The sequence below is a fragment of the Pipistrellus hanaki genome, assembly GCF_964339955.1.
Source record: "Pipistrellus hanaki genome assembly, chromosome: 9".
Classification (NCBI taxonomy): Eukaryota; Metazoa; Chordata; class Mammalia; order Chiroptera; family Vespertilionidae; genus Pipistrellus; species Pipistrellus hanaki.
The window spans coordinates 45208269-45280357 of record NC_140511.1 but is presented as its reverse complement, the minus strand read 5'-3'; the positions used below and the strand labels follow the sequence as shown (position 1 = coordinate 45280357).

Genomic DNA, 72089 nt, shown 5'->3' with positions numbered 1-72089 from the left:
TGAGGGAATTTAGGAAAAAATATCTGTTATCATAAAATTGTCTATGGACATTAATAATAGAAGAGAAACACCTACTCTGACTCATAACTGGATCCAGGATATGGTCACAAAGTGAGAAAGGACAAAGCAGAATTGAATTAAGCTTCTTTGGAATTGAAGAAGACCAGAAGCTGTGACGTAAGACTATAAAATGAATGATACATTTGGACACTGAGCTGAATTTAGAATGTTGGCATATTTCCCCCCAGATGTCAGTTCTCATTTAAACATTTATCAAAAATAGACACCAAACAGGATATTGTCATTTTCCATTATACTCTAGGATTGTGTTCTGGGGTATTGTTGGTCAAATTTTACTTTATAAGTTTTCAGCATTTTTAGTACTCATTCTACATTTAATAATCACATCTCTCTCTTAACAAATATATTAAAATTAGAGTTTTTATTTATTATAATGTATCTGTAATGTATTGCTAATGTATTTATTATAAGTGTGCTTATGGTAATTGTGTTTATCAACTATTTTTCAAAAAATGGAGGCTTTACTTTTTCTGCAACAAAAAAACAGGGATTATAAATTCATATTTTAAGAAACATTGGGAATTTTGGAGTGTCAAACATAGTATATGTTTGGAATTCACATGAAGTGCTTCCATAATGAATGGAAAACTATGAAATCTCAATACCCCACATATGTAAACACACCCTACACACATTTTATTCTATTATAAATGCATGTGCACTGTGAATATAAAATGTAATTTTACATAAATTTTATGCATTTAAAATAATCATGTAGTCATGCCTTTTTTCCTAGTTTAGTCAAAATAATATCTATCTATCATGTTTTAAGATATGAAGTTCTTTAGAGAAATTTTGTTTTATTTATTATTTATTTATTTATTTATTTATTTGTGTGTGTGTGTGTGTGTGTGTGTGTGTGTGTATGTGTATGTGTGTGTGCACTCGCGCATGTATCTGTGTTTAGGTCTTCAGTTGTTTTACTTTTTGAAGCAATGAACACGTCAGCAGTAGGACCACAGTGAGATATCTCACTATCTTAGGAAGGGAAATTGGGTCTTTCATAACATTGGACCCATGGACTTAATGTGAGATAGGTCAAAGAAAAAAAACTACACACCTAAAACTAAAAAAGCAACCACTCCCCAAAATTAATTTTTAGCCATGTGATGTTTCTTGTTTAGTAGGTTATTGCTACATATGAAAAACATGAATTTTTTACTGAATTTCAGAATTTTGTGTTAGTATAATCTCTACCCTACCACCCATTTCTTAAAAACACTTTAAAACTATTTTGGCAAGTCATTAACATTTTGCACGAGTGTTTCTTATAACGTAAAGTATGTCTTAAAAGCCCCAAAATTTAGTTTTGTTCTTGAAGGACAGAGAAATCTGCCATTTCAACTTAGATCAGTAAAATGATGAAGTTACATAGATGTCATCACTGCCAATTATCTCTGCATCAGCAGAATTATATAAAAAAATTAGAGTAGGTCATTCTTCTCCCCCTTAGAACACATGCTTAGATGTGGGTCAAGAGTATCTAAAGAACTCCTAGAAGAAATATATAGTATATATACTGATCTTAGTATACTAAAGAGAAAGTTATCTGGCACAGTGAGAATTTAGGAAAATTGTCTTCATCTCAGTGAGTGTATTATTCTTTTTGTTTTTAAATATATTTTATTGATATTTTACAGAGAGGAAGGGAGAGGGATAGAAAGCTAGAAACATTGATGAGAGAGAAACATCGACCAGCTGTCTCCTTCACACCCCTCACTAGAGAAGTGCCCGCAGCCAATGTACATACCCTTGACCGGAATCGAACCTGGGACCCTTTAGTCCACAGGCTGACACTCTATCCACTGAGCCAAACTGGTTTCTGCAAGTGTATTATTCTTAAACAATATGAATAAAGTGAGTATTCTTTTGTTCACTACCACAGACTCCTCCAAAAGAGCTATTAGTGTTGCCAGTTTACCATGTGTTTTTATACGCATAAACTAACTGAATTTTTTGTTATTAAATTATTTTACAAAAAGTTTTATTAAGTGTGTGTGTGTGTGTGTGTGTGTGTGTATAAAATTTGCTATTTCTTGCTTAAGCCTTGAGCATTTATCATCTGGCACTTTTTTTTAAATCTGCACAATATTCCATAATATGAACAGATCCTAACTCATTTAACTATTTACCTTTCAATGGCCACTTTCTCTTTAAAATTTTATTTCAAACATCACTGTTATAAAAATTCTTATTCAAATCTCTATTCATGAACAAACATTCAGAGCACGAATCTAGGGAAGTGCTAAAATTAGAATTTCTGCATTAAAAAGCATGTGTATTTTGAGTTGACACATAGAACAGATAGCTTACAAAATACTATGCAATTCTAATTTAGGTTACAACACAAAAAGTATAAAAATGTGCATTCTCTACACACTTATCAAGCTTTCTAGATTTGACAAGGTTATGTGCACTTTCTCTTTCTCTTAGACCTCATCTGGTGAGGAAAATAACTGGTTTTGGGGAACCATCTCATCGCCACTGATCGCCTTATTATTTTCTTTGGAGAAAGAGTTGGATTAGTCCCTGGCGAATCTGCTTGGTCTTAATGATGGGGTTGAGCACAGGAGGAACCAGTAGGTAGACATTGGCCAGGAACAGACGGACTGCAGGCGCAGCGTGCTTCATGAAGCGGTCCACAGACATGAGCCACGCTGATCATGGGCACATAGTACACCAGGACTGCACAGATATGCGATACACATGTGTTCAGGGCCTTCCGCCGTCCCTCCCCAGAGGTAATGCCCAGCACTGTAGAGGATCAGCACATAAGAGATTACGATGAGCAGTGAGTTGAGACCAAAAGTGGAAGTAACTATGCAGAGCCCCAGAATGCTATTGGGCCAAGTGTCCCCACAGGGCAGCTGGATGAGATCTGAGTGAAGACAGTAGGTGTGGGAGAGGACATTGTGGCCACAGAAGGGCAGCCGCTTCAGGGCAGGGTCAAGATAGCAGGGTACCGTAATGAGTTGTAGATGGCCACGAAGCGGTCCACAGACATGAGCAGCAGAACTCCTGATTCCATGATGGAGAATGAATGTATGGAGAGCATCTGTAAAAGGCAGGCTTCAAAGTAGATGTTACTGGCACCAAAAAAGGAAGATGTCCAGCACAGTGGGCAGTGTAGAAACAGAGACACCAAGCTCTGCAAAGGCCCCATAGCAAGAAATAGGTACATCGGCTGGTGCAGAGAGGTGTTTTCCTGGATCACTGTCAGAATCAGACTATTGCCCACAACGGCCACAGCATATGCAGAGCAGAATGGGAAGATAAACCAAGGGTACAGGGCCTCCAAACCAGGAAGGCCAGTCAGCATAAAATAATCTGGGGTGAGTTGACTTCTGTTGAACATTTTCCTATGTCTGGAGTCTGGGGATGTTGTTCTAGGCAGGTGCCAGGGATGCAACCTAGAGTGTGACACACAAAGGTTATCGGAGACTCAGAAGGACCCACAAATTCCCGTGTTTACTACTATCTACAACTTATATCCTTCCTCCCATTCATGACCTGTTCCATTTGGTCTTTAATATTAAATAAAAATGTGGAGTCATGACTTACAAAAAGGTACATTTCCAGAATAAGGGAATCTGGAAGAATAGTTCATCTTACATAATTCAAACTAATCCCTGTGTCTATTTGGAAGGAACTGAATGTTTCTCATGTCTCTACGAAGAGAAGGTATTTTTTTTTTTAGTTTAAAGAAGACACTGATGTAAAGAAATCTGTAATCTATCAGATATTCCATAAGTCCTCTGGTAGAGTATGTTGGGTTTTAAGTAACTGATGGACACAAAGGTCTAGAATAAATGTTATCATTGTTTGCTTTGGTTTTTTTTTTTTTTTCCCTTTTCTTTCATAAACATGTTGACATTCAGCTTTAACTAAAAAATTACATTTTGAAACAAACAACATCCACCATTGTTTTGTAACATCTGGTTCAGATGTCTTTGCTCACTAATGTGTGTAGTTACTTTCTATAATAGCCTCTCATAGTACTTCCCTTTATTTCAGCTGATTATGTTACTTTTCTCGGGTGTCTGTAAGCTCCTCCAAAGAAGACCTGGATCCTATATTTTAAGCATAACACTAGGGCTTAATAAATAGGAAGGAAGAAAGGGGTCAGGAGTGACAGGAAAGAAGGTGTTGTTATTATTATATTATTATTATAGGCTGGGGAATAATATAATAATATCATGTCATTATTATAGGCTGGGGGAATTTTGAGGAAAAATTTACCTGCACCTGTCTTTTTAAAATTCAAATAAGAACTTTTTTGAGGCCAAAACCGGTTTGGCTCAGAGGATAGAGCATCGGCCTGTGGACTGAAGGGTCTCAGGTTCTATTCTGGTCAAGGGCATGTACCTTAGTTGTGGGCACATCCCCAGTAGGAGGTGTGCAGGAGGCAGCTGATGGATGTTTTCCTCTCATCAATGTTTCTAACTCTCTATCCCTCTCACTTCCTCTCTGCAAAAAATCAATAAAATATATTTAAAAAAGAACTTTTTTGAGGACAAAAAAATAATGTAAATCCTTTTAATTCATTTACACAAGGAGCTGTTATTACAGGAAACTGGAATTGTTTCTAATGAATAAGGTGTGAGAGATAAGTGGGAAATATAAGATGTTAAATTCTAATGAGAAAATAAAATAAAATGCATTGATTTAGTATTATATGTCAGGCACTCTGAAAGGGTGCCATGTGCATGTATCATTGTACATATCATCTTATGTATCCACAAAATACTCAAAATGACCTGATCCTTCCCATTTGACAACATGGCAGAGTAAGAAATTGACACTCTAAATGACATGCAAAGTCCAGAGGCAACTCAAAATTAGGAGATAAAGGAAGCCTGAATAGAAGCCACGCAAGCAGATGAGGCTGGGCTGGCCAGAGAGAGAAATGAGGGACAAGTGAAGAGCATAGGTCATCGAGGAGTTGGGTTTAAAACTGATGAGGCCCTAGAAGTTATATAGCTCTCATTATGGGATGGAGGGGACAAGACTTACCAGTATAGAAGGCAAAGGAGAGAAGGGTAAATAGGCCAATGAAATGAAGATAAATTTTAAAACTGAATTAAATATCCTGTTTAAGAAGAACTGGATTTGGGGACAAAATGAAGGCTTCCTGGCCCCAAGTTTCCTGAATGAACAGAGGGGATAAGTAAAACAGACCAAGCATTCCTCTGCCACAGCAAGCCTTTTTAGACAGAAGTCTATGAACTCAGGGAGGAGTCTTCAATGCCAAGAGAAGGAGAAAATCAAAAGTGTGCTGGAAATGAGCTGCATCTCAGAACAAAAGTCCCTGGTTCACTCACCTGAACAATTTCCCAACCTCCTGGTCCCATAGACTGAACTTCTGGGAAAGCTCCAGTCCTCCTCAATGAAAACCCACCTGCTGGTATTTGGTCCTGGTCTCCAGCTTGGCACCTGAAGGTAGGAGCTGACTTGTCTTGTTATTTATTATGACTCCAGAACTAGCCCCTTCCTTCCTCCAATTTTGATGATTAATCTCCTGAGAAACATAGCCAAACCAGCCCCAGAAAAAAACATGCTGTCTCTGGGCCTGCAGGAATAAATGGGCCAAGGACAAAAGATCCCAGGAGATGCTCTTTGTGAAACCATCAGTCGAATTCTGAAAAAATATAGAACAAGATGACACGCATATGTTTGTATGGATATATTTGTGTGAGTATCCTTTCATGTGCATATACAAGTATGTAAATATATGCAGATGTACACATAACACATGCATATGCATGCATGTGTGTGCAAGTAAATGCCAAACCAGGCTTCTTTATGTAGAGCTTTATTTGCAAGTTTGCAGGAATGTATGAGCATGCATATCTTCCCACAAATACATTTACCATTGAATGTATATTCATGCAGATGGTGATATGACATGGTAATGTTCTTGAGTTGCTAATCTAAGGAAAGAATTCCTGGATCTGAGTATAAGGTGCAATCCATATCTGTTTATGTTCATACCTGTACCATTTTTATCTGCTGGTATACACATATGTATTTGTATAATATCATATGTTTGAAGAACCTTCTAAAATACTCTGATAACAGTGTTATATCCTAAACTTATTGGTTGGGGATATTTCTGTGTCCTATGGACACAGGCAGAAATTGCCTTGTGCTGTAACTGAGAAAGCATGACCCTTTGAATCTGGACCTCTTACTCAGATATAGATGTCCTTTCCTTAGGTTACTGACTCAAGAGCATATTTCTGTCATATCACCTCATTCTTTCAAAATCAATATTTAAGATTTGACACATTCCCAATCTCAATATTCCTTGGTATGGTTATAATAGGATTTTATGTTTTTCCTGACTAAGTTTTCCCTGATGTTCGGGCTCTGAGAAAGCAGAGACCTCATTCACTATGCTACCTTAGCTCAGAGTGTGGGTCATGTTGCACCCTGCATTGACTTTTTCTGAATTACCCAGAGAACTTAAAGTCAAGGCATGTGATTTTACTGCCTTTTTTTCTCTTTAATTTTACTTGTTCATTGTGAATGTTTAAATGGCCTCTAAACCTATTTTCTCTCCTTAAAAATAAGAATAATTGTATGTGCTTCAAGGGCAAAAAAACTAAATGAGAAATCTTAGTTAAACAAATTTTCAAAAATAGTAGGCACTCAAAATATCATCTACCGTGTTTCCCCGAAAATAAGACATCCTCCGAAAATAAGACCTAGCGCAACTTTGGGAGAAAAAATTAATATAAGACACTGACTTATTTTCGGAGAAACAGGGTAGGTGTACTTCATCACAAGCAGAATCCCACTGCCAAATAAATCATTTCCAGTTTCCTTCAATATTAACCCTTGGTTTTTAATTCTTGCCCTTGATCCTGGAAACCACCTTTGATTTTTTATTATTTTTTTTGACATGCCACTGACTGCTAGAGGTCCTCTCAGCCATCAGTATTGTCCCAACTGCATTCTCCATATATAGTGATCTTGCCCAGCCTCCCTTGAAGTAGAATCCCCACATCCAGCTCAGATTTTTGTAGCCAGAGTAGCCACAGTAATTCTTTCATTTTTAGCTGCTCAATTTCTCCTGTGTTCTGAATTACCACTAAAAAATTAAAAGTCTAACTCTGTATGACATTCAAGGCAATGTCCTTGATCATGTCACATTCTAAAGGCTCATGAGTAGGATCCCTAACCTAGTCTGGTTGCCAGGGAAATGTCCCTGTATTTCAGCAACCTAGACTCATTTAGGTGAGGGAAGTATCATACTTCTCATTGCCTTTATTTCTGTGTGTCATTTTGAGACATTCTACCCTAAATGTAAAGTTGATAACTTAGCAACTACATCTGCATGAGGAAGTCTTTTGGCAAAATTAAATATGTGCTCTCAGCACTCAGGTTTTCCAATACATACTTAGAGGTTAAGGTTTCCTATTCCCCTGAGAAGGATTCCATTCTATTTTCCCTGAAATTAAACAATGATTAAGTGGTCTCTGTTTAATAACAGCTTATATGTGTCCAACATTTATGATTTAGCTTCAGCTTAGAGTCCTGTCCTGAGTATATCTTCCTACTTTATGTAAACAAAAATTAGAACATGTGCTTTGTAAATGGAAATCAAAAGAGGATAAGAATGTCATGGATGAAAGACTAGGTAAAGAGCTGAAGCAAACATTTCACAATAGCAAGTTCTTTGAACTTATTTTATTCCTCTGGCTGCTTTCCAATCATCATATTTCAGAAGTCTAGCTGTTATTTCCATATTCTTAATAATGCTTATTTAAGTGACAGTTCTTAAAAATATTTGCCAATGCTATTAAGGTGTTATGTGCTTTGTGGATATCCTGATTTTGTGGGTAAAGAACCTGGGTTTTAGGATTAGCAAATTTAAAACCATACTATCTTATTCTGACTATGGTAATAAAAATTATAATTAAACTACTAGTGTATTATTATTGCATTAATTACATGTTGAAATAAAAATTGAAGCAATTAACAAAATTGGATTATTATTCTGGTCTCAAGAGTCTCTGTTCTCATAAGCTGTGGTGACCTGCATTCACCTGTCTAGCTCTCTACTCTTGGGGGCAGCATTCGATTCTCTCTTATGAATACTGGAAGAGTTGTTCATTTTTTTCAGTCTGTCCAGTTACTTACTTGTTAGAATGAAGTGACAACTTTCAAGCTCTTTTACCAGAAAAACCTCTTTCAAACTTTTGTAATTACTGTCCTCACATGGGTTTGAAGACCTAATATTCTTATTCCATTATTTTTATTTCATTCACCTCTACTCTAGTCTTCTTGGCTAAATTTCCCTTTCCTAACTGAACTGGAAATTCTGTGGTCTTTCAGCACTCTGTTCAGAAACATCTCATTTTTTTTAACTTACTTTCCCTACATGCTATTTCCATTTTCACTAACTTAAATACCAGTTATCTGCTGATGACGCACAAAGTTACATTTCTCAGTTAAGCTCAAAATTTGACCATTAGAGAACTTTGACATTCAAGAGCAAGCCATATTGAATCACCATTTCCAAGGGCAACTTTTCATAATTCAACTAATATTCATGAGAGGCTTAAAATGTTGACAAGTGACAGTGTACTGAAGATCACCTTCATATACGGCCCCAAATTTTGCCTTATTTTCTATGGATCTACTGGTCAACATGTGAAATGTGGTTTTAATTTCACTTTATAGACTAAATCCTCTGCTGATTTTGCAATGGAGAGCAAGATAGTGTGGTTCCTGCCCTCATGAAGCTTGATCCAGTGAGCATAACAAGCAAAAATCAAGCAATTGTGATCCATTTTTGCTAAAGATTTTAGTAGGAACATAATGGCACACACAAGAAACTGTAGCAGGAAGATTTAAAATCATCTTGGAGTCAATAAGCCATTTTAGAATTAAATTTTAAGTAATTTTTAATTTATTGATTAGAGAGAGAAATCAATTTGTTGTTCCACTTATTTATGTATTCACTGGTTGCGCCTTGTATATGGCCTGACCCAGGGATCAAACACACAACCTTGACTTATCTGGACAACATTCTAATCAAGCCAGGGCTAGCTAAATTTTTTAAATTAAATTTATTGGAATGACATTGGTTAATAAAACCATACACATTTCAAGTGTACAACTCACTAAAACATTATCTGCATACTTTATCATGCTTTCATCAACCAGGCCTAAAATATGATATGCTTTCTCTTTAATTTGTTGGCATTGAGGCCCATCCTGACCTTCAATGGTCTGCTTAGAACTGGTGAGCAAAGTTAGGCTACAAACTGCATTTCTCATAATCCTCTGCTAACTGTCTTCCTAGTAAGTTTTATCAATGAGAAGCATTGGCAGAGATCAGAAAGTTGCAGGAAGAGAGAAGTTTTTTATTTTGTGCTCTGTCAGGATTTAAAAAAAAATTCTATTGAATTTATTGGAATGATATTGATTAATAAAATTATCTAGATTTCAGGTGTACAATTCTGTAATAAATCACCTGTACATTGTATTGTGTCTTTACCATCCAGAGTCAAATCTGTTTCCATCACCATTTATCTCCCCTTTACCCCTTCCTACATTTCCTCCCTTTTAATCACCGTACTTACTGTTGTCTGTGTCTATGAGTTGTTGTTTAATACTTTGCTTAATGCCTTCACCTATTTCACTGCCTCTGTCTCTCCCCACTCCACCTCCTGATAGCTGTCAGCTTTGCTCTCTATGAGTCTGTTTCTATTTTGTTAGTTAATTTTGTTCATTAGATTCCACATATGAGTCAAATCCTATGGTACTTGTTTTTCTCTAACTGACTTGTTTCACTTAGCATAATGTTCTCTTGGTCCATCCATGCTGTCACAAAGGATAAAATTTCCTCCTTTTTTATGGCCTAGCAGCGTTCTATTGTGAAAATGTACCATGGCTTTCTTATCTGCTCATTTACTGTTGGGCATTTGGGCTGTCAGGAAGTTTGATGACTATAAGTCACCTGTGATTGCAGTGAAATCATGAATCCAAAGCACCCTGCCTCTCAGGATTCTTTATGACCCTGGCTACCCCAGGGTAAAAGCAGCTTTTCCATATCTGTACAATACTTTGTTTTCTTCTTACTCTTCCAACATTCCCCATTTCTCCCTTTTGACACCTTCCTAAAATTTTGTAAATATTTATTCTCTTGAATCTCTTTTGTATGAAAGATTTGGTGTTGTCTTCCTCACTGAACTCTGACTGAAACACATAAACAGGGAGTAGTTATACAAAGAAAGGGAAGGGTGTACAAAGGGAAGGGTTTACTAAGAAGAAGAAGTAATTAGGCAAAGTATTAGAGATAAAAATTATTATTTTTTATTTCCAGGAATAAAATTCCAGTATTTGGGGGCATAGATGAGCTTGATAAAAATTCACTAGGAAAGTATTAGCATTCCAAAATCTAATTCACTACTGCCTAACATAGTGGTTGGCAAACTCATTAGTCAACAGAATGGCTTGAGGATATGAGAGAGAGAGAAAGAGAGAGATCTAATTCACTACTGCCTAACATAGTGGTCGGCAAACTCATTAGTCAACAGAATGGCTTGAGAATATGAGAGAGAGAGAGAGAGAGAGAGAGAGAGAGAGAGAGAGAGAGAGAGAGAGAGAGAGAGAGAGGAGAGAGAAACAATGATAGGAGATCGGATGCCTCTCATATGCTGCCTGCAGCTTAGGTATGTACCCTGACCAATAATCAAACCTTCAATCTTTTGGTGTACCAGATGTTGCTCCAGCCAACTGTGTTACCCAGCCAAGGCTGTAATTATTATTTTTAAAGACACATTAAGATCAGTGAAGATAGGGAAGAATAAATATGGATAACAGATGTCAAATATATTTTTACAACTGGACAGTTAAAGAAAAGTTTAAAAAAATATGGAAGGTTCTCAGAGAAAGGAGGGGGGCAGGAAAACATCATTGACAAGTTTCTCTTAGATCTACAATGAAGTTGTCTTTGGTGGATTGATATAATAAAAATATTATATTGTAAGAAATGGTGGTAAACTCATTAGTTAATCCAAAGAATGTAAACTGAGAATTCAACTTTCCATATTATTACAGTAATTTATCCATAATGAAATTATTATAGATTTAGAGTTCTAACAGATTAGTAGAGGAGAAAATACAAAAATCATGATGAACATGCAAACATTTATGTAACAAGTAATCATTATTTTCAATACTAGGAAGTAGTGACTATATATATATGTGTGTGTGTGTGTGTATATATTATATATATATATACATATATATGTATATGTATACAGTATACATAAGTAGTAGTAAGCATCAACTTTATTTGATTTTAACATTACAGTTAATTCATAATGTACAATTGATTGATCAAACTAAAAAGTTAAATAAACAGAAATTGCTTTTTTGCAGGAGGGTTCTAAAAAGAACCTTGAAGACATTCCTTATTTTGAACAACATGGTACATCCCCAATGTCTCATTGTATCTTTCCCAGTGAAACTGCCTTGAGAATGGCCCTGCGGATTTGTTGAGTCTTGATGCTATAGATAACCGGGTTCATCAGAGGTGGGAAAAGCACAGAGACAGTGCCCATGAGGATGTGCACCAAGGGTGAGGTGTGCTGCCCAAATCTATGCACAATGGACAAGCCTAGCACAGGCACATAGAAGCAGAGAACAGCCAGGAGGTGGGAGACACAGGTGTTGAGGGCCTTAAGCCTCTCCCTTGCAGAGGCGATGGCTAACACGGTGTAGAGGATGATCGTGTATGAGAGCAGGATGAAAAGGACATCAGAGCCCATGGTCAGCATGATCATGCACAACCCATAGAGTCTGTTGAAATGTGTGTCAGAGCAGGCCAGGCGGATCATGTCCTGATGAAGACAGTAAGCATGGGACAGTGCCCCACGGCGACAGTAGTTAAAGTTCAATAGGTGCAACGAAGGTGCAGCAGTGATGGTGACACTCCGCGTAGCCAGCACAACCCCAGCCAATGCCACACGAGGACCCGTAAGCACAGATGCATAGCGCAGTGGGAATCGGATGGCCACTAGACGGTCCAGAGCCATAACAAAGAGCACAGCGGACTCCATGAAGGAGAAGGAGTGTAGGAAGTGCTGTTGCAGGACACAGGGCACCAGGCCCACCTTCCGAGCATCAAACCACAGCACACCCAGCACCGAGGGCAGCGTGGACATGCATAGGCCCAAGTCTGTTACAGCCAGGATGGCCAGAAAGTAGTACATGGGCTGGTGGAGAGAAGGGTCAGTTCGAACCAGATGCAAGATGGTGGAGTTACCCAAGAGGGCCATGAGGTATCCTACAAAAATGGGCAGTGAGATCAAATGGTGAGCCCATTCCAGGCCTGGGAAGCCTGTCAGCAGGAATGTGGAGAAGCTCAAATTGGCACTTGATACGGTGGACATTCTCTAGAAGCCTGTTTACTCTGAGAAAGATGGCAGTATGAATGAAAATTAGCAGGCCAGTAAGCATGAGCCACCCTCTTTCATTAGATACTAGTCCCCTGCTGGCTAGTCTCTGCTCTCTGCACACTCTGGAATTCAGTGACCTCTCAATGAACATCTGCCCTCACAAGAAGCTTGTTCTTTTCCCATTTTCCCCTCTTTAATTCATTCCCATCTCATCTTTTTCTTACCTCAGTGACATTAATCCTCAACAAAGGTTTTCTCTGCTCTTATTCTTGACCAGCTAGTGATAGAGGGGTGTATTTTTATCTTAGAAAAAGTCCTTATAATTCAACTTGAACAGAATGTGCAGATTCTCAAAAATTCTGTTACTCCCTGTCTTTTGGTATCTCTTTGAGCATTTCTTGTAAGAAAACCTATCTTTAATTTTTCAAAGAAAATTGAGGTTATGTGTTCAGATTTGCCTCATCCAATCTGCTTTATCTCCTTATTGTCATTATGTGATCCTCTCCACATGTTCATGTTTCTCTTCCAACTCAGTCCCTCAGGAACCTGTGACTCACTGCAAGCTTCTTATATCTCATGCATCTTCTCAGGTCCTCTGGAACTCGCATTCATTTTTACAAAGTCACACTAATTTATCCTACACACTCTACATTTTTATTTAAAACTTTTATTGAATTTACTGGGGTGATAATCAGTTAATAAAATTATATTGGTTTCAAGTGTACAATTCTATCATGCATCATCTGTACGTTGCATTGTTTAGCATTCACCATCCAAAGTCAAGTATCCTTCCATCATTACTTATTCCCCTTCATCCTGTTCTACCTCCTCCCACTCTTTTCCCCTCTGGTTATCATACTATTGTTTGTGTCTGTGAGGTTTGTTTGTTTGTTGGGGGGAGAGTCTATATATTTAAAGCTCTTACATTCACTTTAGTCCCTGATAGTTCTTTCAAGTCTAACTTCAGAGTGTACTGACATGCCTGCTTCTTTGTTTCTTATCTTTCTTTTATTTTATCTCTATATTTTTAAAGATATGTCTGCACAGAAATCAAGTTGGAGACCTAACACAATTTAAACAACCCTTATAAACCAGGTAAACTTATTAGAGCAATGTTCCTAAACAGGTATTGGGAAAAGCACATATTAGTAAGTAGTGTGCCATGAAACAGAAGCAACAATGACAAAGCCTGTTCCTTGCTCAAATTTGTTCATTAAGTAATAATAACAACAGGGGTACCTGGAGAGTTGCTCAGAAAATATCTTGCTAATTTGGATCTCTGTCTGATACAATATTTGCTTTGTTTCCTCATCAATAAAATAATGGTAATATTTTTAATTAAAGAATGGATATGCTTTAACTTATATACCATGTCTACAAAAAGTGTAGAAAATTTGTGATATAATAAGGGATAAATATATTTTTTATTCTCCCAACCAAAACAACAACAAACAAACTGATTTTCTTATATTCTTATAAATTATCCCTATTGTCCCTATTCTTTACCCCCTCCTATTAAACAAAAATAAACTCCTCTTTAATATTAAAGTACTTTTAATACCAGCATAAGGTGTCATGTGCCGTTGAAAGGTTGGGGATCTACTGAGAGAACAGAGGAATGAAGAAGTAATTGAGAGACAGTGAGAAAAGGAGATACAGAGAAACAGATCACAGAATATACTGAGGGAGAGAAGGCTGAGAGACAGACTGAAGGATGAGGCTAAGAAATTGGGGAAGGTATAATGAGGACCAAATAGGAGAAGGATGTGAGACAGTGTAGTGTTGACTTTAATAAGAATATGCTGAGGGGCAAATCTGGAGGAGAGACCAAGAGACTGAAAGGCCATGAGAAAATGGAAGAATTGGGATGTAGTAAGAACTTGTGAGAAAGATGTTGAAGGAAATAATTAGGTAAGCTGAGTGTCAGAGAGAAAGGGAATTATAAAACTGAGTGGAATAAATTCAGGAGCAGAAAAGGGAGAAGGGAGACAGAAAGGGCAAGGATTAATGGCTTGGAGAATGGGGAGGCTAAGGTCAGAGAGGGTTGCTGAGAGACTGACAGCAGAGAGATGGCTGGCAGAAAGGCATAGAGATAAAACTGGATACAGGAAAGAGACTGAAGGACAGTGGGGGGAAAGCCAATGCATAAATTTGTAAGAAGCTTAGGGAGTCAGAGAGAATGGGGTGAGGCAGAGGGAGAAGCAGAAAAGAGAGGAAGAGCAGATTGGGAGGTCAGATAAAAGAAAGAGAAGGGGTTTAAGAAGAAGAGAAAGTATTTTGTGAGACACCTAGAAAAGCAGGCTGGGTAGCAGAAATTATGATGAATTAATATTGAAATTATGATGTCAGATACTGAAGGATTAACATGGGGATGCATGAGGAACAGAGGGAGGATAAGGTGTCTAAGGTTGGTAACCTAGAGAAGGAGGATAGGGTCTCTCCCACAGCCCTTTGTTCAGTCTTCTCATCTCAAAACCACTGGACAGTGAAGATCTATATAGTCCTGTGGCCCACTAGAAAAAGATTCATTAGATAGTAGAGTGAGGTGGTTAAGAAAGTAGCTCTGGAATCAGATCTGCATTCAAATCAGAACTCCAATATTTATGAACTCTATGATTGTGCAAATTATTTGCTTAATCTGAGTTTCTTCAGTTGAAAAATTTAGACAATCTTTATATCGACTTTGTTAGAGAGCCATTTATATACAACTCTAAATGAGGTGCAGTTAGACCACACAATCAATGGTAGAGATTATTATTATTTGTGGTTTCCAAGACTACCTTCTTATTGAAAGGTCTCCATAATCATTATCTACCATCTGACATCTGCAACTCTTCCCTTTGTGTCTGCAATGGGCTCTAAGGCAAAGTCAGCAAGTGACCTGACAGCAACGAAGCATAAGAAACCCAGTGTTTGAAGCTTGGCTCTTAAGTGGTTTTTGGACAAGCCAGCCACATGACTTTGGTAAAGTGACTCAATCCTTCTACACCTTAGCTTTATTCTGTGACAAATTATTCCACACATTTCCTGCTTCCTTTCCAGGAAAACAATTGGGTTTAATATGGGACTGTGGAAAGTAGTGCTTTGAAGTGTTGGAAGCTACATCAGTCAGGTTGGAGTTGTTGGGATTGTGTTTTACCTGACACAATCTTGTATCACTTCACTCTAAAACCCAAGCCAATAGCAACCTCTGATCGCTCTTTGCAACCAAAAACATTTGGTGAGATATAATAGAACAGCATCTCTAACCAGTCATAATTCTGGAAATTGCTTTACCCTGTAACTCTACTTATACACCTGCTAGATAAAAAAATATAAGAAAGGTGATTGATTGGCTGCCTTTATCCACAAACCAAAGGGTCTTCAATGACTTACTGATCCCTTGCTGTTGGGAGCTTCTTTCCTGATCTCTGTAGCACCTTTCACTCCTCTCCCAGCCTCCTCTAATTGACTCAGGATCTGCTGCACCGCAGGCCATTATCAAGCTCTGTCCTGTCCTTCTCCCTTGGGTCTTAGGCCCTCAGAGGAAACTCCTTAGATGGAAGTAGGATGCAGACTTGGCAAACATCAAAGATGGATCAATTCCTCCAAGAACTTAATTTTTTTTTCAAACCCTAGTTATCTTCCATGGAAACTTAGTGACCCATAAACATTACCATGAGAGTTTTCAGCAGATCAGATTATGTTTCATTTTCTTCTCCCACTAGCTGCTGTACTTAGGAGAAATTTATTGGTTGACCCGTAGTCCTTCTTTCCGGGATCCTCTCTTTTTCCAAGTTATGTCTCTCTTTGCAATTCTTCTTACTACCAGGAAGTTATTCACACTCAATTATTCAGCAAATATGTGGACACTATAAGCTTTTGGCCACATACTTGAATGTGAAGATTAATAAAACACATTGCCTTTGATAAAATATTGTATTTTTAGGGTCCAGGAAATTCTAAACTCCTGAGTCCATGGCAAAAACCAAAACATTTTACTGATTAGACTCAGCAAGTTTTCTGTTGAGACTTGGATCAAGTAGGAGAAGTGGTAGCTTACTAGTATATACAAGGTTCCTTATGACCCAGCACTGTGAATAACAACTCTCAGGAAGCACTTTCTGGTCACTGCAATTTCAACTAGTGGCAGTGGGGGTGAGGGTGGTGGAGGGCCCACAGCACCTGAACAAAGCAGAATTAGGGAAATGATGGGGAAACCCCTTTGATAGAGGGAAGCAGTCATAAAAACCATGGGAAGAGGTATATTTTCTAAAGTTAATTACAACTAGGATTTATCAATTTTTTTGCCAGGTTCTGTTCTGAGTGCTTTTAAAGGTATCATTCCTTTTTAGTTTTTTTTAAGATTCACTTTAGTTTCAGTTTTTGCATATTGATTATGACCTTCTACAAAGTCTTCCCCTGGGCAGCTTTTGGTACAAAATGCTAGGTCTCATCTTTGGTAAGAAGCATTATAATTTAAGCAAGAGCAGGTTAGCAATTCTTAACCCATATTCAAGAAGGAAATTCACACATATTTTACGTAGGGTAATGGGAAAGATCCTGGGAAACTTGGAATGAAATAACAAGTACTCAGTGCTGTCAATCTTTGGCCTGATTGAGGCCCTTCTTCTGGCCACTCAGTGGAATTTTTAGCCCCAGAACTCACACTGGCCTTTCTGAGACCCAGGAATTGTTGACGGCATGGTGTATCTCCTTGGCCTTAATACTATATATGAGTGGGTTAAGTATAGGAGGCACAAAGAGGTAGATGTTGTCCATAAAAAAAGGTGAACAGAACATGGGGCATGCTTCCCAATGCAGTGCACGAGGGACAGCCACACTACGAGCACAAAGAAGACAAGCACAGAGGTATGAGGTCATGTTTGCAAGGCTCAATGCCACTCTTCTGGGGAGACCAGTCTTATCCCTGAGTTTAGGATGACTCCACAGGACATTGTAGTGAGTACTAGGTACAGCATCATAGTGAACACCCTCAGTGTCAGCCCAGTGTTGAAAGTATTGTCTATGAAGGCCAAGCATATGGCCTCCTAATGTAAACAGAAAGAATGAGAGAGGTCTTCAGGCCCACAATAGGGAAAAGACTTTAAAAGTAAGATAATAGGAAGAAGGGCTGGAGGTCTCTTGAGGATGACAACCAGGCCTGCTCTGACCACTCACTGGCCAGTGATAATGACCAAGTACTTCAGCGGATGACAGATGGACACAAAGCAATCAATGGACATGACAAGGAGCACTGAGGACAGACTCCATGACAAAACATGAGTGAATGCAGAATATCTGGATTTGACAGGCTTCGAAGTAGATAACATGGGAGTTAAACCAAAACATTACCACACTAGTAGGCAAGGTGAATACTGACAGTCCCAGTCTATGACAGCCAGAAAGGATAGTAAATAGTTCATGGGTATGTGCAGATTAGGGTTGACCTTAATAATTATCAGAATGAAAGAATTTCCTGGGATGGCCACAGGCTACATAAGGAAAAAATTTTCATTGGGGATGAAAATCCAATGTTCAATGGCATCCAATCAGATGAGGTAGGACATGGGACTAAACTGGATGATGTTGGACAAGAGCATGAATTGAGAACTGGTGTGATACTGGTCTGGCTTTGGTAGAAGAGAAAAAAATGGAACATCCTCATTTAGGCTTATAGAAGAGAAAATTTCTACCAAAATTTTTGAGAAAATTCTGCTTTTATTGAGAACACAATTTTGGCCATGTCCTAGAGAATTTCTAATTAAAGATAATACGGGGTAGGAAGGCAGCAACAAGACTTTTTATTGCCATCAACAATGACTGCTATTATTTGGGATCATCTATCATATAAGATGGTATAATAATTATCCTAAGTATGATCAAAGAAATGCACATAGTAGCAACTATGTGAGTTTTGGTGGGTGGTAACAAGTTCAACTTGGAGACCCAGGGGAGACACTCAAACTGAACTATTGCTGGGCTGGTGTGGCTCAGTAGTTGAGCATCAACCTATGAATGAGAAGGTCACTGTTTGATTCCCAGTTAGTCTTGATCCCCAGTGTGGGGCATACAGGAGGCAGCCCATCAATGATTCTCTCTCATCATTGATGTTTCTATCTCTCTTCCCCTCCCCCTTCCTCTCTGAAATTAATAAAAATATATTTTTAAAACACTGTGCTATGAAGACTAAGAATTAACTATGAGATCTAATTTTATAGAAAGGCTTTCCAGGAAGAAGGAATAGCATAAGCTAAGGCATCAAGGTGAGGAAAAGTTTACTGAGAACTAAAACATTTTCCAATATTCAAATATGAAATTCAAGAGAGGTAACACCTTGGCATGAGACAACAGCAGTAATAGATAGGGACAAGACTCCACAATGGTTTATATGACTGTCAAAGACTAAACACATATTGATGATTTGGTTTAAAAAAAAGCAAGCAATGACCTCATATTTTTTTATAGAGTACATTGTTGACAATCTGCAGGAAGGATTTAAAGTCTGAGAAAGATAGGAAGGATTTAAAGTCTGTACTGGAGACATATGTTTTTTGGTGCATGGAGCTAAGTGGAGATATTTAACTGATAGCTTTTCCTAGAGTTAAACAATATTATGTAATGGATAAACTACTACTTATCTAGATATCTGCTTTATTTCATATATTAGCATCTATGTAACAGCTTTCTACTCTGCTTCTCTGAATTATATACAATTTAAGTACTACCACCCAAGAAATAATTATTAGCAATGCAAAACACTCTAAGCTCTTTCTGCCTTTCATTCCCCCACATGATCTTTAGATTTATTTTTATCATGTTACAAAATAGTCTTCTTTGAAAAAAGACTGGAATTGCATAAAATACCTTTTATCAATTTTTATTCACTGTGCATCTATCATGGGCCTATTCTGAAAAACTCTGAGAAGCACCTTGCAGATACCCAGATAAACATGAAATAGAATTGTCTTTATGAAGTTCACATTTAGTAAAAGAAAATATATTGCTAAACAGAGCTCACCAAACAGTATGACTATCCCAGGCTAGGAAGGCAGAATTGGTTTCTGAAGGTTGGCAGCAGGGAACAATGAAGGAATAGTCTTTAGCCCTATCTCTGTCCCAGAGGGTAATGTTGGAATCATATCGTGTGTGTGTGTGTGTGTGTGTGTGTGTGTGTACCTGTGGGAGTGGAGGTGGGGGGAAAGAGAGAGAGAGAGAGAGAGAGAGAGAGAGAGAGAGAGAGAGAGAGAGAGAGAGAGAGAGAAGGGACTTTGTTTCTAGCTTTTTAAGGCTTTTATCTAAAACAAATCAAATTTGGATTCCCTAATTGTTTATTACCTGCCATTGTATTTCTACTCTTAACACTAATATCCCCCTTGGATATAATTAGATATACTTTTTATTTAATTAGGATCCCAGTACTCTTTAGATCCTATTACCACCATCTCCTAAAGTACCTTCACTTCTAGTCATTCTAGTAATTATGATGGAATTTTATATCTCTAGGAGACAACTTATGTTTTTACAATTTGGTCAATTTCTTTACTAAAAATTATGGGCCTCGGAGAGTGAACATTATATGTTCTAATATATTTTTTAATGTATGTGTTTGATTTTTTAAAAAGCTAAATATAAAAGCCCTTATTTGCTGAGAGAGATCTATGAGGACTAGAATAAAATCATCAGAATTTAGTATATATTTTATAGTCATAATCTAGTAATTTCAGGTGAGTTCAGAACAAGGTTCTAACTTCACTCTTCATGGTGGTTTATAGCTGGGCCAACAGAAGCAAGGGTTCAGTGCCTATTCCAATCACTCAGAGACTGAGCACTCTGAAAGAGGCAGTCCCCCTGAATAGTTTCCTTTCTGAAATATGGTTCTATGGCTCTTTCTCTCTCTGATCATTGAACCAGAGCTCCAGAACCAGCAAAAGTACTGCAAAGCTTTTTCTACTTCCCCATTCCTCAGGTCCCACTTTAATTATGACCTCCTTTAAGATACCTCATTTGTCACACCGGCTTATGCAAGTCTTTTTAGTTATTCTCCCTCAATTGCATCAACCTTTTTGTTTCCTTCACAGCAGTTTTATAAAGCTGTAAGTGTTTGTCATTGTATTTTTATGATTATTTTTCTTCCTTACTAAAACATAAGCATCATAGAGGCAAGAAATAGACACATCAATATATCCTTGGTATCTAGTAATTATTAACATATAAGGGCTTTTTATTAAATAATTAACTTAGATAACTAAATATAATTTATCTAACTAACTAAATAAAATAAAGTAGAATATGTATTTTCTGTTGTTAAATATAAAAAAAAATTCTCAAAAAAAGACTGTGACCTGAAAATATTGCCACTTTAGTTTATGTAGATACTTTGTGTAAATGTCTGACTTACTTTACTGTAGTGGTTCCAGTCTGGGCTAGTCAGTATAAGACACATCTGTTTTCCTATCTAATGTCTCCTAGCATTAATAATCCAAATTCTGAACTTCAGTATCCACTGTAAAAGGCTGAAATTGTCAATAATAGGAATAATAATAACTACATGAATAATCACTCTTATCACTAGTACTCTTTCAGCACTATTTGGTAGACCCTAGCTTTTTTTTTTTTTTTAAGCCTCATTTTCTTTCTCCAGAAGCAGCTTGTAGATGCTGTATAAGCCACAAGATGGCAGGAGAGGTTTCTGGAACAACTGACTCAGCGGGGTCCACCTAGAGGGAGCTTGTCTAAAGAACTTGTTGATGCCATAGTAGGGGGTTGGAGGCAGGAAACCAAGAACTCATCGCCACTTCCTTTGCCCAAGTGGAAATGCTGAAAAAATGTCTTCCTTTTCCCTTCTATTGTCAACAGTAAAGCCAACAAGGTTATTAGTTTTAAAAACCATTGGCTTACATGGAGTCTTAGTCTATATTCACTCTAACCCGAGAAGGTGCACAAGGCAGCACTGTTTTTATTGTAGCATGAAATAGCAATGCCACAAACAGCCGCTGTCATCGAACAATAAAAATGTATTTAATCATTTTCATATGTATGCATGTAAATGTATTGAAAAAGGCTCAGTGGGATGCACACTTATAAAAAGAGATTATCTCTCTAAGGAAGATAGAAAGGTAGGGGTAAGTAGCTTTTCCACTTATATTTAAAATATAAAATATACTTAATATTTTACATTTATTTCATAGACATATTTTAGATATTTCATGAAGAAACTTAAATGTAAGTCTTTACCAGTTACATGATCTTGAAATTTTTCTCAAGTTATTGTTTTTTATTTTTATTAGTAAAAATAAGATATAAAATCTATTTCATGGAGTTTTACTGATTGATAATGAATATAAATCTAATAGTGCTGCATTTGGCATATAGTGGTTGTTAAAATACTACTGCTAATTGATTTATACTATTAATAATAATTTCAGTTAATATTTGTTAGACCATCATTTAGTGCCTCCCTTCCTGCACACAAGCACATACACATCTTCTATCATGTTGGCCCCATGCAGTTCTAGGGACCATTAGGCACTCAGGTTATATTTATGAATCGATGAATGCTTACTTTGAAAGACTTTGTCCTCTCCATATGCCTAATCTTAGATCCTAGTCATATGACCATAAATATTTTGATATCCCATACACTCTAGGACAGATTCTGTTTCACAGGCACTGTTAGTGTATCAATGCCCACTTTCAGAAGGACTAAAAAAATACATCTGGTCCACATGACTGACCACAATTTAGGCTTCTCTGCAGTTTAGGCCAGATTTGAGAGGGTCATGAGGAAGGGGAAAGTTTTTTAGTAGAAGCTTCAAACATCTTCAAAAGAAAGTGCTTCTGAATCCTCATGAGAATGAGTAAATCCAGTGTTCTACTCCCAGGAACACTTTGGCCTACAGAGGAAAGCCACCACCAGCTCTATATATTTGGCTCCTCCAGTTGCTAAACATAGCACCTTAAGTCGCTGTCTCTGAGAATCTCAAATTCTTTGAAAAGTTGAACTAAAATCTCCACCATTTTCTTCTTTCTCACAGTGTCTACGTGAGAATAGAATGCAAGTCTTTCCATTATCAAGTGTTGTGCTTATATGGAAGATTTCACAGAGTCCTCACTTTCTTTAGCAGGCCAAACCCTTCCCACCCTGAATGCCAAATGATGCCATTTTCACAAAATGTCTACCAACAATAACAACAACTAAACATCCTACAGTATTTACTATGGTCCAGGGTCAATTAAGTGCAGTACATGTATTAATACATTTAATCATTAAAATAATCTGATAATGTGAATAATATAGTTCAGCAGATCAAAACACAGAAAGATGACATGATTTGCCAAAGAGTACAGCTCTTAAGTGGCAGCTGGCATCTTAAATCAAATGGTTTAATTCCAAAACTACTGCAGTAGACTGTGTATTGAGAAGCATGTCACAATGGGTCTTTAGAAAGCTAGAGAGGTCATAGCTGGATTACCTGTGCTGGGCCAGTTAACTAATTAATTGAAGTTACAACAAATCTTTAAGCTGGGGGCTCCATAGGAGCAAAAAGCCAAGTGAAGCTTTTACTTGTGAGACATAATTGGAAGAGGTATAGCTCTGCCTTGGTAGAAGTAAAACTTTGAAGAACATTGACTCCTTACTAACTAGTGAGCAAGGCCAAGGAAATGCTTAGTCTTGGTTGCAATTTTGTCATGAGGCATTAGATCATAAAAACATATTTAGGAAGAACATATAAAGTGAATGTGTACATTTGAATGCACATATTGAGTTTATGTCTCTCTCCTAGTGCACAGGCAGATCAAAAGCATCATTTTTAGTTTAACTTCAAAAACTTCTGTTAAGAATGGTTTTCTTTTAGTTAACGGTAAAATAACTAACACTGTGGTTAAGGGACTTTGCAAGGTCATATGCCGGAATGTGGCAGAGCTTTTCTTCCACCTGAACTACATTGAGAGACTGTCCCAGGCCCAGGGCCAAGAGGGCTTTATCCTGGACCATTCAGCACAAAGGGAGGTGGCAGTATTTGCAAAGCTTGGGAGGGAAATGGTTGGAGATCATAAGGCTGTGCCCCAGTGATAAGACTTCGGGTCCTGGGAGGGGCTGAAAGTTTGGACCTGCTGTCTCATGACTCAGATAGCACCTCACCATAGCCCTCCCAACCCTGCATGCACAGAAACTCCTATGTGTTAGTCACTGATAAATAATAATTTTTCTGAATTTAAAATGCTATGCCAGAGACATTGGGTCCAAGGGGAACACCTTGATTTCTCATTTAACATCCTACAGAGAGAGTATTCCTTGGGCTCCTTTTCTGATTATCACTCCTGCCCCCTTGGCTCTCTTTCCTTTCCTTCTATACTTCCTTCCTCTCATTTTCATTCCCTCTATTTCACTTCTTTTAACTTCCCAACTAAGGCTTGTTCTCTCCTTCTCACTCACTGTTTCTTATCTTGACACTTGAACTTACCTCTAAGTCACCTAATCTTTAGCAGGAAGCTCGACAAGCAATGCATGGTCCACACGAGCTCTTGTGTTACCAAGTAAACCACAAACGGGCTTCTCCACAAGTGGTTGATTTTGTCTCCTAACCACTACCAATGAAATAAAGCATTCATTTTTTGAAGAACATTAAAGACAGGAAAAAATATAAATAACAAGTAAAACTTCAGTGTCTAATACATGTGCCAGACAATGTACTGAGCAAGGAGTATATAGTAGTAAATGTGCAAAATAAAGTTAGTTCTTGTTATTCTGGATTTTAAAACATATAATAGATTCAAAGAATGAAAGGGGAAAGAATAACAGCAATTTTTTAAAAATATGATAGAGAATTTAGAGGATTCTGTGAGCATGTAGGTGATTTACTTTATTAAATCTGGCAAGATATATTCATGGACATGGAAAACTTGCTAGAGTATGTAATATGTGTGAGTATGACAGATGTGTGAGAATCAGTCGGGTAAAAGGGGAGAAAATTCCTGAGAGAGGAAGAGAATAGAAATTTCTAAGGCAAGAATAGGTTTGAAGAAATAATTGATATTCAATATAGTAGAGAAATCAAGATGACAGTAACAAATGGTAAAGAGGTCTAGCATGATAGCCCTCATACCACAGGGAAGGTGTAAAAACATCATCTGTGTTAGACAGGACATGGAAAAATAACAATACTGGTATATTATCCTGGGCATTAAGAAGGATATTCTAGAGTTCATAACATATAATCTACCAAACCTCCAAGACCTCTAGACTTTCACTTTAAATAACTCCTTAATTGGAGTTCCAGCTTCTCTAATTTATAACCATCTAATTTTGGTCAAACCCCTTTGACCCTCTCCATCTCTGAGCCTCATTTGAAAGTAAATGACACTAGGCAATTGTCATGACCTGTGAGGACTGCAATATCACTTGGGAGTGGATTGTAAGTGGTGAGATATTATGCATAGTGAGGTTTTGTTGTTATTGTCATTACATTTCTTGTAAAGGGCCATTTTAATTCTGTTTCACAGAAGCAGACCAGTATCATTCACACCCAAATATGTTGAAACATTCCAAATTGCTCAAAATGTTTGGAGAAGATGTAGAAGATCTTCTTTCAAGAAGTCTTGGAGTGCCCTGGCCAGGTGACTCAGTTGGTTGTACATCCTCTTGTACACCAAAACATTGCAGGTTTAATTCTCAGTCAGAGCACATACCTGTGTTGAGGGTTCGAGCACCTGTTGAGATGTGTACAAGAAGTAACCTCTTGATGTTTCTCTCTTTCTCTCTCTCTAAAATCAATAAAAACATATTTAATTTTTTAAAAAGGGCTTGAATCTAGTGAAAGGTTACTGGTGTTCTGAGTGGATTGGGGAAGGAATGATAAAATGGGAGGAGAATGTTGGTAAGTACAGACTAGACAATTGAATTCTGAAGCATTAGACTTCTTATGGGAGTGAGTGAGGGAGGGCAGACTTTGCTTTTGTACAGTTCAGAAAAGGATCAGCAGAATGTAAACACACAAGCACACACACACACACACACACACAGCAAAATAAAATAAGGAAAAAAAAGAAAAAATTTGACAAAGATTAAGTCTGAGATGCTATTTTCACAACTCCAGTCAGTGTTATTTTTATACCATGCTGAGAAATTGGGGGAAGGCAGAGCTAGAGAGCATAATTGTTTCATATTATACAATAAGCATGGTCTGGGTATGTTTCATATGAGCCCTACTTTTTAATAGAATGCCCACAAAGATTATACTTTCTCCATACTAATAACCGATACTGGGATGCCTTATCACCAACTCAAAACTTAGACAACTTTGGTGCCCTTGATATTGCAGTCCTCACAGGTAAAAGCTCTGCTCAACCAGAAACAGTATATCTGAACAGCCAATTGAGTTTTCTCATCACAAATAAGAGTGACAGTGTGGACAATTATGAGTGTGTTCATCACAAATAAGGTTGACAATGTGGCCCTAGCCTATCAGATTTTCAATTTTTCTCTTCCTTGTTCTTTTTAAAAAATATATTTTTATTGATTTCAAAGAGGAAAGAATAGGCAAAGAGAGATAGAAATATCAGTGATGAGAGAAAAATTATTGATTGGCTGCCTCCTGCATTACCCCTACTGGGGTTTGAGCCCACAACCTGGGCATGTAACCTTGCTGGAGTCCAACCCAGGACCCTTCAGTCTGGAGGTCAATACTCTATCCACTGAGCTGAACCTGGTAGGACTCTTCCTTGTTCTTTACTGTTTATCCTATAAAAGCTTCTTGCCTCTGCTCCACTTAGCAGTTCAAGTGGAGACTGTCCATGTAATGAAGAGTTTAATAATGTTTGTGTCACCTAAATTGTCTCCTTTAATAATTTTTTTAACTTTGCAAAGACCCATAATTCTAAGACTGTTGCCTCATGACCTTGAAAAGAATATACATTAATGCCTAAGATAGGGGTCCATCCCTAGGGAGCCCTGGAGATCTCCTTTTGAAGAGAAACAATTTCCACAAACTAATCATTCTGTTCCAGAAGCTTGCAGGCTTCAAGAAGATACTCTAGATCTTCTCATGGAGCAACCCCACCCTGGTATTTACTTAACTTTACATTTGCCTTTTTTGCTCCAGTTTTTTTTTATTTTTTTAAACTCCCAAAACATTGTTTATATTGAAGCATGTGAGAGTATAAGATTCAGGGCAGGGTATTAAATTTATCTATCAGAGAAGTTTCCCCAACCTGCTTCCCTTGATTCTGCACTTGAGATGTTCAGTAGAGGCCATCATGATCTCAGAACTCTGCTATGTTTCATAAGACACATTCCATTCTAGAAAAACAGAAGTTCCCAGTCCTTTATTTTTTAAATTTATCTTTATTATTGTTGAAAGGATTACAGATGTCCCTCCCCATCCCTTCCAGTGACCCCATCCAGCTTGCTCCCACCCCTTCCCTCAGGCCTTCACCACACTATTGTCTGTATCCAAGGGTTATGCATATATGCATATAAATTCTTTAGTTAATCCAAATCTTTCATTTCTTATAAGCTCTTTCTTTTATTTCTTTATCCTATCTCTGCAAAATAAGGAAGAACAAGAAGGGAAGAGAGAAATTTTTGAGGGTGTCAATCAAATGTGCTTTCATAAAACATATTGTTATCCTAATACCCTTTATATTAGTCTTCCATGGCATGCCCAGGATCATTGAACCTAGAAAGTAAAAAGAAAAAAAAAAAAAAGGAAAAGGAAAAGAAAGAGAAAAAGAAAAAGAAAAATAGATTTCCTTTGATGTGGCTTAAATAACCCTGAAGTCATCTCCAAGATCATAAGAACAAAGTTAACTTTGACAAAGAGTTGTAATCTTGGATATTGTAGGGTATTGGATGAGAATGTAATTTATGGTTTCCAAATATTATAGGGCACAATAACAGAGACATAAACAGAAGAACCAACAGACACAAATAAATATTCAAGTTTCATTCATTTTAATTTAAAAAATTGTATTTTATTAAAGATTTTTTTATGTTACTATAATACAATATATCAAAAGACGTAGGATATCATTATACTCTGGAGTACACAATCTAGAAGCTACAAAAAGAGAAGCACAAATTTCACACATAATTACAAACAGACACAAAGTCAAGTTGAGTAAAAACAAATAAATTAATTAACATATAAACAGTTCCTTCATCTGATCTGACAAAATAATTTACTAGGCTGGAAACTTCTCTAAAGATCTGGTTTTATGTTTGTTTTCTCATGTTACTCATAAATCTCACCTTTCTGGAAATTTTTCACATTTCTGTGACTAAGAGTAGGTATAGCAGTCAGAGATCACTTTCAATGCCTGTTGACAGATCCCAGAGACAGGGTCTACAATATGAAGGGAAGTTACTATTCATTCAGTGGCCCCTTGTGTAATCCTAACATTTCATACTCTATCTTACCTTTACAAGAATATTTATTTGATTCACTTTAAAACCTGTCACTTGATTCATGGGTACTGGCTCTTCAGTGGGCTGTAGAACTGAAAACTCCTCCAACCCAAAATAGATTGTGAACAAAAGCAACTTTAAAAGATATTTGGAACCAGAAAAGATAATTTATTTTTTTTAGTCACAAGCACTGACTTCATCCTCTCCATTTCTTCCCACTCACACATATGACCAAATCTTTCTCATCTCTGGTATTTTGCACATTTTAGGAACACTCATGTAGCTTTATCAATGACATACTTCCAAACTGGACTTTAATGCCATTTTACTAACTGAAAATACATATATTTGTTCTCAGTATCTGATACTGATTCATCAAGACAATGGCCATCTAAATTAGAAATTATAACTTAAAAAAATAAACATATGATTTCTAAATTGATTTTAGAGAAAGGAAGGGAGAGGGAGAAAAAAAGAGGAACATTGATGAGAGAAACATTGATCAGCTGCCTGCAGCACAATCCCTACTGGAGATAAAGCATGTGCCCTGACCTTTAATTGAACTGGTGAACTCTCAGTGCATGGGGCAATTCTCAACCAACTGAGCTACCCCAGCCAAAGCACATCTCTTTTTATTATTATATAGTTATATCTCTGTTATATTATTTACATATATTAACAAAAATAATATTTAAAAGGGTTCAGCAAAAATTTAGCTCAATAGACTTATATATACTTTCCCTAGCGTTGGCATATTGAGTTGAGGACAAGGTTCATTGCTTTATTTAGTGCATTTCTGTAGATAGCAACCTGCTCTATGTAAGTGAAAAAACTAGATGAATATTTGAGGTGAAGAATGTAATTACTAGGCATATCAGAGTCAATACATGGAGAACATATGGGATAACAATAGAATTTGACTCAAATTATGGTGATTGGCATCATAGATCCAAAAAAAAAAAAATAGACTCTCCAAACAAGTATGAGTTACCTGGGGAAACAATAAATTCGTTGGAAACTTGACATATATGCTTAGCACTGTACATATGTTATATTGTCTACAACTCAGCAATAAATAGGCAGGGCAATATTATGTTCTAATAATACTAGAAACTAGCAGATGTTAGTTTCCATTAACATGCCCTTCCCTAGTTGCTCCTATGAACAAGCTGTTAGCTTTTCCATGTTTCCTGTTACAGTCCTCAAAGAACAATGAGCTAAAGTTATGCTCTAGTGTGAGGCAGAGAGAATAAGCGAATTACTCCCCTCTGGATCTGCTTTGTCTTAATGCTATAGATGACAGGGTTCATAAAAGGGGGGAAAAGAAAGTAAATGTAGCTCATTGTGATGTGGACCACGTGAGGAGCATGTTTTCCAAACCTGTGGATAAATGTCAGACCAACTACAGTGACATAGAAGACCAGGATACAGCAGATGTGGGAGACACATGTGTTGAGGGCCTTGGCCCTTTCATCTCCAGAAGCAATGCCCGTGACAGTCTTGAGAATAAAAATGTAAGAAAAACAGATGATGAAAAAGTCCAACAAGACCATTGCAAATACAACCACGACCGGATAGAGACGATTGAAGGTGATGTCAGCACAGGCTAACTTGATGACATCTTGGTGCAGACAGAAAGCGTGGGAAAGCACATGGGACCGGCAATAGGGAAACCAGTGAAGGCGAATAATTATTGGCATAATTGACAGACTGGCCCTTGTCAATACCCCCATCCCAATCTTCATTACTCTAGTGTTTGTAAGGATGGAAGTATATCTCAAGGGGTTGCGGATGGCAATGAAACGGTCATAGGCCATGGCAAGCAAAACACCAGACTCCACAATAGAAAGTGTATGGATAAGGTAGGCCTGAGTGAAGCAGGCCCCATGGCCAATCTTTCTGTGGTTCAACCACAGGACTCCCAGAACTGTGGGCATTGTGGTAAATGTCACTCCGAGGTCTGTAGCTGCCAGCATAGCTAAGAAATAGTACATGGGCTCATGAAGATTATGATCATCCCTGATGAGAAAGAGAAGGGTGCCATTACCAAGAAGTATGGAGATGTAAACCATCAATAATGGGATGGAGATCCAGTGATGTGCCTTCTCCATGCCTGGGAAGCCAGTAAGCAGAAATGAGGAAGTAGTGGTATTGAGCCACATTGCAGGCCTTGAAAGACGAAAATATTTCCTTTAGAATCTAGATAATGCAATAGAAGCTCCAGTTCTTTAGAAGTTTGCCCCTTGAATGTGCCACCTGTTTATAACATGATTATTAGTCTTGACTTCCAGGGATAGCAAGGATGGCAATTTAGTCATCTTTTAGAGATTTTTAGGCATTGGAAAATAGAATGCATAAAAAACTATTCTACATATTATTAAGGATTACCTATATGTAAGCTTATTGAACAATATGTCAGAAATATGGCAATGTATGCAGAACATACCTGGTTGATATTCTTACAAATTTCATAACCTAGAAAATAAAGACAGAATGAAAGAAGGAATCACTATATTTGAAAGTGCCATAATCATGTTGCAACTTACAGGGTGCTTTTTATGGTGCCCCTCATCTTGACTGGTGCTATCAGGGAGGATCTGAAAGTTTTCCAGAATGCATGAAACCTAAGAGATCAGTAGAAAATTGGTCCTGAGCAGTGTTGAAAGCGCAAGTACCTGCATCCTGGAGCAAAACTAGTAAACAATAAACAAGCAAGTAAATGAAATAGACTTGCTGATTTGAGGTAATGGCTAACACTAAATATATCTGGAGGCAAAATTCAGTTGATGAAGTTCTAGAGACTTTGGGAGACTGTAAAGATAATGCAATTTAATTATATGTGTTTATTTTCAAAATACATGGACCTCAAAATCCATGTTGCCTAGCAGCAAAATACTTCAGTTGTTATTGTACTATTTCAAAGAACTAAAAATTTTATAACATAGATACAAAAATAACTAATACAAGGTGGATTTTATAAGCATTTGAGAGCACTATTTATTAATAGTACAAGACAAATTACTGGTGGCATATTATCTATTTGCAAATACAAAGAAATTAATTTTTTAAGCAGGTTTGAGGAAAATATTTTTTTTTTAAATTAAGGAGTATGGTAAGATTTAACAAAAGTGAGAAGGCTCTGTGACATTCAAATTTTAAGGTATCCTCTGGGTCAGACAGCCAATCTCTGAGAGTTACAAGAACATGAATAGGTGCCTCGGGCATTAGCTAAGAAAAACTGAGTCAACTTCTATTATGGTTGCTGTGGGTCAAAAAAATAAAACACATCTTGGTGTAAATTGAATGCATGACTCCCAGACTCCTGGAAAAATGTCTGCAAGATTAATGGGTTTTTACTTCAGAATAATCTGGCTGAAGTTCTAGTACTGCTATCGTGTAACAATAATGATATTCAGAAACCAAACATAACCTTTATCTTTAAATGGTACTAGCAATTTCTGCCCAGTTATGCTCTTGACACAGGGTGTGAGGATAGAATAGAATTGCAAATGGGGAAGTGCTTTGGGAAGAATGTTATTCTTCACTTTTGTCACTTGGTTGTTATTACTTAGAAGAGCCTCCCCACTCCCTATGTAGCAGGTATGTAGCAGAATTAGTCATTGGTTCTGAGATGTGTCAAATTTATTAAGAAGCCTGGGGAACAGATATAAGATAATGGAGTTTTGAGGAGGCTAGATTTAACTGTAAATAAAAGTATTAAACTAGAAACCATCTGAACACTAGATAAAAGATGATATATTTGAGCAGAAATGGAAAGGAAGAGAAGGAGAATGGTGAGTGTAGGAACTTCTGATGGTAGCTTCTGATGTCATCAAGAGTGGAGCACTGGCCCTGAACAGATTGAGGGGAAAACAACTCTCTGTTAAAAGGGGTAAAAAGAGGATAAAGACTAAGAAAATACTCAGCTTATTCAGGATTAAAGAAGCAAGACAGAGGGGCACCAGCAAGACAGATAAAATTAAGAAGCAAACGCACCCAACCCAAGGCATGGCTAGTGGTTGAGCCTCAACCTATTACCCAGGAGGTTAAGGTTCAAGTCTTGGTCAGGGCACATGTCCAGTTACAGGCTCAATCCCCAGTGTGAGGCGCGCGGAATCAATCCGCGATTCTCTCTCATCATTTCTATCTCTACCACTCCTTTCCTCTCTGAAATCAATAAAGAAATATATTTTTAAAAGCAAATGCAAGAAACAAATGATTATTCACTTCAATTATATGTCAGGACACTAGAACATTACCCGTGCCTCTATCTTTGTAGAAATGTTACAATAGCCTATTTCCTCCATTCCATAGAATCATACTACTTACTCATCCAAGGTCTTAGATTCATTAATCAAATGGCAGTGTACTTTTTATGCACTCTCACTTAGAAAAACTTAAGGAATGGGTGAAATCTTTGTAGTGTGAAGGACAGCCAAACTTGATTTTTCTCTTTTCTGTTTTCATATTGAAAAACAACTTTTTAAAAAGATAAAAGTGATTTAATCATCATTATTATGTTACAATAATAGAATTGCTGTATCTTGGCATTCTTGATATTTATTATTAAAAAATCAATCTAGCTTCGTGTTATTTATTTTCATATATCTTTTAGAAGTTGCTAGCTTAGCATCTTGGAAGATATGCATATATTTTTACTTCCTCAATTATTCATGAATTAAGAGATTTTTTTCTACCATTGCTCTTGTCTTTTGTATGTGTTCCTTTTTTTAAAGATCTTATAAATCTCACCAATTATATTCAGCCATTGTCCAAATAGAGAGATCAGTTATTACCCTGGAAAAGCTACTAGTCTTTTCTCATTAAGTATTTTATAACTGGGAGTTTATGTCTCTGATGGTTAACTAAATTATCAAGGTGATCATATTTGTATGGCATATTAATGTCAAACCACTTTGTTTTTACTTTTGAAATTAATATGATATTGTATTCCAATTATACTTTAATAAAAATTTTAAATAAAAATAAAGAAAACTATAAATTAATCTCCTTTATGAACTTCAATGCAAAATTGATCAACATTAATACAACAAAATGAATTGAAAAACACCCACATGACCATCTCAATGGATGCAGAAAGAACTTTGACAAAATTCAAAGCCTTTCATTAAAACACTCAAAAAATAAGAATAAAGGAAACTACTCACAATAATAAAATCAAATATGAACACTATGCTTAATGGTGCAAAACTGAACATTTGTATTGGATTTACTGGGAATTGTCTTTGTGGTACATAAGGTTATTTGTGAGTTTTGGGGTGATTGAAAATCCTGGGCTTTTCCTTTTCCCTGAAACCATTCATCATTCCCAGCCTCTTTCTTAGGGTGGACTTGGTTTTTCATTGATGAGAAGCTAATCAAACACAAACATAAACTGTGGGCCGATGCAGATATAGCTTCTTAGACTTTCCTTTCACATGTTCCCTCCCTTCCTCTTGGGCTCTTTCCTTCACTGTTTCTGACACTTCCTTTCCTATCTCAAATACTTAATTCTTCTCTCCCTGGTCTGTTCCTTTGTTTGTTTTACCTAACTTTTATCCCTTTCATTCTTTTTTGTATAGTTCAAATTTATAATCCATTCTTGTGTTTATTCTATCTGCAGGGCTTTTCATGGCTTCATTCTCAATATTTAACTCTTCACACAATGCCTAGCTCAATATTTCTGTTCATTTTTATTCACTAAATGGTTGTTTCACCTACACAAACAGATTGGTTTTTGAGCATCTTAAGGACCTGATTTTGAGCAGTTTGAAGGAGTATAATTGAATGCCCATTGTGCTCTGTGTGTTTTTCCAAGTGCTAAAGATACACAACTATGCAAATCCCCATTCCTGAGCTAAAGGTTCATGCAGCTCAAGCTCCATCCAAAGTTCATTTTGACTTGGCTTATTAGTCTTGGATGATGGTCAGATAGTGACTTCTCTCCAGAAAGTGTCTGAACCTCTGGTAATTACAGAGCTGCTGCCTCTTCTCACAATTTTAGAAGAGACTCTATCCTTAGTGCTCATATGAACTTCTAGGGGAAATCACAGGGTTAGAATGGGGCCAGACAGGTTGAAAGTTCAGACACAAAGAGACCAAGAAATAGAAACATTGCACCACTGAGTCTACACCCATCATCTGGTTTACTCCCACAACTCTTCCTTGCCTCAGGGTTCCAGAATTTATCTGTGACCTTATTTTATACATCTTAATATGCAATCTTTAAATAAAACACATTTTAGAGGTGCTGGAGAATCTTAAAGGATCTGTGCCTTTTCTGCACGTGCTCCTGAAAGATAATTTTGTTGAGAAGCCAGTTCCTTATCTTGCCCTCTCTATCCTGGTTCCTTCAGTGAGACATTAGAGAGAAGAGTCATTAGATACCATTACTGACCTCAGTTTTGGTTCTCTCCCATTCTTCAGCTCCATTGTCTTGACTGTGGAATCCTTAGCCTTATCAAGGATCTAGTCATAACACCATTTTTTTCCCCCACAACCTGCACAAATTTCTGGCTGGTAGGAACATTTATTTTAGGAGCAACTCTCCAGGGTCCATTCCTAATTTAGATCACTCATTGCCCCTCCCTTGTTATCCTTCCTCTCTTTATGCCTCCTGTCTTGCATCTTTTTCATCCTTATTTGCGTCTTTGGCTTTGGAGATCTGGAGCTTTGAACAGAAGTCCCCAAGGTCTCTGTCTGTGTCCCAGCTTTTCTTTAAGCCCTACTGTAAAGAGAGTTATAAATTATATCCATCAATATATGGAAGGAAATGTAGACCAGTTAAGGATCTGAACTAAAACACAGTTCTTCAGGATGCACTTTTCCCCAGCTGTTTATGAGAATTCCCAAACCCTGTCTCTATAATGAAAAATGTGTGAAAATTACAGGAGAGTAAGGCATTAGTTTTGGTGAAGCAAAAGAATTTCTCTACCCTGGCTAGGTGGCTTAGCTGGTTGGAGCATCGTCCCAGTACATCAACAGTGTTCAGGGAACATACCAAAGTTATGGGTTTGATCCCATGTTGTGGTACATACAGGAAACGATTGAGGTTCTCTCTCATATTGATGTTGTATTTCTCGCTCTCTCTTCCTCTTTATTTAAACAAATCAATAAAAACATATTCTCTGGTGGGGGTTAAAAAAATTTCTTCCCATCCAACCTCTTTTCCGTAGTTTTGATTTCTGCCTGCAGCCACTGGAGTTGAGAGCCTTGCCTCATGAAAAAGAGAGAACACCTCTCCAGTGGCTGATTTCCCCTGATTTCTCTCTCTACATCCTCCATCTCCTAAGAAGACAGAACAATATGGAAGTTTTTCTCCCTCATTTGTGGCACATGTATCCTTTCCTTTTTCTTTTTTATTATTTTCTAATTACAGTTGACATTCAATATTTATATTAGTTTCAGGTGTATAGCATAGTGGTTAGATATTGATATAATTTATAAAGTGGTCCCCTCAATAAGTCTACTAACCCACCAAATAGTTACTATAATGTTATTGACTATATTTTCTGTGCTCTACTTTTACATACCCATGACTATTTTGTAACCATGAATTTGTTACTTCTAAATTCTTCACCTTTTCACCTGCCCATCCCCCTCTCCCCTCTTCCACCTGAATACTATTAATTTGTTAATGAAAGAGAGTCATTTTTAATCAAGTTATAAATAAGATACGGAGGACAGGGATCATAAAGCCAATTGTCTGGAATCCAGGGGTCTTATATTGGAATTTGAGTACTTCATTTATGTTGTGACTCTGATTCTTGCTTTGCCACTTTGGGCAAGTTATGTAACTTCCTTGTTCCCTAGTTCTAAAATGCACATCACAATTATTGCATAATACTATTTGAGGTTTAAATAAAAAGGATTTAGAACAGTATTTAACATGTAATAAGCAGTTAGTTAATGTTAGATATTATTATGTTGTAATCAATGACACTTATTTTAATCATTTGTATTTTGGAGTATCTTTCCCCATTCAACATTCAACTATTTGAGAAATAGACTCCATTTTCTACAATGTTATGGCACATAGATATCTTAATGATTAAACTATAGAATCAATGTAAGGTTCTCCAATTTTTACTACTGAAGGTAGATAACTTCACAGGCAATTTAATGATATGTCTCTGATTGATGGAGAGCAATTTTCAGTTTTTTATTAAAGTCACAAACTCATGAGCACCAATCTACTTAGCGAGAGGTGGAACTGAGCCGCCAGGGCCCATGGGAGCTGGGAGGGAGCCATGCCACTTCCGAGGGATCTGGGAGGGACCAGCACCTATTCCGGGGGTATGGGAGGGAGCTACACTGCTTCCACAGGAGGCGGACCCGCGGTCTCCTCTCCAGATCTGCGCACAGCCATGGAAGCTGCTCGCTGGCCACTGTCCCTGTCCGTGTCCACTCCAGCTGGGGGGTAGGGGGGAGTGAATCAAGGCATGGTGGCTCGCAGGCCCCGGACTCTGTCTCTTTCTCCACTTTGAGCCTCACCTGCGTGTGCAACCTCTTCCTATCTTGCAGTGACCCTTGTGGCGCTAAGGCGAGTGAACAACCACTGGAGCCCAGACCAAATTAAAATTTAGGGAGCCTTTATTAGCCGGCCAGGCGACTGCTCTGCCATTCTTTATGCAATGAGTCCAGAGAGCAGCCACAACTCTTTATGTAGGACCACTTTTAAGTCCATTTGCCACATCCTGTTTTTGCAGAACAAGCTACTCAAGACAAAATAATTTTCTCCAATCAACATCAGGATCATGCTATTGACGACCATGTTATTCACAGGGTCATCCAGTTCTTCAGAAAGCGGACAGTGATCTATGAAAGAAGGCCTACATGCTGGGAAGGGGCCATGAGACCATGGCCTGGCCTGGTGTCAGCACTGACAATCTATCTGGGGCGTAGTCCACTGCCTCGCTGGAATGGGCAAAAATTCCCACTCTCCAACACTCATTACTGCATCCCAGCCTAATTTGCAAAATTCCTCTTTCTATATATATAATGACAAATATTTTCTAAAGTGATTACACAATTTCATATTTCACTAATCCTATATAATAAGAGCATAATACGCTAACTGTGTGACCATTAGTTAGAGTTAGACCGTTCAACAAGAAACTATAATGTGCACTGAAAACTAGAGAGCAGATGCTCTGACTGGTAGGTTAGCTTGCTGCTGGGGTCTGGCAGATTGGGACTGGGTGACAATGCCCTGGAACCCTCCTATGGTCCTACTTCAGCCCCAATCATCCACTGGTGGGATCCCTCAGTCTGGTCTGTGCCCTCTCACATTCAGGATATCAGAGAGCTGGTTTCACCCTGATCCCTGCAGACCAGGCCGAGGGACCCACCAGTTCATGCACTGAACCTCTAATAATTCATAAGGCTCAATTGGTTCACATCCTTGACAACACTAGATATTTACAGGTTTTTTTGTTGTTGTTTGTTTGTTTTTAAAGCTGAATATGTCATAGCATCTTATTATTTTTGAATTGCATTTTCCTGATGAGTAGTAATGTTGTATGCATTTTCATATATTTACTAGAGGCCCAGTGCACAACATTCATATACTGGAGAGTGGGGGAGCTGGGGTCCCTCAGCCTGGCCTGTACCTTCTCATAGTCCAGGACACCTCGGGGGATGTCTGACTGCCAGCTTAGGCCTGATAGCGACCCGTCATTTTGGTCAATGTGCATATTAACCTTTTATTATATAGGATTAGTTATAATAATCTGGAAGAACCTGTTCTCATCTTTTGCTCATTAAGAAAAGTAGGTTGTCTGATACTTTATTATTGATTTTTATATATTATTTATAGTTATTTATGTGAGTCTTAGGTCAAATATATATGAAAAATATCTTTACTAGTCTATAGCTACCTGTCTTTCTTATTTTCTTAATTATTTTTTCATGGCAATAAGTTATTTTTAATGCAAACTTATTTATGGTTTTTGTAAAATGTTTGAGATATTAAATATTAAAACAATGAATAAAAATCCCTATGTTTTAATACAGTACCTTTAAGCTTTTAATAACATTATCACAAATTTAATTTTTCCCATGGTATGAGGTTGATAACAAGAATAATTTTGTGTCTAGATTAATTTTCTGTTTTAGATTAGCCTACATTTTTTTTCTGATAGAGTAAGGATCCTAGAGATTATAATCATGGTCAGATGCACCCTTTCACATAGTTCAAACATCATCTTGTTAGCAGAAACAGTCATAATATCACCAATGGAATGGCAAGTAAGGCAATTTATGCTTTTATATATGGCCAACCTCCCTCAAGACTATGCTCTTGTCATAGGCTGGTCCTCCAGAATCAGATGCTGAGACCAAGTTTTGGGTAAAAGGTGTTTATTTGAGGTTACAATCTTTGGAAAAAAGAAAAAAAAAAAGAAAAAGAAAACAGAATTTGGCAGAGGAAGAAATCAGACTGAGATACAGGCTGACAAAGCCTCATCCAAGCTATCAGAAAGCTCTACAACAATTATACTCAACAGTCCTATCCCATGTTGGGATTGAAATGGCCAGACTATTCAAACCTCTTTTCAGCCACTTAAAACTGGTCATAGGCAGTGTAATTCCTATCAGGGATGGAAGGAAAACTATAGATGTTATCATGCCTGGCACTAAAGGGATGGGATGTGATCACCTGAAGTACTGTGCTATCAGTATGTTGACTGCACTTCTAGAAAAAAAAAAAAAAAAAAAAAAAAAAAAAAAACAAGAAAAATTCTGGTAAGATGGATTAAAAAAGAAATCATGTGGGCTGTAGATTGTGGGTTCATGTATGGTACTGGGGGAGGCAGACATGCATTTACTATATTGACTCTAGTCCAGTGGTTGGCAAACTCATTATTCAACAAGCAGCAAACTGCAGTTCAGGAGCCGCATGTGGCTTATGAGTTGCAGTTTGCTGACCACTGCTCTAGTCCATTTAACTTCCCACTCATCAACTAACTTTGAGATAAACCTAGGAGAAAATAAAATTCAAATGTCTTCTTACAAAAAGATGTTCAAATATTCTCATGAGAGCAATTGGAAATAATTAACCTATGAAGGAAATGTGGAGAATAAATGGCTTCCCATAGGCTACACCAGGGCCTCTGGGGCCATAAAGATAAGTGCTCTGAGTCTTCACACACAAAGCTACACACCTGAGGCTCTATTAGCTCCATACCTTACTTGGAAAAGATGCTTTAATACCTTGGGGAAGATTAATTTAGTGTTCTACTTCACAGGAGGGGTTCAAATGGAGAAAATACTCTTTAAGATTTCAATTGGCTATCTCCATTTAATAACCTCACTGGCTTTGTGAAAAAGCCATATGATCAGATTCTTCAGACCCAAAAACTTTGCTCCTCGTTTTGAACAACCAAGCTCTGTTGCATGTGAGTATGAGAAATCATCCAAAACTACAGAAAATGGGATTAGGAGACTCTTCTACAAATTATCTAGGGAGAGAATATGGGAGAAGAAAAAGGAAAGAACCTCTATAGCTTGTAGCTCTCAATGAGTGAACGATATCAGTCTGAAGTTGGGAACACTTGGGAAGAAATTTGGTCATGAATACATAAGATCTGCCATACCTTATGGTATGAATATGGTTGGTCCTCCCATATGACTTCTATGCTTTTTAGAGGATGAATACAGAGGCACCTCCTATCCTATAAGACATTTAAATGAGACAAAGAGAGGTTATAACTGTAAATGTTTGAAAGTTAACTGAGTTTTTACATATTCAACTATATATTGCAATAACCTCTTTCTTTTCTTAACATCATTTGCTGCAGTCTTTTCACAGCAAGGGCTTAGGAATCTGGAGAAGGGGCTGAAACATAAATGGATATACTAGACAAAAAATATACATTTGGAAGGCATGGGGAAAGCCAGGCAGAAACCAGCTCTCTAGTGGAGTGGCTCTCTGAATCTCCAGACCCATGGCTTTTTATTTAGGTATTTTGCCCTTTAGCAAAGCAAACATACATATCAAAGGTAAGGATTTGGTAAATATTAAAAGATTATCAGGGTAGGGGAATTGTCTACAGCTATTCAGCAGCGTATTAATATGTATATTTTCAGCCCTGCTGAAAATGTCCATCAGCCTTCTGACAAACTTCTCTCACATTTATTATGCTAACTACTGTTCTTAGGTTCCAGCAGTCATTTCTTGGCTTCCCAACCCCCCACACTTGCCCCCATATAGAGGTTCTCCTTCTTAAAATCTAAGAGAAGCTCCTAGTTGAAGAGATGTGAATTTCCCACAGCATGAAGGACAGATAGATTTGCATGGAATTTTGGGGAATGGTAAAGAGGAAACTGAGTTGAAGTTTATTGGCAACATAGAATTGATCTCTTCCAATTGGGTATCTTTCTCTGCAGTAATTTACTACTTATGCCACATATTCTTTTACAAGAGAAAACTGTTCATAAAAATGCAATAAGAGCCGAGGCCGGTTTGGCTAAGTGGTAGAGCGTTGGTCTGCGGACTGAAGGGTCCCGGGTTCAATTCCGGTCAAGGGCATGTACATTGGTTGCGGGCATATCCCCGGTAGGGGGTGCTCAAGAGGCAGCTGGTTGATGTTTCTCTCTCATCGACATTTCTAGCTCTCTATCTCTCTCTCTTCCTCTCTGTGAAAAATCAATAAAATATATTTTTTAAAAAATGCAATAAGAGTTTAGGTTAAAGATCATTGCTGACAGGTCAGAGAACTAAAGAGAGTGAAGTAGTACTTGAAGAATATAAGAAGAGGAGCATCTATATGGGGTTATTTTTGCATCTAATGACTAGAGAAAAAACTTCATTCATATTTTCAATAGCACTAAACTTTGGTTTACGTCTCTCACTCCTAGGAACAGAATATGAAGAATTAGAAGTGAATCTGTCAATTATCCATCCCTTAGGGTGAGGCTAAAAGTACTGAATCTTGCCACATTCCCAGGTGTCTGGTACCTCAGCACTGCTGAAAATTTGCAGCAGGATCCCATCTCTATAGGTACAGATAACTTCAAAAATTACATCTTTAATTTCGGGGGGGGAAAACGGCTTAGGAAACTCTTCTGGTTTGTGATAAGAAAAAAAGTAGGACATGCATTTGTTCTAATTCAACAGTATTGACTGATGAAATTTTCTCCCAAATAAGTATATATTTCTCTAACTTCCCTTTTTGAGTAAATGATTTAATCATTCTCTAATTTCCTCAAAGTAGAAATGTAGAGTCAATCTCATTTAGTATTTCTCTCTCTTCCAACATATCAGCAAGCCTTGGGACTACCACAAATGTATCCTTTTCTGTTTATATTGTCTTCATCTCCACTGCTTCTCTCCTAGTCAAGTCAGGATCATTCTTCAGGTGAAGTATTGCAATAATTTTCCAACTACTTCCCTTGCTTTTATCTTGCTTTATTATCTATTCTTTACATAGCAGTTCAAGTGATAATTTAAAATCGCAAATCATGCTCTCCTCCATTGTGATTTTTAAACTCTTTAATATCTTCTCATCACATTTATAGTAAAAACAAAGTTCCTGATGTTATCTATTAGGCCTATGAGAGCACTGCCTGAGTCTCTGACATTACTTATTGCCCTTCTATTATCTGCTCACCAAGCTCCAAACATATTAATTTCCCCCTCTCAATGAAATAACCCTTTTCTAGGTCTTCATAAGTCCAGACTTTCTTTGTTATTCACATTTCAGGTCAAAAGTTAAATCCTCAGAGATACAGTCCTAGAGCATCCAAATTATTACACTAAACTGTATGCAATACCACCCCCAGTCAATCTCCATTAAATAGTGTTGTTTTATTTTAAAACTAGAGGCCTGGTGCACGAAATTTGTGCACAGGAGTGTTTGTCCCTCAGCCCAGCCTGCATCCTCTCCAATATGGGACCCCTCGAGGGATGTCCAACTGCCTGTTTAGGCCCCATTCCAGTAGGATTGAGCCTAAATGGGAAGTAGGACATCCCTCTCAAAATCCAAGACTGCTGGCTCCCAACTGCTTGCCTACCTGCCTTCCTGATCACCCCCTAACCACTCCCCTGCCAGCCTGATTTGATGCCTAACTGTTCCCCTACCAGCCTGATTTTCCCTAACTGCCCTCCCCAGTAGGCCTGTTCCCCCCTCGAAAATGCTCTCCCCTGCAGGCCTGGATCCCCCACAACTGCCCTTTCCTGCAGGCCAAGTCATCCCCAATTCCCTCCTCTGTCAGCCTGGTCAGCCATAACTCCCCTCCCCTGCAGGATTGATTGCCCCCAATTGTCCTCTCTTGCAGACCAGGTCCATCCCAACTGCCCTCCCCTGTTGGCCATCTTTTGGTGGCCATCTTGTGTCCACACGGGGGCAGGATCTTTGACCACATAGGGGCAGTCATCTTATGTGTTAGAGTGATGGTCAATCTGCATATTACTCTTTTATTAGATAGGATGGAGGCCTTGTGCATGGGTGGGGTCCAGCTGGTTTGCCTTGAAGAGTGTCCTTGATAAGGGTGGGGGTTCCTTTGGGGCATGGGGTGGCCTGGGTGAGGGGTCTGTGGTGGTTTTCAGGCTGTTCACATCTCTCGGCGATTCAAGTGGAGGCTGTGGGATCTGGGATTTATTTATATTCTATCATTGAAACTTTGTAGCCTTGAGTGGAGGCCCGGGTTCGCCAGGATGTGTAGAAAGCTTGGCTTCCTTCATTGCTGGAGAAACCCAAGCCTCCTGCTCTCTCTGAGGCCACAGCCATCTTGGTTGGGTTAATTTGCATACTTGCTCCTGATTGGCTGGTGGACATGGCTGGTGGTATAGCAGAGTGATGGTTAATTTGCATATTACTCTTTTATTAGATAGGATTGCACTTATATTTATCTAAATTTTTAAAATTTATTTTCAAACTTAATTTATGGCTGATAAAATCAGAAACTTTGTCTTATCATTTAATTCCACTGCTTAAAATGTCATGCCTACACAGTGGGTGCTCAAAAATATTGGGAAAAGTAATGTATATACATGTAATTATATATATATGTGTGTGTGTGTGTGTGTGTGTGTGTGTGTGCACACGCATCTCGGTATATATGTACATATATATGCATAATGGACATGTATATGTAGTATGTGAATATGTAATATCATATGTCAGATACTTTGCTAGGTGTTGAGCAAGGCAAATAAAATGTGGTTTCTATATGAAAGAAGCTCATAACCTTGTGGTGGAAGAGATATTAAACCTTATTAAATTATTTCCTCCACTAACAGACAACTTTCTGTTAGTAGCAACAGAGCTCTCATTTAGTATTGGATAGGACAAATTCTGAAACCTATGGCTGGATATAAAAGAAAGGACATCAGGATGATGGTTGCTTAAATACAAATGGATAATTATAAAGGAAAAAATCAGGTTCTGGGGATATACTGTAGTGGATCACAGAAAAAAATAATGGGGAAAAGAGAAAGAAACTCTATAGAAATAAGAAAATATAAAATTTTCAAATTGAAGGAGAAACTCTATTATGTGTGCTATCCCTGTCTGATGTAATCATTTATTTCAGCTATGACCACCTAACTTTCAATTACTCTGGGCTACTGTAGTAAGGACTAAGTAGTTCTGCCATGTCCAGAAAAAAGCTAACATAATGTAAACATTTTTGTTTTTTCTTTCTATCACTAATCTATGGAATTGGAAAGCAAAGTATCTCTTTTTCATATCTATCTTCTCCTTAACAAAAGTGCTAGTAACACAGCTTATTGTCCCACACTTTTCTCATAGAATCCTGGATCTTTTGTTGATAATCCAGAGGAATCATGCATATGCAAGATAATGTGGGTTAGGAATCACTACTGTGAACTCAATTATAGCTTTGGGTAGTAGAATGGAGTAAGATAATTGTTTGGTTCCTTGAAATCCCTCAAGTATGGATTCTTCTGTGAAGTCTGCATAATCAAAGGGAATGTTTTTTAAGTTGTAGCATCAAAATTTCCTGGAGAACTTGTTAAAATGCAGATAATCCTATAAAAGTCTAAGAATGTGAGTAGGTATGAGATGGTCCCTGGAATATGCAGTTAAGAACACAAAAGATACAGGTTGACATAAGAATATGTTTTGAGAAACAATGGCTTATATCGATGTTATTATTACCTTTAGGTAAGAATTCTGTGACGATATATTTGGAGTGCTACCTTAAACATAGAGATACATTTCTGTGGTAATAACTGAGGAGGAAAAAAAAAAGAACATTTCTTCTGGATAAACCTAACATGTGGCCCAACAGCAGCTTCAGTTCCTTCCTGTTGACTGGTTTTCCAAGCTTGGAGGCAGCTCACCACTGGATTTCTATACCATTCTTTTTTGTCTACATCTCTGTCCTTTTTGGCAATGGCACCCTCCTCCTTCTCATTAAGGAAGATCACAATCTTCATGAGCCTATGTACTATTTCCTGGCCATGTTAGCAGCCACAGACCTGGGGCTCACCTTAACCACAATGCCCACGGTGATGGGAGTCCTGTGGTTGGACCATAGGGAGATTGGAAATGTAGCCTGTTTTTCTCAAGCCTACTTCATACATTCACTTTCTTTTGTAGAGTCTGGTGCTTTGCTGGCTATGGCCTATGATCGTTTTATTGCCATTTGCAACCCCCTTAGATATACCGCTATACTCACTAATACTCGAGTAGTGAAAATTGGGCTGGTAGTTCTGATGAGGGGATTTGTATCTGTTGTTCCCCCAATTTTACCCCTCTATTTTTTCCCATATTGCCATTCCCATGTCCTTTCCCATGCATTCTGCCTTCACCAGGATGTCACCAAACTGGCCTGTGCTGATACCACCTTCAATCGGCTGTATCCAGTTGTGCTTGTAGTCCTTATATTTGTACTGGATTCTCTGATTATCCTCTTCTCCTATGTGTTGATACTCAAGAGTGTCCTGAGCATTGCCTCCAGAGATGAGCGGGCCAAGGCCCTCAACACCTGTGTCTCCCATATCTTCTGTGTCCTGGTTTTCTACATCACAGTGATTGGATTGTCTCTAATTCATTGGTTTGGGAAGGAGGTTCCACATATTGTCCACCTCATTATGAGCTATGTCTATTTCCTGTTTCCTCCATTAATGATTCCTAAAACCAAGCAGATCCAGAGTGGTGTTCTTCACCTTTTCACTATCCATAAAGTTAGAATTTAATCTCTGACCACCACTGCCCTTCATTTGAGAACTCTGGTTTGTGACATGGGAGCAAAGAAGTTTCGTATCAACCACCCACGATCGTATTTCTTGGTAAAAATAGTTATCAAAGTAGAACTATCGATACAAATTATTCTAAGGTAACTCAGGTCTTAGACCTAATGTAGTTTGTACAATAAAAAAAAATCTGTATACTAAATATCTCCATTTGACACTCAATTCTTATAATAATACTAATTTAGGTGTTTATAGTTGTGTCTATAATGTAACTATCATGTATTTCTTTGGAATTAGAAAGATAGCAGGTTGGAACAGAGTTATAAAATTGTGAGTTGGTTTGGGTGAAATAGAGTAAAGTTTTGTATATTTATAACCAATTCAACCTCAGACTCCCACAAATTCCCCCACAGATATCCATACAAACTATGGGGACCTATATTCTTGGTAACTGAAACCCCCCCCAAAAAAGAAGAATTATTTCTTAAATAGTGTTGTAATTGTCATATTAACTACCTGATTGGTTCCTTCCTCCTCCATCAAATGATAAAAGAAACCATGAATAAAAGAGAAGAAATAGACCTAGTCCTTGACCTTCTATCTTTGTCCTCATTACTACCCTACTATGCCAATTTTTAGCTCTGAAGTTGGTACCATCTCCAGAACACTCACCAAAGACTAATCTGTTTGAGTAGAAGAGGCAATCTCTTCTTCCTCCTTTTGCTATGAATAAGTCTAAAGGACTGAAGGAATAGGTTTTCATATCTTTGGGGGAAAAGAGTCACTTTCTAGATGTATCCTGACTTTATTTTATAGAGTGTGGATGTCCCAAGGAATAAAATATTATTTTTATTTGATCAAAATTTTATGATAAGTTAGGAAGGGACCTGTGATCCAAGTTAAAATATCCTCAAAAAGTGTAGTTTATGTCTTCATTACATCTAAATCAGAGCAGGAAGAGAATCAAGTGAGCCAGGAAATGGAACTAGATAGAAGATATTATTGACATCATTGGTCCTTTGTCCAGATCGCTTTGCAAAACTGTACACCTACCCCTTGCACCTCTAATTGTTGGCTTCTCATTGTCCACATTACAGCTTTCTTCAAGTTATTTTCTCTCAACCCAGTAAGAATCGCCTCACCAAGATTATGGCCCCTGGTGCCAAGGAAGAAGGCTGTGCACATATACTGACCATCTTGCCTTCTGAAGTTCAATTCCAGATTGGAGTTTGTATGCCCTTTCTTATCTCCTTCCCTGTATTCTCTGCTTTTCATCATTTCCTGTCTCCTGAAGGCATTCATTAATAAATTGCATGCATCTAAATTCCCATCTCAGGCTTTGCTTACAGGGAGTGCAATGTAAGAAACCTATCAATATAACTCTAATTTTTTCCCCAATTTCATCAATAAATGTAATTGTGAAAAGACTAAGGTTATAAAAAAAGAATAACTATTATTTTACTCATTTTAATCCATTTATTCTCTATGACATCCAAGTAACACTGTCTGAATAACATATATTAAATATGAGTATGAGCATGATGGTAAATCATGTCTTTTTTTCAATTATCTATAAGTCTTACTGTGGTAAAATGCCAGATATTATTAGAAATCATTTTGCAACAGTCTCTCCCAAGAAAAACTACAAATAGGTTTTGTATATATAAGCAGGGTAGATTTCAAAGTGGTCCACTAGAGCAACATATCAACACATCAGTGAATCTCCTTCATATAGAACAGTCTGTGAAGTCTGTAATTTAGCTTATACTCATTAAAGACAAAAACAAAAGCCCAAACACTTGCATGGATAAGTGATTAATAAATTCACCGGTTGCCTATTGAGTGAAATAAATAGTACTTAGTACAGGAGATCTATTGTATATAATAACTTATACTAGGGAAAAGTTTTCCAGCATCAGCCTCTCTTCTAAAGAATATTAAAATTATATAGCATGTATTTAAAAATATAATTTCAATAAGAATATTAAGTTTGAGTTAGGAAATAAAATCCTGCATGTACATTCCTGTGAATTAAAAAATCTTTAAAAAGATCAGAGAGCCTAAACCGGTTTGGCTCGGTCTGCGGACTGAAAGGTCCCAGGTTCGATTCCTGTCAAGGGCATGTACATTGGTTGCAGGCACACAGCCGGTGGGGGTGTGCAGGAGGCAGCTGGTCGATGTTTCTCTCTCATTGACGTTTCTAGCTCTCTATCCTTCTCCTTTCTTCTCTGTAAAAAATCAATAAAATATATATTAAAAAAAAATCAGAGAGTGAGAAGTATTAGAGATACACTGAAAATCCATAATCACCTAACAAGTCAGCAGGTTATTTCTCCTCCAAATACAAAATGAATCCATGCTAGGTGAAGGGCAGATGAGTTTCATTCAGTTAAATAACAAGTAATTGTTGGGTCCCTTCTTAGGAGTACAAACTTTTATATAGTAAATTATAGGTGATGTCTTTAATGATACTTATTACATATTATGAGTATTAAATTATATTAGGAATATTTAAAGGGCCAAAAATTACTTTATGCCATTATAGAATGTAAATCAATTTTTATTTTTGTAGCCTAAATCCTCAAGCAGGATCATTATTATGAATAATCTCATACACCAAATTCACTTTTATAGGATATTTAGGAGTTTATGTCCTTAGTCAATAATGTGTGACACCAAGCTGAGATAGCAGTCGCAGTGAATAGTGAAGAATCCATTCAGGGGGATAAATTAAATGATTGTGTCTGCACAGATTAATGTGCAATGCTGAAGGCCAACATAATAAAATCAGAGGCTGTAAAATATCAACACAGGCTTGCTCCACAAATTGCAAACTCCATAAGAGAAAGACTTCCCTAAGTCATTAGTGAAGGTAATTAGATACCTGATTGTTACCTTCATCTCTGTCATAAGTAATATGAAACAGGAATGGGATCTAAGCTCTGTGGCACCACAGACGCATCCAGAGCTAAGGAATGGTAAGTCCCAGAGGAAAATATTTTAACTCAAAAAGATAAGATATTTTGAATAATGAGACTAGTTGGATAACTTTAAAACATATTGTCTCATTAAAATTGAGCTCTGTGACCCAAAATGAGATGGGCATTAACTAATGACTCTGGTGAGGAAACACTACATCAAAGGCTTTCATGAGATGAGAAGTCCTTCTAATCTGAGAGGTTATGCTGTAGTGATTCTGTATTTTACAGACAGTACAGCAAGAAATATGAAGGAAATGAAAATGGTTTTGGGAACATTCATGACAGAGCTGTTCATGAATAGTTGTTTAACAAAAAGATAGACACTGTTAGTGCTTTGCTCACTTCCTCCCAGGCCCCCTGACCTGCTGGTTATGAGCTGTTCCTGTTCTCCAGAGACCTGTCCTCTACCTCACTAGAAAGTTGTCCTAACCTTGCAGCATCTTGCCTCAAATGACTTTCCATTTGTTCTAGAGAGTGTGTTGCCAGGAATGGTGTACATAGGGGTAGTAGAGTTACGTAGATGAGAGGATAAACCTTTCTTCAAATATATGAGAGGACAGCTTGGACATTGTGTACTGTAGATTACCTTGGGTAATTACTTTCATCTCATTTTGAGTTCAAACTATGGATATCCCATATTGTCACCGCCAAATTTGTACTTGATACAAATAGTTTTTAGGTATAGGGACATTCAGACTCATTTCCAGAAACTGTCTCTTAATCATGACTTTCAAAAACCAGCCAAGTTTTACAAAGGTTTATGAGCAGAAGAAAGTTCAGGACAAATTTAACTGAATCTAAATGTCAAAAGCCAAATGTGACCTGTATGGTTGAATACATTGCATACACCCTCATTTTAAAGTCTCACAGTTGGGCTAGCATCCAGGATAAATTTAGGAGACAAGGCTCAGACAAGAAAATAGAGTCCCTCAGATCCATATCTCTGCCAGAATATGAGTATACACTTTCTACTCAATTACAAAGTATTATAGAAACTCAAGGATGGTAATAATACCTTCATCAATGTCCATGGCATCACCTTACTACAAGATATTTAAAGTGAAAGATTTTTTACTTGAATTGTTCTAGGAACAATAACTGTGACCTCTAGGTAAGACTAAGAGATAAATAAAAATCTCACTGTTTGAATTTATTAGTAATATGTCCAGTACTGTAATGAGTAATCTCATTTCAAACCAAGGAAAGGTGTCAGGAAATGATCAAGCTTAATCTAAATTTAGTGAGTTTATTTGCTCTAGGATTTAGGAATAACAAAGTCAATTTTAGTTTTGATGGTATCTTCTCTTCTTGAGGTGGAAATATGAAGGGACCAAGATTAAATGACAGCAAAACTTTCACCTCTTAAATGAAGCTACTATTTTGTTTTCTGTCTGCAACGAAAATGTGGGAACATAGGACACAGTTCTGGGGGCCCAACTCTTTCTCCCAAAGAGGCCAGAAAAAGATATCCTAGAAGCCTAATTATCTACAGCTGCAGTGACCCTGGGGAACCATTTTTCTATAATAATAACATTGCCAATTAATAATGCTTGCTGTATATAACATTTGCGCCACATTGTACATCAAGATCCAGCAATTACTTCTTCCATTAATTTCTGGTGCTCCAGGTAAGGCTCTGGTTGTCATGGAAGAACAGAATGGAGATAATAGAAAGGAAATAAAAATAACAGATCTTCTTGGATTAATCTTCCTTCATGTAGGTGTTGAAAGAAGGTAAATAGAAACCCGAGGAAAGCTATTATTTGTCTATATGGATCTGTCCAGTGAAATTCCCAGAGTTACCAAGAATATTTTTCCTACAACAGACATTTTTTGAAAGAGGCAAGAAGTGGAAGAGAGACTGATATTGAGAGTGAATGTGCAGAGCAAGGTCATCATTATACATGTAGGACTTTGCTGAATCTTCCTCCAAGTTTTGTTCTCTGTGTTCAGTATTCTTTCTCTCATATCTTTCTATGTGACATTTCTGCTACCCATTTCCTCTTCTGTGCTTTTGCCTTCAGTAATTTGACTAATTCTCAGTTATAGAACAAAATAATACCTATCCTTAAGAGTTGCTATTCCATTAAGGATTAGAAATAAACATTGTATAAGAACTCCAGTGGGTGAGACCAAGTCAGAACTGATCAATCAATTATGTCCACAATGGGGGGAAATTAAAGTCTGGAGGGCCTGATAGTAGCACATATATAGGTAGTTGGTAAGTTATTTGTAACTCTTATTTGGGCATTTGTAAAAAGACAGTGTATGGATTAGACAGTTTACACATTAGCCAATTATGGTATCAGTATTATTTGGAAGTCAGTGCCATTACACAAATCATTTTAGCCATCAGCATACCCAGTAGGCAGTGCAGCCTGTTAATAATAATATAATTAAAATGTTATAAATCATTGCATAATTAGCAAACCAAAGTCTGTCATTTCTTCCAAGAGAATTGATGTTTAATATAGCAGTCAGTAATATAAACAATGCTAGTATTGGATTAGGAGTGCACCCATGTTTTAAATATGTTTTTATTGTTTTTTTTTCAGAGAGAGAGAGGGAGATAGAAATACTTGTGAGAGAATTTGAGAAAGAAGCATCAGTTGCTACCCATATGTGCCCTATTGGTGATTGCACCCGAAATCCAGGTAGGTATGTGCCCTGTACCTTATCCTGGAACTGAACTGGCACCTTTCAGTGCACAAGACAACACTCAACCAACTGAGTCACACAGGCCAGGGAAGTGCACCCATGTTTTAATTAGAATGAGTTAATTAGAGTCGCTATGTCTGAAGGACTGATAGTAGAAATGTGAAAGGCAAAATATTTGTGCTAAATTTTGTGCTGAAGCCTGGGTGATATAGGAAAGACATCTGGAACTTAGAAGAAGTGGGGCAAAATGAAGGAAAAAGATTGTAATAAAACCAAGAAGAATGTAATGGATACAAAAAGGAAGAAGCAGGAGAATGATAGGATGGAGTAGACATCCAGCTGAAACTTAGGAGGTGCATGAACCATACAGACAGAAATCATCAGAGACACCCTGCCAGGGTCACCCAAAATTAGATGAACTATGCATACGTATGAAAAACAAATGTGTATGTTGTATAGGGATTTTCCATGTGGCAATAGATAGCTGACATAATAATTAATTTAAACTAAATATTGCTTTTTACTAATAGGTAAGATACAAATAATAGCAATCCCTACTGCCTTAGTTTTCTATTGCTTGGAATGAATTGCCCCAAACTGTGCTGTTAAATCAATATTTATTTATAATATCACAGTTCTGTAGGCCAGAAGTTTAGCAGGCTTGACTGGTTTCTCTGCTTAGGGAATCTTAAGGACAAAATCAAGGTTGTGTTAAACTCTTATTTGAAGGGTCTAGAGAAGAATCCATTTCCTGCCTCACTCATATTGTTGGCAGAATTCAGTTTCTTATGGCAGTAAACGTCTCAGGTCCCTCTCTTTTGTAGAATGTCATAGAATTGGAATCATACAGTATGGAATGTTTTCCCATTGGCTCCTTTTACTTAGTAAGAGGAACAAAAGTTTACTTCATGCTTTTTTATGATTTGATAATTTAGTTCCTTTTAGCACTGAATAATATTCTATTGTTTGCAGTACCACAGTTAATTTATCCAGGGATCTAATGAAAGACATATTATTTGCTTCCAAGGTTTTATGTGTTTTTTTTTTTTTTTTAATCTTTGTTGTTGAAAGTATTACATATGCAACCCCCTCGCCCCCAATTGGCCCCTTCTAACTTACCCCCAACTCCCATCCCAGGCCTTCACCACCCTATTGTCTGTGTCTATAGGTTATGCATATCTACATACAAGTTCTTTTGTTGGTTTCTTCCCACCCACCCACTCCCACCTTCCCTTTTAGAATATGTCTAGACATAAATTTTTTAACACTTTTTGGTAGATACCAAGAAGTGCAAAGATTACATTTTATGTAACAGTAGGTTTAGTTTTGTATGTAGCCACCAAACTGTCTTCCAAATGACTGTATCATTTTGTATTCCCACCAGCAATGGATGAGAATCCATATCATCACCAGTATTTGGTGATTATCAATATATAGGATTATGGCCATTTTACTAAGTGTGTAAATATCTATGTTTTTTGTTTGTTTGTTTGTTTGTTTTTATTGTTTTGTTTTGTTTTGTTTTTTTACCACTGTGAGGTTTAAAGAATTAAGAAATATCAGATGACTAAGTAATATATACACAAATCTAATTGCCTTTACTGAAACATTAAGAATTGGGTGGGGAGGGGAGTCATTTTCAAGTTTTTATATTCTATCTTCTGGAGCCAAATACAATACTTCCTTGAAGCAGAAAGTTGTAAAACTTTATAAAATTTAATATTATAAAAATCCCATGAAGTCACATAAAAGACTTCAGGTACCCTTCTTTGGGGCTTCCTAAGTGGGGTGTTCCTGTAGATTTGCATATTAATTTAGTCACATAGAATATTGCAATGTGAGATTCAATTCAAGTAAAGATTGCATGACCCAAAGAAAGTGGTTTTTTGTTCCTCACAAGATCATAAGGTTTGTGCCATTAATGTTCATTTTTGTAGTTAGCATCAATTTCTATTTATTAAATCAATGAACATATAATATGAATGAATGGTGAATCCAAAATGAAACCACCAAATTCTTTCCTATAATGTAAAACATGATTACAATAGAGATGAGAATATTCTAGAAGACAGAACTAGAATTGGACAAAGGACCTTGGGTTTTAGTTGAGAGTAGGTCAGACATTTGGATAAGCATTAGCTAAAGATTCTGACCCAGATAATAAAGGGTTAGAAAATATTGGAATTAGAGAACTGGAATGAGAAATTTATGAAGGTGGGATACAAGGTTAGCACAATTCTATAGAAAGACTGCGATTTCTTATACTTAAGTGATATGAAAAAAAATAATTTTATAGTCTAAAGGTGTACTATCCAATACTGTAGCCTGTGCTTAGCTTGAATTAGGATTTTTTTGTAAATGTAAACTAAATGCTGGATTTTGAAGCATTGGTACAATCAAGTGTAAAATATTTCATCCATGATTTTTATACTGCTTACATTTGAAATAATATTTTTAACATAGCAGTTAAGTAAAATACATTATTGAAATTATTTGTCACTCTTCCTCTTTAAAAATCTTATATGCCTATTAGAACATTTAAAATCACATATGTATCTTAAATTATATTTCTACTGGGCAAGGCTAATTTACAGAGACTTCACTTTTATTTGTCTGTTTCAATGCAGGGGTCCACCATGTGGTCCAACACTAGTGCTGATCCTTTCCTACTGACTGGCTTCCCAGGTCTGGAGACATTCCATTCTTGGATTTCCATCCCTTTCTTTGTCATCTATATCTCCATCCTCCTCGGCAATGGCACTCTCCTCTTCCTTATCAGAGAAGACCACATTCTTCATGAGCCTATGTACTACTTTTTGGCTATACTGGCAGCCTCAGATCTAGGAGTGACTTTGACAACAATGCCCACAGTGCTTGGTGTTCTGTGGCTGGATCACAGGGAGATTAGCCATGGGGCCTGCTTCTTCCAGGCCTATCTAATCCATTCACTCTCAATCGTGGAGTCTGGAGTCTTGCTTGTTATGGCCTATGATCGTTTTATTGCCATCTGCAATCCCTTAAGATACACCTCCATTCTCACCAATGCTAAGGTGGTGAAGATAGGTCTAGGGGTTCTACTGCGAGGATTTATACTTATTGTGCCCATAATCATCACCCTTTCTAAATTCCCCTACTGTAGGTCACATGTCCTCTCCCATGCCTTCTGTTTACACCAAGATGTGATCAAACTGGCCTGTGCTGACATTACTTTCAATAGACTTTATCCTATAGCCTTGGTTTCATTAACTGGCTTCTTGGACTCTATGATTATCCTTATCTCTTATATCTTAATCCTTAAGACTGTTATGGGCATTGCTTCAGGTAAGGAACAGACAAAAGCTCTAAACACCTGTGTTTCTCATATTAGCTGTGTACTGGTTTTTTATGTCACTGTGACTGGGCTGACCCTCATTCATCGATTTGGGAAATATGTGCCATATATAGTTCATATCATCATGAGTTATATCTACTTTCTCTTCCCCCCTTTCATGAATCCAATAATCTATAGTATTAAGACCAAGCAGATCCAGAATGGTATCAATCGTCTTCTCTCTTTCCATAGAACTTGAGCTTGATTTACTTAGGGTGTTCTCCCCATTGAAAGATGAGTTTTGCAGCAGAATGAATTATATGATACCAATGTGTCTTAGAATCAAAGGGATTGGGATTCCTATCATTTAAAAGACACAGATCCTCTTATTCTCAGCTCCTTGCCCCATCACATCACTAATGACATTGGCTTTAGTTCTGTTGCACTGCTTGGTAGATTAGTTTGCTATTTTCTTTTATTTTATATTCTGGAAAAAAAATCATTACTATTAATGGTTTTGAGGTCAATGACACTTGAAATTATTGCAGGGTCTACACAAAGAAAGGAGAATGAGATAACTTGATAGAGTTCTGTGTGGAAATAAACAGTTTAGATATTTTCTTTATGTATTGGTTTCAGAAACCCCCCTTGGCATTAGAGTAGATCAGAAATAGATGAGAGTAAGGTATTCAGACCAAGAGAGGTCTTGCTGTTATAATAACCAGAAGGCAAACAAGAAGGATTTCAGCAGATTCCAACATGGTTAGCATTCCACAAAGAATTGTAAGAAGACCAGTTGATAATATCTGATGTTTTCCAATTAATGAGCTGAGGACTCCAAATTATCTAACCTATATAATACCGTAAAAGGTCAGGGACCATAAGTGTAACAACTGGAACAACCGCTCAACCAGTCACCATGAGGTGCATTGACCACCTCTCAGTCCCCTTACCCCTCCGCCCATGAGTCATGGTGGGTGGGGCAGCTAGTGGCAGTTGCAGTGGTGGGGCACACAATTTTGTGCACTAGGCTTCTAGTAATAAAATAAAGTTCTATTTTTTGCACACCTAAGATTTTGTTTTGTGTTCTACAAGTCATAACTTCTACATATGAAAAAGAGGTACAAATAATGGAAGCATTCTAATAATATTTTTTTTTTTCTGGAATGAGAGGTTGGTAATAAACAAGCCTTCCAGAAATATTCTTATTTTATAGTTTTGAAACACAAAGTTAACTTAGGGCCTTCAATGCATTTTATTCTTTGTAGAAGTCAACACGATCAACATCTGTACATTAACAGTATATGAAGAAAGGCTATGTGTTATTATTTCATCAAGAGATAAGAAGGCTTGGAAAGAATTTTGGACGTTAAGCAAAATTATAGGAAACTAAAGGCCTGTTGCACGATATTTGTGCAAGAATAGGCCTTCCTTCCCCTGGCTTCATTCCCAGCCTCCCAGGAGCCAGCAAGTCCCCACTCCCAGCAAATCCTCGCTTCTGTCCAGAACACCGCTCTCTCAGCCACTCCCCACCCCTTCATAGCAGGCATCCTGCCCCTCCGGGCGCTTCACGCCTGCATATGCAAATTCACCATCTTTGTTGGGTTAATTTGCATACTCACTCTGTTTGGCTGTGGGCATAGCAGAGGTATGGTCAATTTACATGTTTGTCTATTATTAGGTAAGATATGTTGGCAAATGAAATGCCAATGTATTCAATCAATAATTAGACCATTAGTTTTTTTAATTTGAGAAGATGCATGTCTATAGGGAGTTTTCCCTATTCCCAAAAATATTTTTTTTGTGCTCCCCTTAACATGCTACCATCTGTGCAATAACAACAGTGCTATGAAAACTCATGATATTTTCTTTCTAATAGCCACTATTGTGTTATAGTCTGTGGGGGGAGGGGAAAAAAAAAGACCGAGCTGCTCACTGTGAACCTGGCACAAACCGATTAAATATGTTAAAATAAAATAATTTTAAGAAAAAAATTGACTGTCATGTACATGGCTACTAAGGAATTTATTAATGTTCTTCTGTATCAGAAATTATTTTCCCCCAAACAAACAGAAAAAAACAAAATTTCAATTGGAATTCATGAATTCTAGGAATAAAGATGGTACAAGTGTCCCTGGGATAAATTAAATCATGTTTGGCATTTGAAAGACGTAAGGAAAAGGACATTCATTGATTTCTTAAATCCCAATGCCTAGGATTCTGAGTGTCTGGGTGTAGAGAAGATGTCACATAACCAAGTCCTGATGTTTCTATATCTGCTGGCCTTTCAATTTCTAGTTTTCTTCACACATCTTTTGGGAAACATTTTGTTTAGAGAGAAGAGAGAAGGTAGAGAAATCAAAGAATCTCTTGAGTGTCTATAAAGATGTAACTCTGGGGAGGTAATTTCTATGTACATAGTGAGCTAATGAAACCTCTTGGGCAAGGCTATATGAGGAAATCATTTGGCCTGAGTCTTCAAATAGTTCAGCAACGGTACCTGTTCCAATAACAAGACCTGAATTGATGAACGTGAGGGACAGAACTATGAATTCACTCATTTCCCCTCTAATGTTAGATGAAATCAAGGAAAAACAATTTTAAAAGTTTTTCCAGAGGTTTGCAAAGAGCGAAGATTTCAGCTGATGTGGGCAACACAATAGCCCAGATTTTCTTTCTTTCTTTCCAATAAGTGTATCAAAGAAACTGTTGGATTTGGACTTTCTAATCTGGACTAGATTGGGAAGTAGGATAACAGGGAATGCCCTAAATTAAATGTGACATTATGTGCTCTTATTAATTTATCTGGATAGAGAATTATAGTTTTTATTCGATCCTAACAGAAGACTGTGTTTGCTTAAGGAACTGCTCTCTTATAAAGGACATTGATAATTATGAGTGAGACTCAGACGGATAAATCCTGAGATGCTGTCTCTGGCCCATCACCCTGGTGCCTAGGGGAGCCTTTCCTCTATTCCACTCGGGAAGGGTGAAGTATATATAAAGAGCAGACAAGGTGAAAGGGAAAGGTATCACACTGTCTTTGCTGTTCACTTATTTATTTGGACTTGTGATGGATTCACAATTCACTATTTTATTTTAAGGTCTATCTTTTTAAGCCTAAAGAATATTACATGGACAGAACAACATTTGCATAATTATAATTTAAATTTCTATATGACTTAAAATGTACTTTAATTTTAGGAATCATATAGTATTGGCAATTTTTATCTCAATGAGCGTCATGTCAATGCAGATATAATTCCGGAGTATTTTGTAACACAAGAGTTGATTTGTCCTGATTCTGATCTACTTCTGCTACTAAGGACATTTTATGAAGGAGGAAAGCATTTTCCTGCTGAGTATACAGACACGCCTTGATGCTTCCAAATATTTGATGAAATAAGTCTGCAGCATAAAAGGTAATATGTCCTCAATTTTGGATTGTGGCAACCAAGAATATTGACATAGTGGAGATGACTGACATATTTAAGGTGAGGGAGCATTATAATATGACCAGTCATATAAGCAACAACTCTTCAGGAGCTAAGTGTTGGAGGAAAAGGAGATAGGGCTAAGTGAAAACATAGAGAAAGAATCCGAACACATAATTATGTGAAATGATTTTAGAAACAAGAACCATTGAATAGTGAAGGAACAATAAAACTATTGCATGAGAATATTTAGAAGAAATGCGATAATCAACCAGGTAGAAAAATAGAAAAAGCATCTATCTCAAAGGTGGAATAGATAAGATATGTTTGGAGCAGTACTTCTCAGATATTATTGCCCATTGTGATAAAATGCAAATTTTGATTCAGGAAGTTGGAAGTGGAGGTCAAGGCATCATGTCTAACACATCTACATACTTATTAGCTGTGGCTGGTTGGTGGACCATAGTTCTGGTAGCCAGTCTCAAGAAAGGGGTAATTGTTGGAGCAACAAATCAATTGGAAGGGGATAGTGATGCTTGTTGTGTTCCAAAAGCACTGACATTCAATTTCAAAAACAAATAAGTATTTTAAAAAAATAATATGTGTATGTGTTTTCCATAATTGTGAAAAAAAATCAAGATCATAATTAAACTGTCTTAAAAGTTAGCAATCAGAACAGGAAAGCAGCTAAGTGCAATTATTACTCATTTGTACTTATTTATCTTGTTTGTTATTGTTATCACTGTTGCTGAAAAAAAATTTAAAGATACACATACTAGTAAGAACTGATGTTTTAAGAATAATAATATTTTTCAAATTTGAGTATATGTTAAGCATTAACTTAACATTTTGTTCTAATTAGGGAAAGACCAACATTCCTCATCTCGTCTGATACCTGCAAGTCTCTACTCTCCTGCAGGGAAATAGTTTCAGAGTTATATTTAATTATTCCAAAGTTCAAAGATGATGACTGATATTGCCATGATATATCACTCCTGAAATATCTGGCTTCCTGGATTAAAGATTTCTAGAAAGCTGTTCTTCACCTGTAGACATATTATGTGGCCCAATATTAGTGCTGCCCCCTTTCTGCTGACTGGCTTCCCAGGCCTGGAAACAGCTCATCACTGGATCTCCATCCCCTTCTTTGCAATCTATGTCTCTGTGCTTCTTGGCAATGGCACTCTCCTCTACCTAATCAAGGATGACCACGCTCTCCATGAACCCATGTACTATTTCCTTGCCATGCTAGCGGGAACAGATCTGATGGTGACATTGACCACAATGCCAACTGTAATGGGTGTATTATGGCTGAATCATCGGGAGATGAGCCATGGAGCCTGTTTCCTGCAGGCCTACTGTATTCACTCTCTTTCCATTGTAGAGTCAGGTATCTTGCTTGCCATGGCCTATGATCGTTTTATTGCCATTCACAATCCCTTGAGATATACTTCCATTCTCACCAATTCTCGAGTGGTGAAGTTAGGGATGGGAGCTTTTCTGAGGGGTTTCATATCCATTGTGCCTGTAATTGTGCGTCTTTTTTCATTTCCATATTGTCACTCTCATGTTCTCTCTCATGCTTTCTGTCTTCACCAAGAAATTATGAAACTGGCCTGTGCTGACATAACTTTCAATAGACTGTACCCTGTCATTCTGATTTCTTTAACAATCTTCTTAGACTCTTTGATCATCCTTTTCTCCTACATCCTAATTCTTAGGACTGTCATGGGCATAGCCTCTGGTGAAGAGAGAGCCAAGGCCCTCAATACCTGTATCTCTCACATCGGTTGTGTCCTCATCTTCTATGTCACTGTTATCGGTCTGTCATTTATTCATAGGTTTGGGAAAAATGTGCCGCAAGTGGTCCACGTTATAATGAGCTATGTGTACTTTCTCTTTCCTCCTTTAATGAATCCTATCATTTACAGTGTCAAGACCAAGCAAATTCAATATGGCATTCGCCGCCTTTTAACTAAATATACAATTGAAAGCTAAACTCTGATGTGGGTGACTGTCCAGGAAAGAAGGTGAGGATCAGAGATTTCTTTGAATTGAGAGCAAAGAAGTTCACAAGGTCTGTAAACTTTCTGTGGCAGCCTCCACTTCTTCAAATGATACAATGACATCTATGAGGCTCATCAGGGGTCTGCTCTTGACTTCATGGATTTGGTGTTTGTTAGGTTCATGGATTGATTTGTTTGTCATTATCCTGTGTTCTTCTCTCTAAATGTTAAGTAGAGAAAGGAAATATTTCTGATACATCTGGAAGATTAAGTGTAATCTGTTTTTTTTGTTATATTTAATTAATATTATTGCTATAAACCATCGATTTTATCAGTTTTTCAATTTGATGTATCAATTTACATGTCTTTCTTTGAACTTCTCTGCTCATATCTCTTGCTTATTTTCCTATTAGGATGTTCATGCTTTCTTAACTTATTTGTGGGAGTGTATTATGATAAACAAACCCCAGTGAGTCATTGATATTGAAAAATTCCCACTATATCTCTATATATATTTTTTAATTTTATGCATAAATAACTTTATTAATATTTGTGTTATTAAGATTTGGGGGCCATTTGATAAAGGCTTCCTTAAATTCATGTTTATTTACTTATTTTTAAAAATATTTTGAACAACATTTTACATATTTTATTTTATATTAGGTTAATATTTAGGGAAAAGCAAATCAGTCCTCAAGGTAGTATCACTATTCATTTGGCTATCATTTTAAGGTATGAGACAGGAATAACACTAAACAAAAATGTTCTAACTGCAAGCAGATATAAAATATTGCCTATGCAGATCACAGTCCACTGGAGAATCAAATTTCAAATAAACTTCAGGAAGCAGAAAAAAGAGAGCAAAAAAAAATTGATAACCTATTTGGAAAAAAATAATGACAGAGAAGTTCCCTAACCTGGTGAAGAAAATAGACAGACAAGTCCAAGAGTGTCAAGCAAGATGAGCCCAAAGAGGCCCACTCTAAGGCACATCATGGGGATGTAAAGTAAAGCGATGGTGAAAGACAAAGAGGGAGTTCTAAAAGCAGCAAGAGAAAAGTAGTTAGTTACCTAGAAGGGAGCTCCCATAAGAATATCAGCTGATTTCTCAACAGAAACTTTGCAGGCTAGAAAAGGATTGACAAATTTTCAAGTGATAAAAAGCAAGGACCTACAACCAAGGTTTGTTTCTACCAAGCAAAACCATTATTCAGAGTTGAAGGACAGATTAAGAGCTTCTCAGGCCCTAGCTGGTTTTGCTCAGTGGATAGAGCAGCAGCCTGCAGATTGAAGGGTCCCAGGTTTGATTCTGGTCAAGAGCACGTGCCCAGGTTGTCGGGTTCTATCTCCAGTGGCAGGGGTGCGGGGAGGGGAGAGAATCTTCAAGAGGCAGCAAATCAATGATTCTCTCTCATCATTGATGTTGCTATCTCTCTTTAAATTATATTTTTACTAGAGGACCATTGCATGATATTCATGGAAGAATAGGCCTCCCTTCCTCTGGCTTTGCTCCTGGCTGCCCGGGAGTCTGAAGTCTTCACTCCTGCCAGAGCACTGCTCCTGTAGGTTTCTCTGCCACCGCCTTTCCCCCTCATAGCAGATGTCCTGCCCTTCCCTATCACTCCATGCATTCATATGTAAATTAACCCACCACCGGCAGGTTAATTTGCAAACTCATTCCTGATAGGCTGTGGGTGTAGCTGAGATATGGTCAATTTACATGTTTGTCTATTATTAGGTAAGATTAATTCCAGAGAGGAAGTGAGAGAGATAGAAACATCAATGATGAGAGAAAATCATTGATTTGCTGCCTCCGGAAGCCCCCTCCCCCCCCCCCCAACACACACACACACACACACACACACACACGCACACACACACACACACACTGGGGATAGAACCCAGCCCTTGACCAGAATCGCACCTAGGTCCCTTCAGTCTGTAGGCTGATGCTCTATTCAATGAGCAAAGCTAGCTAGGGTCTGAGAAGCTTTTAATCTGTCCTTCAACTCTAAATGATAACTTTGCTGGGTAGAAAGCTTAGTTGTAGGTCCTTGCTTTTTATCACTTTGAATATTTTGTCAATCCCTTCCTAGCCTGCAAAACAAGGCGTGTGTGGGTGGGCAGGGCTGTATGTGTTGCAAGGCGCATGTGGATGGGTGAGAACTTGACTCTGTGTCCCGGAGTCAGTCTGGGTCTCATGCTATATCGTGTGCTGAGCCGTTGGTATTATAATGACTATGTATATAGTGCAAGGTGGGTACATGAAATATTAAGGGGTCCATTTTGTAAAGTATATGATTGTCTAATCACTATGCTATACACCTGAAATTAATACAAATAAAATATAAGATTGAATGTAAACTATAATTGAACAAAAACTCTATTAATTTGCTCATGCTAAGTGAGAAAGATTCCAGCTATCTGGCAAGGATCTTTAAGGTCTTATTGTTTTAATTCCCTATAACTTACGTCTGAGAGGAATAGGAGAATCAAGCTATAGTGAAGCTGCATCACTGGAGGCTTGCAGGGCACACAGTGGGGTGGGAAATGACATGACCATCTTTAGAGTTCCTAAAGAGGTAGAAGAGGGCTACTCACTGCTGGGCAAGCAGGATTGTTTCCGAGATGGAAGATGCAGACTGTAGAGAGGTGGGTTTATTGGTGAGGATGATTGAATGTTCTCTTCTCGGTGCCATCATATTTTGTTGAAGAAAATATTTTTCCAGTTTTATTGAGATACAACTTATATACATTTACTGTGTAAATTCAAGGTGAACAGCATAGTGGTTTGACTTACATATATTGTGAAATGATATGTAACATCATTTAGTCAACATCCATCACCTCATCTAGACACAATAAAAAGAGGAAACAAACAAACAAACAAAATACAACAACAACAAACTGACAGCACTTCTCTTTTTGATGAGAACTCTCAGGATTTACTCTCCTAACAACTCACATGTACTAGTATATCATACTAGTACAGCAGTGCTAAATATAGTTATCATCTGCAGTAGTTATTTATCTTGTAAAGGGGAAGTTACTACATTTGACCACTTTCTTCTAATGTCCCCTTCCCTTTACCTTTGCCTCTGGTAACCACAAACCTTATCTTTTTATGAGTTTGCTTGTCTTATTTACCCCATGTAAATGAGATCATATGGTATTTGACTTTATCTGACTTAACTTGGCATAATGCCCTCAAGGTTCATTTGATTTTACAACTGGCAGGATTTACTTATTTGTGTGTTTTTTTTTTTAAGGCTGAATAATATTCCAGTGTGTATGTGTGTGTGTGTGTGTGTGTGTGTGTGTGTGTGTGAAGGAGAGAGAGAGATAAATTCTTTATCCATTTATCCATAGATGGACAATTAAATCATTCCCATATCTTAGCTATTTTAAATAATGCTGCAATAAACATGGGGGTACAGAATTTTTTTTCAACTTAGTGTTTTCATAGGAAATATTTTTGAAAATTATTCCCAACTTCTCAAATGCATACTAACAGAAGAGTAGATAACTAAATTGTGGTATACTTCCATAATGAATGACTATACTACATCAAGAACATTGGCTGGGGTCAAAGTATCAGTTTGAACAACAAAAGTAGCATCTACTATATTTTATTTGTTTTCTTGTTTTATATTATGATACAAGTATGTTCTAATCAATAATAATGCACATTACCCTTTATGCTGCAGGCTTGAAAATGCTTGGGTTTAAAAAAATGTATCAGTTTGGGTACTTCCTCCAATTATTTTGGATATACAGTATGCCTAATAATGGAATTGCTACATGGTATGGAATTGTCAAACTTTTTCACAGAGCCTATACTATTTTACATTTAACCAGTAACACACAGAGTTCTAGTTTCTCCACATTCTCACTGACACTTGTTATCTATTATTTTTATTACTAGAGGCCTAGAGCATGGATTTGTGCACCAGTGGGGTCCCTCGCACTTGTGCACAATCAGGGCTAGGGAGGGACCCCAGGAGGGCTCCAGGGTGTGTCAGGCCTGTCTCACCCAATCCCAATTGGCCAGACGCCAGCAGTAAACTAACCTACTGGCTGGAGCTTCTACCCACTCCACGGTCAGTACACTTCATAGCGACTGGTCAGAAGGTTTAACAAACAGTTGGACACTTACCTTATTAGGCTTCTGTTATATAGGATAGTGACTCTAATAGATGTGAAGTGGTGTCTTATTGCTTTTTTCTAATGATTAATAATACTGAACATTTTTTCATGTTGTTATTGGCCTTTGGAACATATTCTCTTGTAAAATGTGTACTAATTTTCTTTTTAAATCAGAATTTTCAGATTTTCTTTTGTTTTTTAAAATAAAATTTAAATTACAGTTTTAGGATTAGATGGCCTTTTCAGATTGTTATTCCTAAAAATATTATGGTGTGTTGGAATATAATTCATAAACAGTTTTAAATAAGAGGAATGGGATATTGTTTTCTAAATACCAATATTTAAGAAGAAAATTTGACCAATCTTTCAATTCTATGATCCATAAAACACTGGAGAGTGACTTAGAACTTATTTTATCTGACATCAGAGACTGCTTCTCTTAGAGAGTCTCCATCCAGCGAAGAAATGGAGGCACAGATATTTCTCAGATGGAAGGAGAAAAGAGATTATTTTGTCATTCCCACACAGCCTAGGTGGAAATGAGTTAGAAATATTCCCTGGGGAGCTGTCTCTTTAATAAATATACCTCTCATCAGGACTCTGAACACATACTGAGGATACAGCAACAAAGTAATCATCAGACTGTGCTTACCACAAAAAGAAAGCTGTGGCTTAGGTAAGGAAATCCAGGGATTCAAATTCAACAAGGATGTTTTAAGGGTAACTTTTCTAGCGGTTGTAAAGTACAGCTTAAGGAATATAGTCAATAATATTGTAATGACTATTTATGGTGTCAGACGGGTGCAATACTTATTAAGGGGGTCACTTCATAAGTTATATTAATGTCTAATGTCTACTTAAAACTAATAGAATATTGAATGGAAACTGTAAATGAAAAATTTTTAAAGATGGAAAAAGAAAAACACTTCCACATGGCATGTAATTCTTCTGTAAAGGATTAGAAAGCATGCAATCCTTTTTTAAATAAGTTGAAGAATTCAGGGAAAGACAATCTTGGATAGGAGAACTCTATTTTAAATGGATATAGGTTGAGAACATGAGCTTGGGAGTCCCATTAACTTGAATTTGAATTCCTGTATGTCAAATGTTAATTGTGTGGCCTTTGACAAATATTTAACCTATTGAAGGTAAATTTTCTCATCTGAAGAAAGTAAATAATACATTGTTTTCACTTTCTTGTTATTTATTGACTACATCTCATAATCATTAAGCATCTATTACTACCATCCTGCTGAAATTGTTATGATCATCAAAGACCTATTTGCCAAAAACAATGGACACATCTGATTTTTTTTTTTATCGTACTTGCCAATTCTGACATTACCTTTCACTATTAAACTACAGCACTAACTACTATTTTTAAAAAATGTAGTTTCCACTGGCTTTGTAATAACAGATCATTTTCATGGTCCTCTTAAATTTCTGCCTACTTCTTTGTTCATTTCCTTTGAGACCTTTTTTCTCTATGTCCCAAAATAAAGCTTTTCCTAGGTTTACAACTTTTCTCTCCATATATACTTTCCCATCTTAATTCATAACTAAGTAAATATTCCCCGAGATTTGGCATATCATCTCTACTAATGAACAGTATGGTTGCTAGGAGAGATGGGTAGAGAAAAGATCAATATGTTTTGAAAATGACTACCACTTTAGGGGATATTGTCAATGACAAAAAAGGTCAATGTAGGCACTATAGTAGCAAATACTCTGGGGGAACTGATGTCTGCCATCTGACTAGATTCACTGAACCACAACTGATGTCAATTACTTAAAAGCTGGAGTATTTCCGATTTATTTTTCCCTAAAGGAGCACACATTCTCAGGCAATAGGTAATTGTATGAATGGAGTGAGGTAGGAACCAGTAATTTATGGAGTGCTTATAGATTATCCAGATGTAAAGGGAAGATATTCCTATTTTCTCATCATGATTCTCATGTGCCCTCTTCTCTCTTCCTTATTCTTCAACTTCTTACGTATTTGTAACTGGTTTCTGGAATAGATTTTCCACTTCCAGTCAACATGGCAAGTTGAAGAAACTCTGAATGATGTATCTGTGTGACTCCCGGAAATTATAGAGGACTAAGGGGTAGCTGCTTTCTGAGATTCAGCCCACATACAACCCTCAGAGTGGAATGGGGGGATAACAAATTCCTATCATCTCTGCATTCCTGATGGAGACTCTAGGCTTGCTGGTGGTGTTGAGAAATTTTACTGTCACACACCACATATAAAGAGACTCTCAAAACTGGGCAGCTATTCCCCCTCTCTCCCCTGGCATATTTGAGATATGTAGGCAATTCCTGACAGTGACAAATTGACAAAATCAAATGTCAGTGTGGCTGCTGCTAGGGACTGCAGATAGCAAATAGGGTACTCTTTTCTAACTTAGGTCAATCAAAAATATTAGTGAATCAAAATAATTCTAGCCAAAGGGATTACCACACAGTTTGATACCTCAACCCGCTTCAGCTCAAATTCCAAAACCCATAGATCCAGACGTTTACAACACCATGTAGCAATAACAAGTCTGGATTTCCCCTGCTTCCTCCACCTGGTCCACTTCCTGGCAGCACCTGGTCCAAAGAGGTCATTTGTCCCTATCCCATATTATACATTGTGGTAGTCATTTATCTTTTCATTTCACATGTTTTATTGGAAAGGCAATGTTAGCAGGTAGGAATTACAATTTATGATGATATACACGTCACTCTGTGAAAAGGTAGTAGAAAAGTGTTGTCAAGCTAAACCCCACATCAGCTATGGTTCAGTAGATCTGGTCAGATGGCAGACATCAGTTCCCCCAGAGTATTTGTTATTTCAGGACCTACATTGGCCTTTTTGTCATTGACAGTGTCCCCTGAACTGGTGGTCATTCCCAAAACATCTTGATCTTTTTTCTACCCAGTCTCTACCAACCACATTGTTCATTAGGAGAGATGATAACAGGTGCCAAATCTTGAAAAACATTTATTCTTGTTTTCAAAGATTTTTATCAAATGCAAGTGGTGTAAAGATTTGCTATCACCTTATTCTTCCTGAATTCCTCTTCAAAGGCTCAAGTAGTGATGTTTATGAGAGAAAAAAATATTTAAAAGACTGTGGACTCATATAGATTCCACTGAATTTGGAAGAAATTAATGTTTTTCTTGTGGTTCTTTTTAATTTTTATCATAATCAACTTGCCAAAAAATTGTTGCTTATATGAAAACAATGCTCATTTGACTAGATATGATCATAATTATAAATAAGTCCTAAAGTTCCATATAAAAGTCAAATTTAAGTTTTATAAATATAGACTTTCTAGATTCATGACTATTAGAATACCAATATGATTGTCTCCATCAGCAATGAAGCTTTACATCTGAGTCTTAATCTTCTTTCCAGAGCTGCTTGTATAAAGTATATCCATTCAATCATTAAATTCTTATATCTCTTTAGCCTTTCAGATATTATACATTTTTCTTAAAATATCGATCTTCTGGCATCGAAAGAGACCTTTGTTCTAGGAGTCTGTCTTCATTTTAATGTTTATTTTATTTTTGGAGCTTTCAACTCCTGCCTTTTTCTGTTTTAAACTTTGCCTCTGGTGCTTCAGGTCTTACATCCTGAGTCCCAATTCCACTGAGTAATCATACCTTTCTAAAACCAGTTAATCAACTCTGCCCACTTTTTCTGATTTCTCTGGAATCTACCAGTCATTTGAGATGGTAATACTGATACAATATTTCTTAAACATTTTTTATAGAGATGGACTCATTTCTGTTGATTAATTATTTCCCTTAGTGTTGAGCCTGAAACAAATACGATTGAATTCAAGAAAGAAAATAGGAATTGGTTTAAATTGGAAAGAAATACATCAATGGTCTATATAAAAGATAATAAAAAGAGGAATAAGATACTGAAGACAATAACATAGAGCCAAAGAAATTATTTTTGGGGACTAGAAGTAGAGACTAGAAACATAGATGTAAATTGTGTGAATGACAGAATAAAGGTTGCATGTTGAAGAGTAAAAGTTGTTGACATTCATTACTGTGATTAATGTTATTGTTGTTCCTTATTCCAGGCAAAGGCTTTGTGATCACAGACATAATTAAGAGTGAGATAATTCACAAAATCTTGTACATTTGGAAGGGAAGTATCACCTGACAATGTGCTACAAGAAGATGGAGAGTAAGAAATTATGCTAAGTATTTAAAGGGCAGGTCTCTGCAAAAGCTCTTCTCTACTTGTAAAACCTACCATGTGGTCCAACAACAGTGCTGCTCCCTTCCTGCTGACTGGCTTCCTGGGCTCAGAGGCAATTCACCACTGGATCTCTATACCTTTCTTTATCATTTACCTCTCCATTCTTTTTGGCAATGGCATACTTCTCGTCCTTATTCAGAATGACCACAATCTTCATGAGCCCATGTACTACTTCCTGGCTATGCTGGCAAGTACAGATCTTGGAATGACACTAACTACAATGCCCACAGTCCTGGGTGTCCTGTTGTTGGACCGGAGAGAAATTGCTCAGCGTTCCTGTTTTACCCAATCTTATTTCATTCATTCCCTGGCCATTGTAGAATCAGGTGTCTTGCTTGCTATGGCATTTGATCGTTTCATTGCCATCCGATATCCTCTGAGTTATAACTCCATTCTCATTAGTTCCCGAGTGATGAAGATAGGACTTGGGGTACTGATGAGGGGCTTTGTGTCCATTGTACCTCCAATTCTGCCACTCTATTGGTTCCCATATTGCCATTCCCATGTTCTTTCCCATGCCTTTTGCCTCCACCAAGATGTTATGAAACTCGCCTGTGCTGATATTACATTTAATCGTATATATCCAGTTATTCTGGTTGCTTTGACCTTCTTCCTAGATGCTATGATTATCCTATTCTCTTATATCCTAATCCTTAAGACAGTTCTGGGCATCACTTCTGCAGAAGAGCGAGCTAAGACTCTCAACACCTGTGTCTCCCATATTAGTTGTGTCCTAATTTTTTACATCACTGTGATTGGCCTGACTTTCATCCACAGGTTTGGAAAACATACCCCACATGTGGTCCACATTACCATGAGCTATGTCTACTTCCTCTTTCCTCCGTTCATGAACCCCATTATATACAGCATCAAGACCAAGCAAATTCAGAGAAGCATCATTCATCTGTTTTTTGGCCACTCTAGGGCTTAAGCCTTCATTCTAGAATCTTAAGCTCTGTAGAATTTTTTACCCTTTTCCATTTGTTTTCAGAGTTTGATGATATTTTAATTATTACATAAAGCTAAAAGTGTACTTGAGCATATAGATATAGATAGATATAGATATAGATATAATGTCTAATATTAAGCCTGTATTAGAATATATATATATTAAAATAGAATATATCCTATATAATAAAAGCCTAATATGCTCAGTGTCTGACCATTCAACCATTTGACCAGTAGCTATGACATGCACTGATTGCCAAGGGGAAGATGCTCCAACCAATAGGTGAGCTTGCTGCTGAGGTCTGGACAATCAGGACTGTGTGAGACAGGCCAGACATGTTCTGGAACCCTCCCACAGGCCCTCCCCAGCCGGCCAATTTCCCATGGTCCCTTCCTGGTCTCTAAAATATTTCTTCGAATTAATTTTCTTTCAATGTGCACAAATCCATGCACTGGGCTTCTAATATTGATATAATTTTTTATTAGAATATATATTATAACCTATATAATATACTATGTATACATTTTATTATATATTTTCACTAGCAATGAAAATCCAGACAATATCCAATGTGAAAAATACTATTTATTTATAATACTTACTGTATTATTGGAAATATTTATAAGCAATAAAATTTTTAAATAAGAGACTCTGAGTCTCTTAGACTAATAAATGACATTTATTGACAGAATAATTGGGTGACATTCAACATTTTTGCAAAGGGTCAGGAAATAAAGCATTTTCCAAGGAACAAGTAGTAAGTTTCCATCTATTCCTTTTTAGCAGAAATAAGACATGGGATTTCCTTGCACAGGTATAAAACCTATAGATGAGGACACCATGGTTACAACTTCTCTGGCCAGGTGGTGCCATGGGCCTGTGAGCGCCTTTGCAGGGAGGGTGTCCACCCAGTCTTGATGCCCACTTCCTGGCTGGGCTGTGCAGCAGGCCTGCACATGCCTCCACCAGGGGGGCTGCCCCCATCCTGATGCTCCCCTCTGGGCCCGGCTGGGCAGCGGGCCTGCATATGCCTCTGTTGGGAGTGACCTCCGCCTCTGAGGCAGCATGACATTAGTGCTGGACAGGCCTGCATGCATCTCTGCTGGGGGTGGAAGTCCCTGCCTCTGTCCCCGCCCACCAGCTCCTGCCTGCGCATGCAGCCTGTTGACCAGTCGTGACTGGGACACCGTTAGGACCAATTAGCACATTGACTCTTTATATACATATAGATTCTGATTTATGGAGGAGAGGTGCTAGTTTTAGACATTTAGTAATTTAAGCCCGGTAATGAAGATGGTGACATTTCTCTTTATTTTTGCCTTGCCTGAAATCTGACCAAAAAAAAAAAAAAAAATGTTTACCTCATTTCCAAACATTTAACTAAAATGTAACTAAGCCTTGATAAGCTCCTTTCTCTAGGTCTTGTCCCCTTCCTCTTCCTTCATGGGTGGCTGGTGGACATGTGTATGGTTTTGCATGCAAGTGTGTATATGCATGTGTGTGTATGTGTGTGTGTGCGCATGTGTGGTGTGTGTGTGTGTGTGTGTGTGTGTGTGTGTGTGTGTGATGGGAGGAGGGGTGTCTCCAGAAACACTCACTGGATATGTGATCTTCTCCAGGACTCACTTCAATCTTAAGTTTCTCCATCTGTAAAACAAGAGTATTAGACCTGGTTCTCTCTCTCTCTCTCTCTCTCTCTCTCTCTCTCTCTCTCTCTCTCTCTCTCTCTCTCCCCCTCTTTCTCTCCCTTCTCTTAATTAGCATACTGTTAAATTGACTTGTTCAGGATCCAGAACAGTTCAACACCAAAACAACTCTTCCAAACTATATTTTATAGTCATATATCCACCCCTCTCTTAACTCTGGGCAAGCACTTGTTTCCTTTCTATCATTGTAGTTTTATCTTTTTAAGAATGCCATACAACAAAAATCATACAGTATGTAACTTTTTGAGAGTAGTTTTTTTCACTCAGCATAATGCCTTTAAGATTCATCCAGATTGTTGTATTTTTCAGTAGTTCATTTCTCTTGAAGTGTTGAGTAATATTTCTCAAATGGACATCCTAATACATAGATATTAACTGTTTTCCTGCAATTACCCAATAATTTTCACCTGGTTAGTCTTAGCCTCCACTTACCTTCCATTTTGACCATTCTTTCCAAGCCTGTTTCTAAAGACATTTTCTTCCACCAGAACTTTCCCACATCCACTTTTTAAATGCCAGACCCTCCTATCTTTCTATCTCTCTTACTCATGAACCTTATAGAAATCACTCAGGACTTGGGTTTATAGTATATTTATCATCCTCCTCCTCCTTTCTTTATTCTCTATTCTTGTGAATGCTCCCTCATGAGACATACTCTCCAGTCACTCCCTATATCTGAATTCTCAGTGTGGGCCTTGTTTCATTCACTAGCTGTGGCTTCTCTAATAACCTGCCCAAGTCTCCTGGCATCATTATAAAATGTTATGACTGTTGAGCAACTACATCCAAAAGTATTGTTGACATAGGGTAAGGAAACTAAATCAGCAAAATAAACTGTAATACAGATAAGCAAATGTACTGCACTTAAGACAAATATTCAACTCCATAACTATAAGTGGGAGACAACAGGCATGTTTCTGTCCCAGATCTGACATAACCCTGCCTTATTTAATTCGTTTTAGATGCCTAGGTTAGATTCTGATGTCAAAGGCAGTCCTCAAAAGATTTGAAAAAACAATTTCTAATACACAACCCATGCTTCATAAATGATTTAAGAGCCTGTTAATAGGGAATGGACACTAATATCTCCTATTTTCCTTAATCTGAATCCCCAGCCTCTCAACACTTCCAGTCCCACTCCTACTGCCACAGGCTTTGGAGGTAGACAGAATAATTAAACTTGGTAGACAAAGGAGAACATTATGTCAAACCCTAAAGGAACACCCAGACTTCTTAAGTCTTCTCTGATGGTTTCAGAGAGCAGAGTAAGGAAATGCCTGTGTTTTTTGGAAGAGAACATGGCCATTCTGGAGGCAACATTTACTTTTAAACAGTGCCCTTTCAGAACTACTAGTTCTTTGAAGAGATTTCTATCTGAGGTGAGCTAAACAGGAAGCATAAGGCCCCAATCCATTCTGTTGGAAAAACTTAAGCTCTTGTTATAAGATTTTTTGGTCATAAAATATCAAATTCTTACCTCTATCCTAACCCTACCCTATTCACAATTTTGGAACATTAATTATGTATCATTTACTGTCTACTGTCCATCAAATAGAGTTAGGAATGAGTCATTAAAATACTAT

At 37.4% G+C, this 72089-nt stretch overlaps 6 protein-coding genes and 2 pseudogenes across 8 annotated transcripts; 4 read left to right on the top strand and 4 right to left on the bottom strand.

Moving 5' to 3' along the window:
• Positions 1-2577: 2577 nt before the first annotated feature.
• LOC311627787 (olfactory receptor 51I2-like) lies at positions 2578-3436 on the bottom strand (annotated as a pseudogene). The gene has a single exon. The product of its transcript is annotated as an olfactory receptor 51I2-like (transcript).
• Positions 3437-11543: 8107 nt separating this feature from the next.
• LOC311627816 (olfactory receptor 51L1-like) lies at positions 11544-12491 on the bottom strand (the record flags this gene model as incomplete). The annotated part of the gene is made up of 1 exon (XM_084894424.1): positions 11544-12491. One exon carries the CDS (start codon positions 12489-12491, stop codon positions 11544-11546), a length of 948 nt encoding a protein of 315 aa, XP_084750550.1.
• Positions 12492-17141: 4650 nt separating this feature from the next.
• Positions 17142-23475, bottom strand: LOC311627536 (olfactory receptor 51M1-like; annotated as a pseudogene). The gene is made up of 2 exons: positions 23356-23475; positions 17142-18109 (listed from the first exon to the last, which is right to left on the bottom strand). The product of its transcript is annotated as an olfactory receptor 51M1-like (transcript).
• Positions 23476-29108: 5633 nt separating this feature from the next.
• LOC311627770 (olfactory receptor 51B6) lies at positions 29109-30047 on the bottom strand (the record flags this gene model as incomplete). The annotated part of the gene is made up of 1 exon (XM_084894330.1): positions 29109-30047. The coding sequence occupies one exon, from the start codon at positions 30045-30047 to the stop codon at positions 29109-29111; it is 939 nt and encodes a 312-aa protein (XP_084750456.1).
• Positions 30048-44125: 14078 nt separating this feature from the next.
• Positions 44126-45049, top strand: LOC311627535 (olfactory receptor 51B5-like; the record flags this gene model as incomplete). Its single annotated transcript, XM_084894043.1, has 1 exon — positions 44126-45049. One exon carries the CDS (start codon positions 44126-44128, stop codon positions 45047-45049), a length of 924 nt encoding a protein of 307 aa, XP_084750169.1.
• Positions 45050-53321: 8272 nt separating this feature from the next.
• On the top strand, positions 53322-54254 carry LOC311627783 (olfactory receptor 51B2-like; the record flags this gene model as incomplete). The annotated part of the gene is made up of 1 exon (XM_084894343.1): positions 53322-54254. The coding sequence occupies one exon, from the start codon at positions 53322-53324 to the stop codon at positions 54252-54254; it is 933 nt and encodes a 310-aa protein (XP_084750469.1).
• Positions 54255-58488: 4234 nt separating this feature from the next.
• LOC311627767 (olfactory receptor 51B2) lies at positions 58489-59427 on the top strand (the record flags this gene model as incomplete). The annotated part of the gene is made up of 1 exon (XM_084894327.1): positions 58489-59427. One exon carries the CDS (start codon positions 58489-58491, stop codon positions 59425-59427), a length of 939 nt encoding a protein of 312 aa, XP_084750453.1.
• An 8419-nt stretch (positions 59428-67846) lies between these two features.
• LOC311627778 (olfactory receptor 51B4-like) lies at positions 67847-68782 on the top strand (the record flags this gene model as incomplete). Its single annotated transcript, XM_084894338.1, has 1 exon — positions 67847-68782. One exon carries the CDS (start codon positions 67847-67849, stop codon positions 68780-68782), a length of 936 nt encoding a protein of 311 aa, XP_084750464.1.
• Between the last annotated feature and the right edge of the window lie 3307 nt (positions 68783-72089).